The following is a 61,473-nucleotide window of genomic DNA, read 5'->3' as shown; positions in this document are numbered from 1 at the left end:
TAGGTGTCATTTAGGAAACCTTTTTGTTACGAAAAATGTCAAATGTACAGAAAAGTAGAAAGAATAGTACAGTTCACTCCTATACCCACCACCAGCATTCAGCAATTTGCCACATTTGCTTCTTCTGTCTGATATTTCTATATTTGTTGAACCAGATTAGAATTCATTTCACACGTCTTCACTCCCTCCACCCCCCCAGCCTCACTTTGTATTTCCAACAATGAGGACATTCTCCTCTGCTATAAATCCTTTCACCACACCTAATGAAATTAACAGTTACCTAATAGCATCTCATTCCCCGTAGAAAGTGGCATTGGAGAGGCCACCTGAAGCAGGTGAGGGGTGAGCCATGAGGGCTTCTGGGGGGAAGAGCATTCCAAGCCAAGAGAACAGCCAGTGCAAAGGCCCTAAGTCTAGAGGGTGCCATATGTGTCCCGGGAACTTGGAGGAAGCTAGTGTGGCTGGAACGGAGTGAGCGAGCCAGGGGTGGGTGGAATATGAGGGCGAAGACGAGAGCGGCCAGATCCTTCAGAGCCTTGTAAGCCCACGGTGAGCATGAAAGCTTTTCTAGGAATGAGCCCAGAGCCAGGAAAGAGGTCGGAGCAGAAAAGGACCTTGAACTGCTGTAAATGGAAAGAGTCCAGGTGACGGGGGTGGCAGCAGAGCCAGGCTGGTAACTGTGGCAGGGGCAAGAAGTGATTGGACTCTGGGTGCAGGTGAAAGGTCAGACCAACAGGATTTGCTGATGTATTAATTCACACCCTTACCAGCCACGTATGAGAGGCGAAAGTGAAATAAAATAAGACTTCTTTCACTCAACGCTGTTTTGTGAGATTTTTTTTTCATGCTGTTTTGTATTAGTTGGCTCATTGAAAACTTGAATTTGCTGCGTGCTGGCAACTATTAACACAGCATTTACATGGTATTTATTTATAACTATTTACATTGTATTAGGTATTAGAAGTAATCTAGAGAGGATTTAAAGTACACAGGAGGTTGCAGCCACTGTGGAAAACAGTATGGAGGCTTCTCAAAAAATTAAAAATAGAACCACGTTATGACCCAGCAATTCCACTCCTGGGTCTATATCCCAAAAAAACAAAAACACTAATTTGAAAAGATACATGCACCCTGACGTTCATAGCAGCGTTATGTACGATAGCCAAGATATGGAAACGAACTAAGTGTCCATCAACAGATGAATGGCTAAACACCTGGTGTTTTCAGTTTTGTTTATATTTTTAGTTTAGTTTAGGGTTTTGTGTGTGTGTGTGTGTGTGTGTGTGTGTGTGTGTTTTGTTTTTTCATTTTTTCCTTCCGTTCTGGTGGGATACTGATTTTTTTACGAATCAACTTTTCAGTTTGGAATAACTTCATATTTACAAAGTAAATTTGCAGAGCTAGTACAGAAACTTCCTGTACCCTTCACCCAGCTTCCCTTAATGCAAACAAACTATATAACAATGGTGTATTTGTCAGAACTAAGAAATTAACAGTACGATACTATTAACAAAACGACAGGCTTTATTTGAATGTCATCAATTTTTCCACAATTGTCCTTTTTCTGTTCCAAGATCCATCAAGGATGCTACATTGTATATAGTTGTCCTGTGTCCTTAGTTTCCTCCAATTTGTGAGTTTTCAGTTTTCCCTTGTCTTTCATGACCTTGACAGTTTTGAAGGATATTGGTTCAGTATGTTGCGGAATGCCCTTCAGTTTCAGTCTGTCTAATATTTTCTCATGCTTAGACTATACAGCAATTTTCCTCTAGTGCGTGTGGGAAGAAATTGAGTCAGGCAATGTTCTATTGCTTAACCTGGGTGGTGGTGGCTAAGGAGTTTGCTTCATACTTATTTCTTAAATTGTACATGGTAGGCTGAAAAATGTCCTTATAAATGGTATCCAAGTCCTAATTCCTGGAACCAGCAAATGTTGCCTTATATAACAAAAAAAGATTATAGCAAATCTGATTAAATTAGTGATCTTGAGATGGGTGATAATCTTAGGTTATCTGGGCAGGTCCTAAATGCAATTACATGTATCCTTATGTGAGGGAGGCAGAGAAATATTTGACACACACAGAAGAGAAGGTGATGTAAAGATGGAGCAGAGAGAGATTTGAAGATGCTGGCCTTGAAAATTGGAGTCATGTGGCCACAAGCCAAGGACTGCTGGTAACCGTTAAAAGCTGGAGGACGTAAAGAACAGATTCTCCCTTAAGAGCCTCTGGAGGGAGCATAGCCTTGCCCACACCTTGATTTCTTTCTTTCTTTCTCTTTTTTAAAAAAAAATTTTTGGCCTCACCGCATGGTGCTGCGGCATGCGGGATATTAGTTCCCCCACCACGGATTTAACCCATGCCCCCTGCAGTGGAAGCGCGGAGTCTTAACCACTGGACCGCCAGGGAAGTCCCCACACCTTGACTTCGACTTGGTGATTCTGATTTTGGACCTCCGGCCTCCAGAACTGTGAGAGAATAATTTCTTGTTATTTTAAGGCACCCAATTAATAATACTTTCGTCCAGCAACTTTAAGAAACTAATCTACCATACATTTCAGTTTTATTTATGTAGTAAGTATTTATGCTATATGTCAGGATAAAAAGTTTAAAAATTAACCTAACAGCTTTCCCTTTTCTTTCATTGGCAAAAGTAATGTTGACAGTTCTTGTGATAAGGCAAATGGATTTTAACCCCAGTGGAACTTTCTCCTGCTGAGTATTTCAAAATATTGACGCTCTAATTTACAACTCAGTCTTGCATAGGTAAAGCAGCCACCTGCTAGCTTGGATGCCATGAAAGGGCAAAATGAATCAAACAGGCAGAATATCTGATATACCCTGCTTCATTGATCTAAGGGGTGCATTTTAACCTCTGAAATAAGGATGCATCTTTTTTATTTTTTTTATTTTTTTTATTTTATGGTTGTGTTGGATCTTCGTTTCTGTGTGAGGGCTTTCTCCAGTTGCGGCAAGTGGGGGCCACTCTTCATCGCAGTGCGCGGGCCTCTCACTACTGCAGCCTCTCTTGTTGCGGAGGACAGGCTCCAGACGCGCAGGCTCAGTAATTGTGGCTCACGGGCCCAGTTGCTCCGCGGCATGTGGGATCTTCCCGGACCAGGGCTCGAACCCGTGTCCCCTGCACTGGCAGGCAGATTCTCAACCACTGCGCCACTAGGGAAGCCCCCCCCTTTTTTTTTTTTTAATTTAATTTATTTATTTATTTTTGACTGTGTTTGGTCTTCGTTGCTGCGCACGGGCTTTCTCTAGTTGTGGCGAGCGGGGGCTACTCTTGGCTGCGGTGCGCAGGCACTACTCTTCATTGCGGTGCGCTGGCTTCTCGTTGCGGTGGCTTCTCTTGTTGTGGAGCACAGGCTCTAGGCGCGTGGGCTTTAGTAGTTGTGGCACACGGGCTCCGTAGTCGTGGCCCGCGGGCTCTAGAGCACAGGCTCAGTAGTTGTGGCGCACAGGCTTAGCTGCTCCACGGCATGTGGGATCTTCCCGGACCAGGGCTCGAACCCGTGTCTGCTGCATTGGCAGGCGGATTCTTAAGCACCGCGCCACCAGGGAAGTCCAAAGATGTATCTTATAATCCATGGCGTCTTACAAGTTTTCATTGCCTGCCTGTGTGTGAGCATCAAAGTTATGAGCTTCACAGTGCTGAGTGGAGATCAGCAGCTTGGAAAAAAAATCCCAGAAGCAATGCTGAAACACACTTTTAATGCCCCAGGAAACAGGGCTGTGGGGAGGATGTACAGATGGATGGTGAATCCGATATGTTTAGCAGCAAACCCAACCCTGACCCCAATTTTACACATTTCAGTGAGGATCTAGTAGAGTGAGAGTTGTCATTGAGAGGTGGTGTGGGCTAATGGACTGAGAAGGTTCTCCTCAAAGAGGTGACATTTGAACTGGGTCATGATGGAGAGGAATCCTCCAGGCAGAGGAATGTTGGTGGCAGAGAAGGTCAGCTGACCACCAAGAATTTGTGTTCCCTTTCCATAATGCCCAAGGAGAGACTACATTTCCCAGCCTTCCTTGCATGAAGGTTGGGTCATGTGAGGTCATGTGAATGGTTTTGGCCAATGGAATACAAGCAAGAGAGCTCTGCTCCACTTCCAGGCCTGGTTCATAAAAATCTCCCAATGTGTCCATATCTCTCTTCTCCACGTGCTGATTGGATGTGGATGCTAGTGTATTAGTTATCTATTGCTGTGTAACAAATTACTGCCCCCCCCTCCCCTGCCCCAATTCCTCACAGCTTAACATAACAAACATTTATTATCTCACTGAGTTTCTGAGGGTCAGGAATTCAGAACAGCTTTAGCTGGGCGGTTCTGACTCAGGCTTTCATATGAGGTTTCAGTCAAGCTGTTAGCCAGGGCTGCAGTCATCTGAAGGCTCAGTGGGGCTGGAAGAGTCAGTTCCAAGCTCACTCATGTGGCTGTTGGCCGGAGGCCTCAGTTCTTCTCTGTCTGAAGGTGTCTCCATAGATTGTTTGGGTGTCCTCATGGCACAGGAGCTTGTACAATAGGGAAGAACAAATCTGACTCCATATTGGACTGGTTTCTTTTACTTTACTTTAACCTTTGTATTCTGTTGCTTTTGCTACAAGTTAATCACTAAAGGGATGTTGCCTATAACCTTAAATTATACATAATGGCCCATCTCTGGGAACCCTGCCTCCCAGGTAATGAACATTAAGCTAAAATACCTTTGTTAAGCTCATAGGAAACCTCCTGACCAGGCCCACCTGTGAATGGCTGTGGGAAGAAAGAAATTAACACACCCCTTCCGGGGTCTGACTGGAACGAGGACTTTACCCTCTCCCCTTTTAGTATAAAAGAAGCCTAAATTCTAACTCAGGGGAGGTGGTTCTTTGGGACACTAGTCCGCCATCTTCTGAGACTGTGGGCTTTCCGAATAAAAAGTCGCTATTCCTTGCCCCCAAAATGCATCTCTCGATTTATTGGCCTGTTGTGCAGTGAGCAGCATGAGCTTGGACTTGGTAACACTAGCTTCCCCCAGGGAAGACGATGAGAGAGAAAGAGCCCAAGATGAAAGCCACAGTCTCTATAACCTAATCGCAGAAGAGACATCCCGTCACATAAACCAACCTTTCTTGTGGGAGAAGACTACACAGCATGTAGCTGTAAGGAGGTGGGAATGATTGGGGTTCATCTTGGAGCCTGGCTACTATATCCAGGGAGACCTTGGGAGATACATGTTAAGACAACACAGCTGCCATCAGCCTGGGTTCCTGTCCCTCTTCCTCTCTGCTGATTGGACTTTACATGAAGGAAAATTAAAAATCAATTGCCTAAACCATTGATATTTCAGAGCTTACCTGCGTCAGTGATTAACATGGTTTTCGCTAATTACAGGGATCAATTGCCAAAGGGACAAGATGTGGACGTTTAAACAGAACACATAACACTGTGACTTTACCAGGTACATATATAACTTTGATTAAAAAATAAATATGAAAATAAATAAATAAATAAATAAGAAAAAAGGGGAATAAAGAAAACCCCATAACCCAATAGAAGCGAGGAAGAGACAAAATAATACACTGGATAAACTCCAAATGGCTCAAAGATTTCAATGTAAAATATGAAACCATAAAAGAATGAAAAGTAAACATGGGAAAATTCCTTTATAACCTGGCTGAGGAGAAAATCTTTGAACCATGACTCAAAATCTAGAAGCCATAAAAGGAAGCACTGAGGGACTTCCCTGGTGGTCCAGTGGCTAGGACTCCTCTTCCAATGCAGGGGGCCCAGGTTCGTTCCCTGGTCAGGGAACTAGATCCCACATGCATGCCGCAACTAAGAGTTCACATGCCACAACTAAAGATCCTGCATGCCGCAACAAACATCTCACACGCGACAACGAAGATCCCACGTGTGGCAACTGAGACCCGACACAGCCAAATAAATAAATAAATACTTTTTTTAAAAAAAGAAAGCACTGATATATTTAAATGCATGAAATAGGGTCAAATATTCTTCCTCTTCCCTTTCCTTTTCTTCCTAAACAATACAGTCCTAAGGCTCTTGTTTGAGGCAGGCAAGGCCAGCTTGGAGTGGGGGTGGAGACAATGGCCCAGAATGGGGTGTCAGGACCTTAGTGGGGTAAAAAGGGCATCTACTTCTGGAGCAACTCAGCACAGTGGGAGCACCCCAGTGGGAGGTGTGCTGGGAGAGGGCTCTGGCTTGGGGAGTAAAAACCCCAGCTGTATGATGAGGGTATGGGTGGGAGTTGGGGAGGGGAAGGATAACATACAGGGGAATTGATCAAAGAAGTAAATTAAGGAAAATGGAAGTCAGATTTCTCACTGCGGAGGAAGGAGGGTGTACATATGGAAGGGAGAAAACTAGAGGTATCAGACTTGAATTGACTATATCATCGTAAATTCATGGTTTTCAACATACATAAACAGATACGGAATTATATAAATAATAATAATATACGCCTAATATATATGTGCATGCATATGTATATATACCTAATGTATAGATGTGTGTATCTACATATATATACACACCCAGTATATAATACATACATTATATATACGTATATGGTATACAAAGCTTCATGTTCAAAAATACTGTCTCTTAATGGATAAAGAAGACGTGGTACCTATATACAATGGAATATTACTCAACCATAAAAAGGAACAAAACTGGGTCATTTGTAGAGATGTGGATGGACCTAGAGTCTGTCATACTGAGTGAAGTCAGTCAGAAAGAGAAAAACAAATATCGTATATTGCATATATGTGGAACCTAGAAAAATGGGTACAGATGAACCAGTTTGCAGGGCAGAAATAGAGACACAGATGTAGAGAACAAACATATGGACACCAAGAGGGGAAAGTGGCAGGGGTGGGTGGTGTGATGAATTGGGCGATTGGGATTGACATATATACACTAATATGTATAAAATAGGTAACTAATAAGAACCTGCTGTATAAAAAAATAAATAAAATTAAAAAAAAATACTGTCTCTTGACATTATATTGTTTGCCTGGGTATGAAAGTTTAGGATCACACTTTATTTCCTTGTGGTCATGACAAGCATTGCTGCAATTTCTTCTTGAAGTAACGCTTGCTGTCTAACAGTCTGAGGACATGGTTGTCTCAATTTCTTTTGGTAAATTTACGTTCTTCAGTAGTTCTTTCAGGGACTGGTAGAGTAAACATTTTCCAGGTTTTTTTAAAAATAAATTTATTTATTTTATTTATTTATTTTTGGCTGCATTGGGTTTTCGTTGCTGCATGCGGGCTTTCTCTAGCTGCGGCGAGCGGGGGCTACTCTTCCTTGTGGTGCGCGGGCTTCTCACTGCGGTGGCTTCTCTTGTTGCGGAGCACGGGCTCTAGGTGCGTGGGCTTCAGTAGTTGTGGCACACAGGCTCAGTAGTTTTGATGCGCAGACTCAGTAGTTGTGGCACACGGGCTTAGTTGCTCCGCAGCATGTGGGATCCTCCCCGACCAGGCCTCGAACCCGTGTCCCCTGCATTGGCAGGCGGATTCTCAACCACTGCACCACCAGGGAAGCCCCATTTTCCAGTTTTTATTTGTCTGATAATGTCTTTAGTTTGTCCTCATTTTGGGAAGTTGATATGGTTTATATTCAATCTGGGTTTACAATTATTTTCTCTCAGCACGTTGGAGATATTATACCACTGACTTCTGGCTTCCATTGTTGCTATTAACAAGTCCACTGTCAATTGAATTGTCCTTTGTAGGCAAGTTTTCCACTCCCTGGCTTCTTAAGTGTGTCTCCTCTTTGTCTTTGATGTTCTGCAGATCATCTAGGTGTGCATTTCTTTTATCCTGCCAGGACACGTTGTGCTTCCTGCATCTAAGAAATCACTTGTTTCATCAATTCTTGAAGTGCTCAGCCATTATCTACTCGAAGCTTACTTCTCCCTCATTTCTACCTTTTCTTCTGGAAGTTTATCGGACCTTTTCATTCTACCTTCCATGTCTCTTAATTTTTTCTTCTCTTTTCCGTCAACGTGCCTCTCAGTGGTGCCTTCTGGGTGATACACTGAGATCCATCTTCCACTTCATGAGATCTCCCTTTTGCTGTTTCTAACCTGCTGTTTGATTCTTCTGAGTTTTTCCTGGCTTCTCATTGCGGTGGCTTCTCTTGTTGTGGAGCACAGGCTCTAGGTGCGTGGGCTTCAGTAGTTGTGGCACGTGGGCTCAGTAGTTGTGGTGTACGGACTTAGTTGCTCCGCGACATGTGGGATCTTCCCGGACCAGGGCTCGAACCCGTGTCCTCTGCACTGGCAGGAGGATTCTTAACCACTGCACCACCAGGGAAGCCCCACTCCAGGTATTTAAAATACAGGGAGTTCATTAAAGGGAATTGGTTACACACATGCCAGGAGGCTGGAAGAGTAAACAAGACGTGCTCTCTGAGGTAGTCAGGAGTGACCTGAAGCAGCTCAAACCCCTGGGGTTGCAGGAGCTTGGAGGAATGCTCTCTGCAGGGTAGAACTCAGACCTCTGGGGCGGGGGGTCCAGGCAGCAGGTGCTCTGGCCTGTGAGGGATAGTACCTCTGTCCAAGGAAATTGGAAATCTCCCTGCCAAGGCCATGCAGCTGGCTGTTGCTGGAAGTGCCCAAAGCAGCAGGAGCCCCTGTTGCCTGTGGCTGCTGGCAAGATGCAGACTGGAGCTGGAAAAGAAGTTCCTTGGCCCCTCGTCCTGGCTCCCGTTCTCCTGCCAGGTCCTCCCTGCCACTCTGGTTAGTTGTCAAAAGGGGTCACAGAGTTGGAAGGTGAGATTCACACTAAAGACACAGCAGCACAGCCTCCCGAGAACAAACAGAGGGAAAACAGGCTCACTGTGTGCGCAAAATAAAGAGGACATCTTCCACACATTTAACAGGGAAGGCTCCAGAACAAACAGCTGCTAAATAATAGCCTATTAAAATGATATGATTCTTGGGGCTTCCCTGGTGGCGCAGTGGTTAAGAATCCGCCTGCCAATGCAGGTAACTCGGGCTCGAGCCCTGGTCCGGGAAGATCCCACATGCCGTGGGGCAACTAAGCCCGTGCGCCACAACTACTGAGCCCGCGTGCCACAACTACTGAGCCCACGAGCCACAGCTACTGAAGCCCACGCGCCTAGAGCCCAAGTTCTGCCACAAGAGAAGCCACCGCCATGAGAAGCCCACGCACCACAACGAAGAGTACCCCCTGCTCGCCGCAACTAGAGAAAGCCCACCCGCAGCAATGAAGACCCAACGCAGCCAAAAATAAAATAAATAAAATAAATAAATTTATAAAATGGTATGACTCTTAAAACATGTTCTTCAGGCTGTACTACAAAGTATGACACTCTGAACAAACAGCTGTGGGAAATAAATCAGGATCACCCAAGTCAATTTCCTAACTCATGCAGTCATGGGGTCATAACAAAGTCTAATTTTCCTGGAACTCAAGCTTGATGAGAATCAATTTAGAAGGGACCCCCAACCCCAGGCCTGAATCTTGAACCATCAAATGGTCAAACTGTTAACTCAGCTGGTAGAGGAGCAAAGATTAACTCTCTTGAAGGTAAGAAGTATCACAGGTAAGTATCAAGATTGTTGAATCAAAATCTTTGATCAAAATCGAGGTATTGAAGAAACAAATTTATATCCATGATATAAATATGATATAAATATATTTGTAACCAGTTTACTGTAAGGAAACCGATCAATGTGATAATCATTGTACTCCTACTTGTCTGTCTTTGAAGGTATTTAAAGCATTTGTGAGAATCTGTTATATTAGACTTGAGAAAAATATGATCCAGAATGTATTACTCTGGGCCTCTCTCGCCTCCTGAGAGGGACCGCATTCTGCCTATGGAATGCGTATCTCTCTCAATAAACTTGCTTTCATTAAAAAAAAAAAAAGGATTGTATTACTCTTTTTCAAATAAATTTTAAGCTACACTAACTCTCTCTCTCTTTTTTTTTTTAATATTTATTTATTTAGGTTGCACCGGTCTTAATTCCGACATGCAGCATCTTTGGTGCGACATGTGAACTCGTAGTTGCAGCATGTATGTGGGATTTAGTTCCCAGACCAGGGATCGAACCTGAGCCCCCTGCACTGGGAGCCTGGAGTCTTAGCCACTGGACCACCAGGGAAGTCCCTACTCTTTTTCTTCTCTTCAAGGTTCTTAACTCATTTAAGGGAATCTGAGATCCCAGATTTGTGGTTTGTTGATTAAATTTGCAATCCGTGTTCAAATGTTTTGGGAAATCTGAAATTGTGAAACTCACAGCTTGCTATTTTTAGCTGTCAAAGTAGTCAGTGAATGTTTAGAGGAAAGTTGATTGTTTGAAAATTAATTAATAATTACCAAAAAACTAAATAGTTGTGAATATTTGTGCCTGAACACAAAAGCTCTTCTCACATTAAAAGATCTCATCACAAGGGACTTCCTTGGTGGCGAAGTGGTTAAGAATCCGCCTGCCAATGCAGGGGACACGGTTCCAGCCCTGGGCGGGGAAGATCCCACATGCCGCGGAGCAACTAAGCCAGGGCGCCACAACTACTGAAGCCCATGCACCCTAGAGCGCAGCTCTGCAACAAGAGAGGCCACTGTAATGAGAAGCACGCACACCTCAACCCAGAGTAGCCCCCTGCTTGCTGCAACTAGAGAAAGCCTGCGTGCGGCAACGAAGACCCAAGACGGCCAAAAACAAACAAACAAATAAATAAATAAATAAAATTAAATCAAGGACCTAAAACTCTTAGAAGAGAGCTTTTCATAGGTGAAAATCTTCATGACAATGGATTTAGCGAGAATTTCTTGAATATGACAGCAAAAGCATGGGCAACAAAAGTAAAAATAGATAAATTGGACTACATCGAAACTAAAAACTTTTGTACATCAAAGGACACAATCTACAGAGTCAACCTATGGAGTGGGTGAAAATATTTGCAAATCATATATCTAATAAGGAGTTAGTAATCAGAATACAGAATGAACTTTTACAACTCAACAACAAAAAGCAAACAACCTAATTAAAAAATGGACAAAGGACTTGAATAGACATTTCCCCAAAGAAGATATACATATACACCTATATGATATATATATATATAAGATATATGTGTGAAAAGATGCTCAAGGGAATCCCTTGGCAGTCCAGTGGATAGGACTTGGCTCTTTCACTCAGGGGGCCCGGGTTCGATACCTAGTTGGGGAACTAAGATCCTGCAAGCCATGTGGCATGGCCATAAATAAATAAATAAATAAAGCGCTTTGCATCAAAAAAAAAGAAAAGAAAAGAAAAGATGCTCAACATCATGAATCATTAGGGAAATGCAAATCAAATCTACAATATCACCTCACATAAATGTTGACAACTATTTGGGGTTTTTTGGTAATTAGTTAATTTTCAAACAATCAACTTTCCTCTAAATGTTCGCTGACTACTTCCACAGCTGAAATACATCAGTGTAGAGTATATATACCATATATGCATCATATAGTATATATACGATATATACTATATATATATGTATATGGAGATTTTATTATAGGAATTGGCTCACATAGCTGTGGAGGTTAAGTCCCACAATCTCCTATCTATGAGCTGGAGGAGGAGGAAAGCGGGTGGTATAACTCATTCTGAGGCCAAAGATCTGAAAACCTGGGAGCCTGGTATCTCAAGGCTTGAGAACCAGGAGCTCTGATGTCCAAGGGTACAAAAAGATGGATGTTTTGGCTCAAGAAGAGCTAGAGAGAATTTGCCCTTCCTTTGCCTTTTTGTTCCATTTGGACCCCCAATGGGTTGGATGACACCCGTTGACACTGATGAGGGTGGACGTCTTTACTCAGCCTACTGAATCAAATGCTAATCCCTTCCAGAAATACCCTCACAGACACACCCAGAAATAATGTGTTACCAGCTATCTGGGCATCCTTTAGTCCAGTCAGGTTGAGCCATAAAATTAACCATCACAGGCAATTCCTCAAAAGATTAAAAATTGAATTACCATATGATCCAGCAATACAATTCTGGATATCAGGGTTTTTAAAGAGATCTTTGTACATTCATGTTTACAGCAGTACTTTTCACAATAGCCAAAATGTGGAAGCAACCTAAATGCCCATTGATAGGTGAACGGATAAACAAAATGTGGTCTATTCATACAATGGCATATTATTCAGCCAAAAAGGAAGGAAATTCTGACATCTGCTACAACACGGGTGAACCTTGAAAACATCTTACTAAGTGAAAGAAGCCAATCAGAAAATAAGTACCGTGTGTTTCCACTTATACGAGGTATCTAAAGTAGTAAAATTCATAGAAGCAGGAAGTAGAATGGTCATGGCCAGGGGCTGGGAGGAGGGGGGGAATGGGGAGTCATTGTTTAATGGGTACAGAGGTTCAGTTTTGCAAGATGAAAAAGTTCTGGGGATCGGTTGCATCATAATGGGAATATACTCAACACTAATGAACTGTACACTTGAAAATGGTTCAGATGGTAAATTGCATGTTGTACGTATTAGATCATGATTTTATAAAAAAGATCTTGAACGGTCGTTTTCCTCTCACGGCTCTACCCTTTAAAGTTATTGCAAGATGGGGTGGGGCGAGCCTCTCTAGCCTCGTCATTCAGTACATTTGCTGGCATCTACCTTGTGCCTAGTTCCCTTGTGTATTTGGTGACTTTGGATTATGAGCTCTTTCAAGACTTCCTCTATGATGTAGTTGAGCAGCATCTCTCCAGAGAAGCTTTGCTTTGCTTTGCTTTGCTTTGCTTTGGCCAGAAGCCCTAGAGCTATCAATAGCCCAATATCGATACTATTAATTTCTCATCTTGGGAGTGCCTCCGCCACTGAATTTGATTTTATACCCCTTCCATGTGAGACTGGTCTGGTGGTGACACAGCTTTCAATAGAGAACCACGTTTCTTCCATTGAGACCCCAAATGGAAACAGGAAAATCTCCTTGAAGTTTTCTTAGTGTAGTTTGGTGGATTTTTTAAAAAAAATTGTGATGGGAGTTCCCTGGTGGCCTAGTGGTTAGGATTCCAGGCTTTCACTGCCATGGCCCAGGTTCAGTCCCTGGTTGGGGAACTGAGAACCCACAAGCTGTGCAGTATGGCAAAAAAAAAAAAAAATTGTGACGACATACACATAATGTAAAGGTCCATTTTAACTACTTACAAGTGGCATTAAGTACATTCACACTGTTATGCAACCACCCCCATCATCCATCTCCAGAACTTTTTCATCACCTCACTCTGGAACTCTGTACCCATGAAACAACAACTCCCCATTCCCCCCTTCCCCTGGCCACCACCATTCTACTTCCTGTTTCTATGAATTTGCCTATTCTAGGTACCTCTTATCAGTGGAATCAAACAGTATCTATCCTCGTGTGTCTGGCTTCTTTCATTTAGCAAAATGTTTTCAAGATACATCCATGTTAACATGCTTCAGAATTTCCTTCCTTTTCAAGGTTGAATAACATTCCACTGTATGTGGGTTGGTGGGATTTCAAACACCAGGTTTTCATTGAAGTTGTGGCCCTTTAAGCTTCGCCTTGAAAATGTGTCCCTATCACAGAATCAGCAGATTCCAGGAAGCTGCGTGGTGATTCACACTTTCCACTTGGAGTTTCACTTATTCCTTATGTTTTTTTTCCCCTTCTGTCTCCTCCTTTTCTCTCACCTTTGCTTTCACCGTCTTTCCTTTCCTTTTCTTCCTTCCTTTCTTCCTTCCTTCCTTCCTCCCTCCCTCCCCCTTTCTTTCTTTCTCTTTTTCTTTCTTTCTCTTTCTTTCTTTCTTTCTCTTTCTTTCTTTCTTTCTTTCTTCTTTCTCTCTTCCTTCCTTTTCTTTCTCCCTTTCTTTCTTTCTCTTTCTTTTCTCTCTTTCTTTCTTTTTTCTCTCTCTTCCTTCTTTCTTTCTTTTTTCTTTTCTCATTCTTTTTCTCCCTCTCTTCCTTCCTTCCTTCCTTTCTTTTCTCTCTCTCTTTCTTTCTTTCTCCCTTCCTTCTTTCTTTCTTTTTTCTTTTCTCTTTCTCCCTTCCTTCCTTCCCTCCTTTCAATCTTTCTTTCTTTCTTTCATGGGTGGGATGGGGAGAGGACCTGGAGATTTCTCTTTCTTCTTAGAAGCTCATCGATGCATTTTGAAGGATGTTTGGAAAGAGGCAAGATAGCAATAGGGGCTGTAGCATGGATTTCTTTGGGGTAGGAGTAACTTTTACCTGATATAATTTTGAACTTATGGAAAGTTTCAAGACTCATACAAAGAGCAAGATAGGTGCAGGGGATTAAGGGGTACAAACTACTATGTATACAATAAATAAGCTATAAGGATATATTGTATAACACAGGGAATACAGCCAATATTTTATAATGATAAATGACTATGGTGTACACCTGAAACTTATATAATTTGTACATCAACTATACCTCAATTTAAAAAAAGACTTGTAGGGATTTCCCTGGTGGCGCAGTGGTTAAGAATCTGCCTGCCAATGCAGGGGACATGGATTCGATCCCTGGTCCGGGAAGATCCCACATGCCGCGGAGCAACTAAGCCCGTGTGCCACAACTACTGAAGCCCGTGCGCCTAGAGCCGGTGCTCCGCAACAAGAGAAGCCACCACAATGAGAAGCCCATGCACCGCAACGAAGAGTAGCCCCCGCTCGCTGCAACAAGAGGAAGCCCGCGTGCAGCAACGAAGACCCAACGCAGCCAAAAATAAAAATAAATAAATAAATTTATTTTAAAAAAATGATTTGTACAAAGAACTCCATATATCCTTAACTAGGCTCCCCGATTATCGCTATTCCCACTCCCTTTTGCTTTCTCATTCACCCTCTATGTCTATATATTATTATGTATTTACCTTTCCAGAAATATTTGAGAAAGCATTGGCGATACCATGCCCCTTTGTCCCGAAATACTTCAGTGTGTATTTGCTAAGAACAAGGACATTCTGTTTAATAACCGCAGTACAGAGATCAAACCCAGAAAATTTTAACATGAATAAATGACTATCTAAAGTTCAGAACTCATTCAAATTTCATCAAGTGTCTTGTTAATATCCAGGATATCACCTGGATTACTCAACGCACTGCATTTCCTTCTGCTGACTCTGGTCTCTGTTCGTACACATAGTTCCCCTATCTTTTTCTTGACCTTGACATTTTCCAAGAGTCGAGGCCAATTGTTTTGCAGATGGTCGTCGACTGGAATTTGTTTGATGTTTACTCTTGATTAGATTCAGTTTAGGCAGCAGAGTTTCTTAATCTTCCCAAATTCCGCCCCCCCACCCCCCCCCCCCCCCCCCCCCCCCCCCGCCCAGAGCCAGTAGGATAGCAGAAGCTCACAAACAACGCTTTACAAAACCAGCCGACAATGGAGCCCCATGAATCCTGAAATATGAGTGGGTGAGGCCAAACCAGTGCCAGTACAGGAAGAAAAGGAAACGAGCAAAAGTGCTATGAAGATTGGAAACTTCCCACCAGTCCTCACCTCTAGAGGAGAGGTTGCCCTCATAGCTGAGGACTTGGTGAGACAATCTGAGAACAACAGCAGCAAATGGTGTGTGTGTGTGCGTGTATTGGTTGGGGGGGGACTTCCCTTGTGGTCCAGTGGTTAAGAATCCGTCTTGCAACACAGGGCACGCTGGTTCGATCCCTGGTTGGGGAACTAAGATCCCACATGCCTTGAGGCAACTAAGCCCAGGCACCGCAACTACTGAGCCCGCAACTACTGAGCCCATGCGCTCTGGAGCTCGCACGACACAACTAGAGAGAGAAGCCTGCACGCCGCAACAAAGAGCCCACGCACCGCAATGAAAGATTCCCATATGCCGCAACTGAGACCCAAAGCAGCCAAAAATAATAATAATAATAATAAATAAGTATTTTAAAAATTGTGCGTGTGTTTGTGTGTGTGAAGTTTCACAGGCTCCAATTAGTCGCTGGGTTGTGCTGGGGTGGTCTGTGTCCTCAGAGATCTCAGAATTACGCAACAGAATCTCTCTTTTGGAAGAACAAAACTCCATACTTAAAAAAAATTATTATTGAAATCTATTGACAGATAACATTGTATAAATTTAAGGTATACAACATGTTAATTTGATACATTTATATATTGTAATATGATTGCTATTGTAGTGATAATTAGCATCTATCACGTTACAGAATTATCCTTTCTTTTTAGTGGTTGGACAAAGCTCTATTCTTGTGAAAACTAATGGAAGCAAAACCCAGATTGATTTTGGCAGGAACTCTGGGGGTAAAGGAGAGAAAAGGTTCAGGTACCGGGAGGGAAGTAAACAGAGGAGGTATATCTCTCTCTGAAATATCGGCGATGTGGCTATGCTGAGAGGTTGTATTTTTTCATACTGTATGGAAACAGCAGAGAGTGAACTATCAGAATGATGAGGCTAGGAAAGCTATCCTGGCCACCCTACTCCCTACCGAACAAATTCCTCAATTACTTACATGTGAGCAAGAGAAGATGGATTGTGGCAACTGCATATAGAGACGTATACTGAGTTAAATAGCATCCCCTGGAAATGCATGTCCCCTGGAACCAGTGAATGTGGCCGTATTTGGAAACAGGGTCTTTATCAAGTTAATATGAGGTCACACTGGGTTAGAGTGGTACCCTCGTAAGAAGAAACAGACACTCGGGGAGAAGGCCATGTGAAGATGGAGGCAGAGATAGGAGTGATGCGTCTACAAGCCGAGGGATGCCAAGGATTGTCAGCAACCACCAGAAGCTGGGAAGAAGCAAGGAAGGATCTTCCCCTAGAGCCTTTAGAGAGGGCATTGCCCTGTTGACACCTTGATTTCAGACTTCTAGCCTCCAGAACCGTGAGAGAACAAACTTCTGTTATTTTCAGCCCTGTAGTTTGTGGTACTTTCTTACCGCAGCCCTAGGAAACGAATAAATCCTCATTCCATTCTCCCACCAGTTGGTGGCAGCCACTAATCTGATTTCTGTCCCTATGAATTAGCCTTTCTCCCAGAATTTTGGATGCAATAGGTCTGGGCTCCAGAACGTGCATTTCTAACAAGTTCCCGGGTGATGCTAATGCAGCTGGTTTGGGGCCACGCTTTGAGAAGAGCCACTCTACAGCATCTCAAGTTTAGACCACTTGGGGTGCAGGTTCCAGCCAACGAAAGAGCAAACTAGGGCCACCCCCCAGCCCCTAGAGCTCACCCTGGAATCTGGAATCTCTGTCAATCAATTCATCTACCGGCTCCCCTTCCCAGACTGGCTGCCCACTTTGCTGTCAATTTCAAGGCGGGGAAGATCTTGCAATTCTTTTGGTGTGTGTCATAGTTCCTCACTGATCACACTTTGTACCTCACCCAGTGGAGGCTGCCAGGGGTCAAGTCTAGAAGCATTTGGAGATGAGGGGGTGGGTCCTGAGGAAGATCAGCGGTCCTGTGTCAGGCAGCAACCTCAGAGGATGGTCTTTGGACAAGGGGACACTACCTGCTTCTACCAGAAAGGAGGCACTACACAGTTGGGAAAGGAGGCACTACACAGAGTGACAGGTGCTTGTTTGAACACATTTTGCAGGTTCCCTGTCTGATTTCCCCTTTCTGGGTCCCCGCCCCCTTGTGGCGTTTCAGATTCTGTCTCCAGTGAGAACTCTCCCTTGACTGAGCCAGTCTGGTTCCATCAGAGTGGGAAACTGTATTTTCTACAAGACACAGACCTTCATTTTCTCCAGGCATTGAATCCCTCCCATGACCTTCTGGGACCCGCACTTATATTCCTTTTGACTGAGATGTTCCTCTCACTTGGACCTTGGAATTTAGATCAAGGGCTTGAGACCACAACTCCTGTGAGGCTGCAGTGGTCAGTCAGACACCTGGGGTCCAGCCAAAGTTGACCCATCCCTGTGAAATGTAGTCTAAATCTTTGACTTCAATTCTTTCCTAACCAGGAAATAATTTGAAGAGCAATATGGAAATCTAAGTTGTGGAAAGGGAGGAAGATGGGCAACGTGCTCACTGAGATTGGATTCTGTGACAGTCCTTACACTCCAAAGTCCATAAGCACCTGGATGGAAGCGTTCAGATTCTCAGGTCCTTTTCCTGAGACCCAGGACTCCCAATCTTCAGCCCCTCCTCTCTCAGACCAGGGTGCCCAGGTTCTTATTCCCCTGTTCTCCAGGATCCAGGTGTCCAGCCCACTGATCCCTCAGGACCCAAGAGTGTGTTCCTAGAACCAACTACACCCCCAGAATCCAAGAGTTCTTGCCCCAGCCCTGAGGACCAAGAAGTCTTTCCATTCCTAGTGCTAAATGAACCCAGAAAACTACATCTCCCATGAGGCTGTGGGTCTGCTGTGTCATTTTTTTTTAATGTCCCCCGTTATTGAGCTACCTCAGAGAAATAGTTCCACAACACTAACACGAGGTTGGGGACAGGGGGAGGGGGAGAGGGAGAATAACAAGTCCTGTCCTGTCAAAGGGCAGGGATAGTCCAGAGTCCCTGGGAACGCCTTAGTGGAGCAGAAATCTGAGGGCTGGCCAGGGGAGGGGGGCAGAAAGGCTGGGACCTTCCCACAGCCTTGCGGCAATGGGCGGGGCAAGGGGAGACCAGGAAGCTGACCCCATTTCCTCCCTCAAACACATGTGCTCACTCTGATCCTCCTCTCAGACTCTTTATTATTTCAAGTAAGAAAAATAAGAAAATAAATAAGATAAATAATACAATAAATAAAGAGGAGACTCAGTAATAAACAGCCTGTGGCTTCAGGAAGTGTAGCTGGGGCTTCGGCCATGTGAAGGTCCCACCATGCTCAGGGGGTCCGAGGAACCCACGTCGGGAGGCTCGGGGGCCAAGATCCCTGGAGGCTCCAGGGGTGCCGGGAGGAAGCCTGGCAGCGGCAGGAAGCGAGCAGGTCCCCGGGGGGCCAGGTCCCAGTTGGAGGAGCGGTGCGGGGGCAGGCGGAGTGGAAGGCCAAGAGCCTCAGACTGGTAAACGTTGTATCCATCCTCGAGAAGCAGCTCCCGGAAGCTGCAGGCCTGGGGGTCGAAGTGGAGCTGAGGGGATGAGAACGAAGATCAGAGACGTGGGATTCCTCTACACCTTCCTCCTGCAGGAACCCCAGCTCCATCCTCTCTCAGACTCAGGGGTGCAGGCCCCCAGCTCTCTCTCCTTTCAGACCACAGAGTCCTGTCCTCCAATAGGATGTGGGAGTCCCGGGACTCCTGGGGAGCCGGGGGACCCACTCCTCCCTCAGATGCAGAGGCCAGGTTCCCAGCCCCTTCCTCAAAACCACAGAAGCAGGCTCTTCCTTTACCCCTAGGCAGTCCCGCCAGGCCCACCTCCTTGCCCTCACTTCACAGAGAAGAATATTGCAGCCCAGGGATCAGTGGAGGCTCTCTAAGTCCTGGCAGGGGCATCTGGCTAGCACCCAAGGTCACGTTCACTTTACAGGCCATCGATTCCCAGAGTGACCCTGCACCCAGCATGAGTCAGGCCTGTAGGAGCCTGTGTGGTCAGCATGGGTTACGAGTCACAAGACTCGGTCTCCCAGGTCATTCTGTCATTCATAGGCTTTGTGACTTGGGGCCGGTGGAGGCCCTGCCTGAGCCTCAGTTTCCTCTTCTTGTGAACATGGATGACAACAGCTGCCCCCTCCAGGGATTGTGGCGAGGTTGGGGCATGCAGAGAGCATCGAGCCAAGCCTGGCCAAGGTCAAAGGTGCAAAACGTGGTCCCCCAGACTGTGAGGATGGGGAGAGGAAGGGTGGAGCGCATGGACAGGGGTCCTGGGAACTCACCGATCCATACAGCCTCCCCTCTGGCCCCTGGCACAGGAACCTGGATGTTTTAACTCCCAAGATTTGAATGACCCCTGGCTTTAGGGCTTTCAGCTCCAGAAGACCTGAGAGGAGAAAGTGATCAGGGACTCAGAAGGCCTTTGCCCATCCCTCTCCTCCCTCAGACCCAGGAGGCCAGGCCCCAATTCTCTCCGCCCTCAGGACCAGGCCCTACCCCTACACTCACTTTCGGGGCTCTGGCGGGCCGTCCCCACCACTGTGCCATCAGCCCTGATCTCCAGGTGGGCCTCCGTCTCCTGGGCGTCATCCGTGTAGAGGTATCGCTGGCGGACTTGGCCCCCAAATTGGAGGAGGGGGCTGGAGTCAGGAATGGGATGTGCCTGGCACGCTCCCAGCAGGACAGCTAGCACAGGGACCCACAGTCCCAGGTGCTCAAATTTGGCCTTGTCCCAGCCCATCAATGGTTCACGTCCTCAAGTGAGGTATGGGGTCTGGGCTTTGAAGACCTGAATGGTCTAGATTCTGTTTCAGAGCCTGGTTGTCGGGGAGAGCAGATTCACGATGGCTTCTCTGGTAGCTGAAATGCCTGGGTCCTCTTGCACCTGGATTCACAGCTGACAGGACACCCAGATCGCTTGGGAAGAATGCAGATGCTCCAGAATTTATACCCAGACAGAGCCGCCCAATCACCTTCCCGACGCTTGACCCTTGATATTTGACCTACATGGCAGATGCTAGAATTCCACGGTGGCCAGGTCAGCCTGAATGGATGATGCAATCGGGGGTCCTTCCAGCTGGGGCCCTGGGCTCCTGGGTCTGAGGAATCAGGGGGATAGAAATGTGATGAACTGGGACCTGAGTGAAAGGGGCTGGGGGCCCAGACCGTTTGGTTTGAGGGAGGAGGGAGCTGGGGGCCTGGACTCCTGAGTTAGAGCAGGAAGCGGGGCTGGGATCCGCCTCTCTGCCTGACTGATGCAGATTGTGTCCCACAACTGGCATTTCTGCATCTCACCTGACTTTCTGGGTTTCTGGGGGTTCCCTGAACACTGAGGTTCCCTGATCATCAGGAAAGCAGCAAGTGCCACATGATCAAAGCGTCCTCCTCAAGGACACGGGAGTCCTGGTGTGGAAGCTTCAGACCACCCTCCTCACCAACCCCAGCCCAGGCACTCATACACCAAAATCCCAGCCTCCTCCTCCTGGACCCTGATGCAATCCTGATGTTTCTTTCACCAGAGAAGCTAACCAAGATCAGACCGGTGCCCTCAAAATAGCCTGGGGAAGTGGGGGGAGGGTGAGAATCTTTGACTCAGAGTTGACAACTGACAGGCTCAGGAGGGAGAAATTAGACCCAAGGTCCCAAAGGGAATGAGGGGTTGAGCAATTTCCTGGAACCTAAGCGTGCAAGAGTCTGAACACCAGATCTGAAGGAGGCGGGTGACTGGAGGCCCGGACTTCTCATTCTGAGGAGGGGGCTGGGGGCTGGGAATCCTGCGTCTGGAGAAATTATGATCAGATCTCTAGAGAGTCAAGTCCAATTCCCGGGCCTTTGCTTTCTTGAATGGTAATTGTCAGACCGCTCGGGCCAGGCTGGGGGTTGGTGGGGAGAAGCCTCGGGTCGAGGGAAACCGCCTCAGGTCTGCAGGAGAGGGAGGCTTTTGCTACTAGCCGGCTCTGCCTCGGCCTCTGTGGAAGAGAGTTTCCCTTCCACTTCTGCTTTCTCCGTAGGGCGGGACGTTCCCTTCTGGAAAGCAGCAGTCAGGTGCCGGACGCTAGGATTCCCTCAGAAGGAGAGACTGGGAGCCGGGACTCTCGAGTTTGCGGGTGGATGGGGCGGACGGGGGATCGGCGGCCCCTGGTGGGCGCGGGGACACTTTCCCGCCAGAGGCTCTCACGCCGGGACTCAGAGCCGGAGGAGGCTTTGCACCCGCCCATGGAGAAGCCAGGTTAATAGGTTCTGCATCCCCGCGGGAGGACGCGACAGGGGGCGGAAGCCGCTGGGGCGTGGCCGGACTCGGCGCATCCAGGTACACTGGGCGGATGGAGAACCTAGAAACTGGAGGGGAAGAGGTCGAAGCGCCGGGTCCAGCGTTGCAGCTGGGCGCTAGATCTCCGTGTCCACGGAAGGATGGGCTGCTAGGAGGCCAGGTGGGCTGCCCCGGTCTGGCCGATGTCAGGCAGGAGGGGGGCTGGGGCGCGGGTCTCCTGGTCCTGGGAGGGCACAGGGCGGGGGCTGCTGCCCTAGACCGGGGAGCTGGGGCTCGGCGCCAGGGAAGGGGCGGGGCTCCGCCTCCGAGCTACCTGCCGGCCGGGGAGGGGCGGAGGCTGTGATCCTCCGGACCGCGTCCCCGCTCTTACCTCCCCTTCCCGAGCCCTCGCAGCCAGTCGGGGGAGGCGGCGTGGAGGGGGAGGGCTGTCGGGCCTGGGAACCTGGAGTCCAGGGTTCCGGGGGCCGCCGGATGTGGGCTGCACTTGGGGCCGGAACGCTCCGTTCACGCCAAGCTGACTGTGGAGCTCAGGTAAGTGAGAAATGCAGATGCCTCGGACCCAGGAATCGGGGCTTCAGTCCCAGGAGGCGCTCCCCCAACCTCTAACCCCCTATGACCCCCAGGAGTCTCCTCCACCCCGACCCCCAACTCCTGCTCCTCCAGGAAACAAGATCCCCCATCCAGGCCTGGACCTCCAGCCTCTCATGTTCTACTTGGCCTGTTGCTTCCTGCCACCTCCGTGGTGCACTCCGCCCGTCACACACAGGTTCACTGAGAAAGGAGTTGGGGCAATGCTGTCCAACGTCAGTGGGCCTTGCTGCCTGGGAGAGTGAAATTCCAAGATGTGAGGACAAGGTGGTGGGTCCTGGACCACTGCTATTTTGGAAACCACTAATTTTCACCATCTTCCATCTGGTGAAATTCCAAGCCCTTAACTTCTCCTAATTCAGATCCAGGAGCCCTGATCCCCTTTTCCCTCAGACCCAGGTGTCCAAACCCAGAGTTTCCTCATTCTCTCAGGCCTCTCCTCCTTGACATTCATTCTCAAGCTTTGAGTATCTCGTAATTCACTTTTCTTCCCTTGCAGCCATGTGGGCACCCAGGCTCCGTCACCTCTGTCTGACCTTCCTGCTAGCCTGTGTTTTTGCCTCAGTCTTCTTCCTCCATATCCACCAAGACCTCTTTCACAATGGCTTAGGCCTGTCTGCCCTATGTCCCGACCGTAACCCAGTGACATCCCCTGTGGCCATCATCTGCCTGTCGGACACACCCATAAACCCCAAGGCCTCTTTTTCCTGTCCCAAGCATCCTGCTTCCCTCTCAGGAACCTGGACTATCTACCCAAATGGCCGGCTTGGGAACCAGATGGGGCAGTACGCCACGCTGCTGGCCCTGGCCCAGCTCAACGGCCGCCAGGCCTTCATCCAGCCTGCCATGCACGCCACCCTGGCCCCCGTGTTCCGCATCACCCTGCCCGTGCTGGCGCCTGAGGTGAACAGCCGCACGCCTTGGCGGGAGCTGGAGCTTCACGACTGGATGTCGGAGGAGTACGCCCAATTGAAGGAGCCCTGGCTGAGGCTCACCGGTTTCCCCTGCTCCTGGACTTTCTTCCATCATCTCCGGGAACAGATCCGCAGCGAGTTCACCCTGCACGACCACCTTCGGCGAGAGGCCCAGAGTTTACTGAGTCAGTTCCGGCTCAGCCGCACGGGGGACCGCCCGAGCACCTTCGTGGGTGTCCACGTGCGCCGTGGGGACTACCTGCAGGTGATGCCCTATCAATGGAAGGGTGTAGTGGGTGATCGCGCTTACCTCCAGCAGGCTATGGACTGGTTCCGGGCCCGGCATGAAGCCCCGATCTTTGTGGTCACCAGCAACGGCATGGAGTGGTGCCGGGAAAACATCGACACCTCCCGGGGGGATGTGATCTTCGCTGGCGATGGGCAAGAGCGTACCCCCGGCAAGGACTTCGCACTGCTCACACAATGCAACCACACCATCATGACCATTGGCACCTTCGGCTTCTGGGCCGCCTACCTGGCTGGTGGAAACACCGTCTACCTGGCCAACTTCACCCTGCCTAACTCCAACTTCCTAAATATCTTTAAACCCGAGGCCGCCTTCCTGCCTGAGTGGGTGGGCATTAATGCAGACTTGACTCCGCTCCAGATGTTGGCTGAGCATTGAGCAGCAAGGAGACTTTCTGAAATAGTCTGATGAACCTAGGGCCAGTGTTATGTATCTCTGGAAGCCCAGCAGCTTCTGGAGAAGCTGGTGGTCCTGCAGCTGGTGGACACCCATTTCTAGAGTGATTCTAGTTGGCTAGACTTGGAGAAAAAGGGGGGCTGGCTTTCTGCAACTGCCAGAACATTCTAGAATCAATGGAAGATCTTTTCATGATGGCTGGCAATGTCTGCAGAAGCTCATGACAGTTCTAGAATGCACAGTGCCCACCTGTTCTTCCCAGCCCATATCCAGAGTACTTCTAGATCACTGCCCCACCAGGAACAGGGAACTCCCTGTTCCAGCATTGACCATCCTGGTCTTTTTGAGAAGAGATATTTCTCTTCCTTGGGTCATCAGGACAGAAGGAACTCATGGGTGTGCTACAGCAAGCACTCACCAACTCCCCTTCTGTGTTTCTGGAATGATTCTAGAGGAGGGATTTTTTCTGGAGAGGATCAGCTCTAATGCCTGTAAAGAACCCTGTGGGGACCTTCCAGAGGGGTTGGGATTCTGGAATTCCAGATTACCTCGGCAAAGAAACTAACAAAGGTAAAACCAGCAGCCCAACACCTCACCACTGCTAGAAAGGTTGATGGATGACAAACTCTCTGTAGCTGGGGCAGTTTGTGTGAAAAGTGGAACTTTACCCAACATTTCAGCCCCTGAAAAACCACAGATATGGTAAAACATGGGAGGGGTGGGGGAAGGGATGCTGCTGAATGCTGCAGCTTAAGGAGCAAGGCTCTGCAGAGATCTAGGGACACCTTTTTTTTTTTTAAGCTCAAAACTACCAAAGGTAGACATGCAAATCTTGGCTCCAAGTTCATGTTGCTTTACCCAATTAAGGAAGTTTCCTCCTCTGCAGCTGGGCTGCTGGGCTGCTGGGGAGTGATGGTGTAACAGGGAAGAACAAAATCTGATTCCATGTTGGATCTGTTTCTTTTATGTTAACTTTTGCTTTCCCTTGCTTTTGTTACTATAATCACTAAAAGGATGCTATCTATAGCTATAAGCATACATAATGGTCTGCATGGGGAACCCTGCCCCTCTGCCTGAATGTTAAACCAAAGTGCCTTTGTTCAGCTCACAGGGAAACATCCTGCCCACCCACCCATGAAGGACTGCAAGAAAGAAGAAATTAACACACCCCCTCCCCGATGCTGGCCAAGCCAGGAGATGTTTTGCAAGACTTATGGCGTTTTTACTTTACTTCCTCACCTCCTCCCCCTCTCTGTTCTATAAAAGAAACTAGCATCCAGGCCCCATAAGACGGTACTCTAGGACACTAGTCTGACCTCTTCTCTAACACCTGGCTTTCTGAATAAAGTCACTGTTCCTTGCCTCAACACCTCATCTCCCAATTTATTGGCCTGTCATGCAGCGAGCTTGGACTCGGTAACAGTGGGGTTGATTTACTGAAAGTCAGCTGGCGTAAGGGTGCCCTCTGGGCTTGCAGAAAGCTGCGGGTATTGTGCCCCTGGCCAACCACTCTCTGCCCCTGAATTCACAGAGCCTCTAAATCTGGCTTTGGGTAAGTCAGGGATGAAAGAATCAGAAGGTATGCAGACCCAAGACTGGTCTCCAACCCTGGTAGGAGCACAGGGTCTGGCCAAAGAGGATGGGATTCTTGACTCAGATTTCAGGATTCCCTTGAGGCTTTCTGAAGGAAGCGAAGGTAGACACTTTAATTACAGAGTTGTCTGAGAATTTAAGCCCTTTTCTAGTCTTCTCAGGGAGTTTTGGGGGACCATTCCCTACTCAGCTGCCATAGGTGGGAGAGAGGGAGGTATGAATTAAAAATCCTCATCACCAACCCGTCTCTGCAGGTTTTTTGGAGTCTCGTGTGCATGAGGGTGTGTGTAAGTGAGTAGGAGTAAAGGTGTGGAGCTTCCGGGGACTCTCACTTCTCATGTCTTGGGATACTGTTCCTGCTCTCTTGTTACTGCACTTGTGTGAGTTATGGTCTCAGAGACCCAATTCCTTTCCCGGACTCTCAGCACTGGCCTCCAGACCTCTCTTTCCCCTGGGACCTCAGCATACAGCCCGAGGCTGGAGAAAGAAGGTGGAGGGGTAGATGAGGGAGTGAGCAAAGATTATAGTTTAAAAAAAAAATTTTTTTTGGCCGCGCTGCTTGGCATGCGGTATCTTAGTTCCCCCACCAGGGATCAAACTCGAGTCCCCTGCAGTGGAAGCGCAGTCTTAACTGATGGACCGCCAGTGAAGTCCCAATATTATAATTATTGAACTACATTTCCCATAAAGCTATGAGGTTGTCTGCAGTAATCGGCTATGGAGAGACCCCAGGGCCTTCTGGGAGTCGTAGTCCTAGGGCTAGAAAGGACCACTTCCCACGTTTTCGTGGCTCGAGGACAGTGTTTCCCGAGGGCCGTGGTCAGCTAGCCAAAAGCCTGGGTCCTGGGGCCCAGAGAGAGGCGGAGATTGAAGGCTAGAAGCCCTTTCCTTAGCTTGGAAACCAGAGCCCACAGGGTAAGTCCCCTTCGGTAGACGCTGGGAAAGTTCTAGTCTGAAAAGGGGGCTGTGACATCATGGAGCTATGGGCGGGGCCTCCCTTTGTTGCGGTCCAATCAGACTAAGAGTTGGGCTTCTGGGCGGGGCCAAGGAAACCTCAGGGAATATCTCCTGGGAATTTGGGGCCCAGCCGTGGGTAGCCGGAAGGCAGAGGCTTGGGAGTTCCTATTAGTAAGGGGCGAACCGTGGCTGTGACCTCCAATTAAAAACTGTCTATACCACGCAACCAACCTTACCCTCCCTCCCACCCACCCCCCCGCCAAAATCCTTAATTTTAGTCGTGGGAAAAAGAATGGAAGGAGTGGCCTGTTCGTCCTCTCTGAAAGCCCTCAGAACCTGGACTCTTCAGCGAGCCCTAGTGTTGGAAGGTACAACAGTCAGGAGTCAAGGTCGGGCTGCGGCTGTTTAGAGTGATTCGGGACTCCTCGGTTTTCTAATGAGAAGTGTGCGCCCTGCAAAATTGGGGCTCCATTAGTCTCGGAGAAGGGTTTCTCTCCGTTTAGCGTTCACCTTCTCGGTTTGGGGTAAGAGGAGCCTCCCTGGAGTTCGGCGCGAGCTGCGCGCTCTGGCCGCAATGGGGCCGCGGCGGCTTCCCCTCCTGGTGGCGGCTCTGGCCGGCTGCCTGCTTCCTGCTCGGGGCTGTGTCATGTGTGATCCAAAGGTCGTGGAGGCGCTAAACTCCTTGGAGACGGATTACCTGCCTGGCCACCTGGAGGCCAAGCATCACAAAAACGTGATGAAAAGGGTAAAGCAGGCAGTGGAAGCTTTCAAGGACCTGCCGATTGACGAGGATTCCTATATGGGGGTCGTCGGTGAGGACGGAGTGCGACTCCTGGGTCCTGGGAAAGGAGGGGTCTGGGGCTAGGATTGCTGGGAGGTGCTGGGGAGAAAGGGCTGGAGGTACAGTCTCCTGGGTTCGGGAATGGAGAAGGCTGGGATGCAGATTCTGGGGTTCCCCAGGGCTGGCAAATACTGTTCTCCCTACCTTTTATCCTGCAATTTTATTCAATATGTAATAAAATAAGACTACAACTCCCAGAAGGCAACGGCGTGGGTTAATCCCTTTACCAGGCCAATCCTTGCCCATTGGCCCCATGGGTGCTGTAGTTTCTAAGACTAGGTGAGCCAATGAGACAGCAATGCTTGGAATCTGGGGTTTATCTCCCCCCACAGATGAGGCCACACTGGAGAAGGCAGCTTGGAGTTTGCTGAAGGATCTGAAACGCATCATGGACAGTGATGTAAAAGGTAAATGCACAGAGGGGGCAGGAGAGAGCTTCCAGAAACTCTCAGGGAAGTGATTGCTGGTGACACCTGGTCTGGTGGTCAGGTACTGGACTCTGGAACCAGACTGCCTAGGTTCAAATTCTGGCTCTGCCGGTTTCCTAGCTGTGTGGCGTTGAGCGCTTTGTCACCTCTAAAATGGAAACCATAACAGAGCCTTCATCCCAGTTGTTGCTTAGCCCAGTGGCCAGCATTATGTTAAGTGGTCATTACATTTTATTGTCCTTCCCTGAGAAGACCCAAAAGCCAGGCTCTGCAGACAGAGGCCAACTTCCTGTACCTCACATCTGGGAGGAGCAGGAGGGTGGGGGTGGGGACTACTCTGAGTCATCCTGCTTCTTCCCAGGTGAGCTCTTCGTGAAGGAGCTGTTCTGGATGTTGCGCCTGGCAAAGGATAACTTTGCCAGCTACGCTGCTCAGTTTCAAAAAGCGGGTGAGAGAAGATGGGAGTCCGGCATCCCAGCCTTCTCTTTTCACAGTCCAGGAGTCCCGGACCCCAGCCTTCTGCTTCTCCGAGTCCCATCCATCAGCTCTCCCAACCCCTTCCTCCCTCAGACCCAGGGGCCCAGACACCCAAGTCTTTCCTTCCTGGAACTCAAGAGCCCCAGCCCTAGCCTGTTCCTTCACCCCCTCTCTCATCCCCTTTAACTTAGAAATCTGACTTTTTTTTTTTTTTTTTTTTAATTCTTTCTACCGAGGCAGCTTTTTGTCCCAACAAATGTGGTGAGTCCGGATTGTGGGAACTGGTCCTCTATCCCTCATCCCTGCCCCGTGAATACCCAGCCTCCCTCTTTTGGGTCTGTGTGTTTTTTCATTCTCCGCGTGGAGGGGTTCCTGGGTCTCCCGTATTCCTTTTGCACCTCGGACTTCTTGGGAAGCGGGCATATACTTTTTGCACTCTTTACTGAGCTTGGTTAGACCGGCTTCCTACAGGGCTGTGTTCTAGCCCAGCCCCGCAGGCTGACCTCCTCAGGATTCGGCTCTTGAGCCCGCCCCAGCCCTTGGCCCTGCCCTCTCCTCTTAGCCCCGCCTCTTAGTGGGAGGACACAGCCTCGATCCTGCCCCTTCAGGTTTGATGTTGCAGCCTCTGATCTGGTGCAGTACCTGCCAGAAGCAGGTTCACTCTTGTCGAAAGTCCTCGAATTGCGGAGGTGAGAGAGCTGGGCCCAGCCAGAGGGGTTGGCGCAAGAGGGGCGGAGCCAGAGGAGAGATCAAGAGTCTAAAGAGGTCGGAGACTGGAGACAGCCAACAAGAAAAGGCGTGGGGGGAGACCAAGTGGAAGGGGGTTGGGAGAGGGCCCAGAACCGTGAAAGAGCATCCCACAGTAACCCCCTATCCCCAGAGCGCAAAGTCAAGGTCCATCAAATGGAAGATATGATCCTGGATTGTGAGCTCAACTGGCATAAAATCTCTCAAGGCCTGACGGATTACAGCTTTTACAGGGTGGGGCCCTCCGACTCCCGTTACCCTTGAACTCCAAGTCCATCAGGCTTGCATGAGCCCCCTGGCCCTTGTATCCACAGGCCTGCACCCATAATGCCCATGACCCATGACCTACCAAGTTTGGCTTCTTCTGATCCCCTGGGACCCCATGCCCTGACCAGTACATCCTGGACTCCCATCTCCCCACTGAAGCCCCATGATCTCCTCACCCCTGTACTCCCCAACCCCTGAATCCCCCAGGCCTCTGTGACCCCTTGAGCTTGGGTCTAGGTTTGGGGGAACCATTCTGAGACCTTGATGTCCAAGGGGAAGGAGCCCACCCTGACCAAGACCATGGTGCGTCCGAAGGATGCAGGCACCTATCGCTGCGAGCTGGGCTCCGTGCAATCCAGTCCAGCCACGATCATCTATTTTCATGTCACAGGTCAGTGCTGGGGAGTTGAGAGAAGTGGGATTCAGGGTCCTGGCGGGGGTGGGGTGGGGGGGGCGGCTTCAGGGGCGTGGCTTGTGGGGCATAACTTCCCATCGGGGTGTGGTTTCAGGCCATCAGGCCACGGGGGTATGGCTTCCTGCCCTGAGTGTGGCCTCTGGCCACTGGGCCAGGGCTCCCTTGTGGGTGTGTTTGGGCTTCACGCAGTTGGAGGCGTGATTATGTCCCGGAGGGCCTGGGTCCTGGGGCAAGTTACTGTGGGGAGAGTTGCCTTGGCCTTGGCGGGACCTTTGCGCCCTCCCAGGACTGCTCCTAACCGCTGTTCTATCAGTATTGCCCAAAAGAATCGTGGAGGAGATACCGTCACCAAACACTGAAACCGAGGATGAGGTGGCCCCAGGTGAGGTGACTTTGGATCGCCCCCAGACGGCCACAACCCTCCAGTCGCAGTCTCCGAAGCCAGAGAAAGTGCTGAGAAGCCGCCTGGTCGGGCCGCTGATCTGGGGCTTTGTCGTGCTGATAGCCAGCGTTGCAACCGCGTGAGCCGCCCACTGAAGAAGGCAGGACTTGGAGCGAGGGGCGGGGGCTTCCAACTACCTAATACAGAAGGGGGTCTCCAGCCAAGGAACGCTGAGAGCCGGACTTCCTTTGGGAGCGGGGCTTACCTAGGAGGGCGAAGCTTGGATAATTGCTAGAATAAGATCAAACATAGAGAGGCCGAGAGGGGTGTTCCTCCCTCATTAGGACCTAACCTGTTTCTGCTATTTGTACCCCAACCAGGATACTTTTCTCTCGGTCTGGGAAAGTGATCGATTTCATAAAGTCCTCCTGGTTCAGCACTGGCAATGGAGCTGCTCAGGACTCTGGGGTTTCAAAAGAAAAGACCAAAGAATCAAGGAGAAAATAAATATTTATCTGGTTGTCTAAGTATCTGACTCACTCCTCCGGACTGATTCTAACTTTTGGTTCCCCTAGGGAAGCCTGGGGATGGTCTTCTGTCTGAGGGAGGAGGGGCTGGGAACCTGGTCCTGTGGGTCCTGGAAGGGGCCAACTGGCTGCGATGTAATTCCAGAATCAAGGAGTGGGGCCGGGCCAGCCTTCCCCAGGTCTCCTCCCCCAGGCCCGGTCCCCTCACAGGACGCCCCCTCCCCGCTCTTCCTGCCAGTTTCCTCTTGCCTTTTCCTGTCCCCCACCCAGTGCTGGGAGCTGGGGCAGAGGCAAAGGCTGAACAGGAGCAGCGGGGTCAGGAACCGACCAGGGCAAGCAGAGCCAGGGCCCCCGGGTGCTGCCGGGACCCGAAGCAGGGTAAGAGCTGGGGACCCAGGAGTCCAGCACCCTCCTCCCTCAGACCCAGGAGTCAGTCCCCAGCCATCCCCCATCCCAGCAACCAGCAATCCGGGCTCCCATCCCCTCCTCCACCCAGATTCTGGAGTCTGAGTCCCAGACCCCTCCTCTCTCTGACTCAGGAGTCCAGGTCCCCCTTCACCCCATCCCTACCTCTCAAGGCCTCAGGATCTGGGGCTTTATCCACCCTCCCTTAGGGCCATGCTATCTGGTGAGCGGAAGGAGGGCGGAAGCCCCCGTTTCGGGAAGCTCCATCTCCCGGTGGGCCTGTGGATCAATTCTCCCAGGAAGCAGCTGGCCAAGCTGGGTCGACGCTGGCCCAGCGCTGTCTCCGTCAAGTGAGTGCCCACCTCCTCACGGTTGCTGCCCCTGCCCCACCTGCCTCCCATCTGTCCCTGTTTATGACCCAGTCCCTGCACTGGGTAATGCCAGGGAACCGGAAAGAGTTGGCTTCAGTTCCTGTCCTGAATGGGCAAGTGAGATGGCAGGCGGTAGGGGACAGTGGGCCCCAGTGATATAGGGCCCGGTGAGGGAAGTGCTGGGGCTGGAGATGGGCTTAGGCCGGTGGACACGGGGATGGGGACACAGAAGGAGTAGCGGTTTGGTTCACCTTCCTCCTCTCCCTGCTCACCTCTTGGAATTTCCTTCTGTGGGACTCGCCTTTATTTATTTATTTTCTCTCCCTCGCTCTCTCTTTGCCTCTGGCCTCTGCCCACGCCACCCCCCCATCTCTATACACCCCGCGTCTCTCGCCCTTCTGTGGGTGTTTGTCCCCCACTATCTCTGGGTGTCTGTCCCTCCCTTTCTGGGTCTCTGTTCCTCCCCGCCCCCCCACTCTGGGTCTCTGCCCACCTCTCTCTTTCTCTAACCCCTACCCCCGTCTCTGCACGTCCTTCTGGTTCTCTCTCCCGTGTCTCTGCTCTCCGGTGGGCTCCCAGGTCTTCGTCTTCGGACACGGGGAGCCGCAGCAGCGAGCCGCTGCCCCCGCCGCCGCCGCACGTGGAGCTGCGGCGAGTGGGCGCGGTCAAGGCGGCCGGGGGAGCCTCAGGGAGCCGCGCCAAGCGCATCTCTCAGCTCTTTCGGGGCTCGGGGACCACGGGGTCCGGTGGCGCGGGAGCCCCCGGGACTCCGGGGGCCGCGCAGCGCTGGGCCAGCGAGAAGAAGCTGCCGGAGCTGGCGGCGGGCGTGGCCCCCGAGCCGCCACTGGCCGCCCGCGCCACGGCGCCCCCGGGGGTCCTCAAGATCTTCGGCGCCGGGTTGGCTTCGGGCGCCAACTACAAGAGCGTGCTGGCCACGGCGCGCTCCACGGCGCGCGAGCTGGTGGCCGAGGCGCTGGAGCGCTACGGTCTGGCCGGCAGCCCCGGCAGCGGCCCCGGCGAGAGCAGCTGCGTGGACGCCTTCGCGCTGTGCGACGCGCTGGGCCGGCCCGCGGCGGGCGCCATGGGCAGCGGCGAGTGGCGGGCGGAGCACCTCCGAGTTTTGGGCGACTCGGAGCGCCCACTGCTGGTGCAGGAGCTGTGGCGGGCGCGGCCCGGCTGGGCGCGGCGTTTCGAGCTGCGCGGCCGCGAGGAGGCGCGCCGCCTTGAGCAGGAGGCCTTCGGAGCGGCAGACGGCGACGGTGAGCTGGGGGGGTGGGAAGCCGGATTCTGGGGGCGGGGCCTGTGGAGGGATGGGTGGGGCTTGGGCGGGGCCAGTGTGGGCGGGGCCTGAGGGACTGTTGGGACAGGATGGCGGGCGCCGGGGGAGGGGTCCGCGGGACCTATAGCACTGGGTCTAGGGGAAGGCGAAGGTGGAGCAGGACCTAGGTCAGCCAGATGGGCTAGGCCCGAGGACTTTGCCCTTGGGACAGGTGCAGAGTTGATGGGCGTGGTCCTGATGGCAGATGGCCTCTCAGTAGTAGGCTGAATTGGCTCGTGAGGGGCAGGGCCTATGTAGAAGGAAGCTAGAAGGGGGACGCGCTTGGAAGGTGAGGAAATGGGCTATTAGATCAGAGCCTAAGAAAGGGCGGAGCTTCGGAAGGGTGGGCCTTGGACCAGGTGACCTTAGGCTGGGTTGGCTGCAAAGCCTGAGTGGGGGCTTGAGGGTGGTGCACGGGAAATGAAGAGGTATTTGTATTGGCCAAGGACCAGGCTACTTGGGGGCCTAGTATTTGAGAAGGCCTGGCCTGGAACAGGAGGTGCGCCTGTGATGAAATAACAAAGTCGGGGGGCACAGTCTGGCAGGGGTGGGGCCGGGCTCACAAAGATAGTGTCTGCTCAGGGAGCCTTCTCACAGCTTTTCTGTTCCCGAGTCTCCCTTTGGGAGATAGAGTGGTGTAGCAGTTACACTCATGGGTTTTCTTCGCCGGTTAAACACAGCAAAATCCTAGGCGAAGATTCAACGATATAATGCATATAAAGGGTTTTAGCACAGGGCTTGGCATATAGTAGTTGTTAAATAAAGAATGGCAATTATAACCATCATTGTCTTTTTTTTCTTTTCTTTTCTTTTTTTTTTTTCCAAAAAGCATTCACTGAACACCTTCTGTGGGCCACACATTATTTAGGGCCCTGGGGGAATACAGTGGGGACATTGACAATTCCCGTCCTTCTAGATTTCACAGCCCAGTGAGAAAAACATCAGTTCACTCATTCAGCTCATTTCCACTGGGCACCTACTAGATGCCAGGGCTGTGTGTGACAAAGTTCAGAGTGCCAGTGGTGCCCTTCTCTGCTTCGAGTTGGAATGTCAGGGAAGGGTGGTCAAGAGAAGGTGGTTTCTGCTTTCCTTGGGGCAGAATCTTCTCGGTTCTTCGTGAACAGTTCTAGTGCCTAGAACAGTGCCTGGTACATAGTAGGGGCTCAAAAAATATTAACTGAAAGAATGAATGAATTTATGAGCTGAAATTACAAGATGGGTAGAAGTCAAGCAGGAAGTGTGTTCCAGGCACAGGGAACAGCATATGCAAAAACCTAAATGTGGGAAGCAGCCTCACCTCTTTGCAGCCAATTGTCTCTTTAGAATCTCTAGCTCTCCGAGTCTGGCTCTCTCTAGGTCTCTTTCCAGTCTCCGTCTCATCTTTCTCCATCTCTCTCGGCAGGCACGGGCGCCCCCTCGTGGCGGCCACAGAAGAACCGCTCCCGCGCGGCGTCAGGTGGGGCGGCGCTGGCCAGTCCTGGCCCGGGGTCGGGGTCAGGGCCCTCGGCTGGGTCCGGGGGCAAGGAGCGCTCGGAAAACCTGTCCTTGCGGCGCAGCGTATCGGAGCTCAGTCTGCAGGGTCGGAGGCGGCGGCAGCAGGAGCGCAGGCAGCAGGCACTTAGCATGGCCCCAGGGGCAGCCGATGCCCAAATCGGACCTGTAGACCCCGGCGACTTCGATCAATTGACCCAGTGCCTCATCCAGGCCCCCAGCAACCGCCCCTACTTCCTGCTGCTGCAGGGCTACCAGGACGCCCAGGTAAGCGCAACCTCTCCTAACGAGAGAGACCTATGCCCCACCCTTCGGTTGAATGGGCGGCAAAACTACAACTCCCAGAATCCCGTGGGTCGCGTTAGTCTCAGATATGTCAGAGAAGAGAATGGAAGTGGTGGAGATAGATGTCGGAGAAAGATTTCACTGGAGGGACAAGTAGGCGATGATTCATTTCTTTCAAAGTTGGGAGAAAGCAGTGTCTTCCTCCAGGGAGAATGGAAGAGCCCACTTTATTTTATATTTTATTTTATTTTCCTGCGCTGCGCAACTTGCGGGATCTCAGTTCCCCGACCAGGGATTGAACCCGGGCCACAGCAGTGAAAGCCCGGAATTCTAACCACTAGTCCACCAGGTAACTCCTGGGAGAGCCTATTTTAGAAAGGTCTTCTTGGAGGCCTCTCTTTCTTGAGGGAGAGTAATGGAAGAGTATCTTCTGGGGAGGGAGATAATTTGATTGATGTCTGGAATCTTGTTCGGGGTAAGCCTATGTTGTCTTAGGAGGAATGGACTGAATCATTTTTTAAAAAATATTTATTTAATTAATTTATTTATTTTTATTTTTGGCGGCCTCGTGTCTTAGTTGCGGCATGCAGGATCTTTTGTTGCGGGTGCGGACTCTTCGTTGCGGTGCAAGGGCTTCTCTCTAGTTGTGTCGCGCGGGCTCCGTACTTTGCAGCACGTGGGCTTAGTTGCCCCGCGGCATGTGGGGTCTTAGTTCCCCGACCAGGGATCGAACCCGAGTCCCCTGCATTGGAAGGCAGATTCTTTACCACTGGACCACCAGGGAAGTCCCTAAATCATTTTTTAAAGTTGATGGTTTACTTTGGAACGATTGTGAGCATTGTTGATGGGGGCAGGTGGTAGTGATACTTCTATTTTATATATATCAGTGGCAATAGGAGAACTTGTTTGAGTGTTGGGGAGCAAGAGAAAGAAAAGATTAGTGGTTGGGGGCCAGTGGTAAGTTATTTCATTAAAGAAATGTATTATTGGAAATATTCGCGCGCGTGTGTGTGTGTGTGTGTGATAACTAGGAGAATCATTCTTATGGTTTTGTCTACCTTTGGGTAACAGTGGTACAGCCAAGTTCAACAGGTACAGCTGGGATCAATGGGAAAGCCCACTCTAGAAGGTGGTGGAGTTTACTGAACAGTTCCATTTTTACTCTCAGAGAGGGATCCAACTGGGTTAGGTCACTTGGCTGTGTATATGGGTGAGAGGTTAAAACTATTCAAAGAACTTGCATTGGAGGAATTCATGCTTCCTTGTTGGGGCAACAGGACAGGGCAAGTTCATTGTAGGAAGGGGTTTGTGTATATTACAACAGCCCATTCCTCCAGACAAGGTTGGTGAATAGGAGGCTCTATTTTGGAATGGTGGTCAAGTTGGAAGGATCTATTCTGGGAATATAAGAAAGTACGTTATGGGAAGAGAGGGAAACATTGGTAATATCCATTCTTTCAGATGGGATTCATGAGAAATTTCTTTGTAAGAGGCTTCATTGGAAGTGTCCATTCCTTGGGAACAGGAGTAAGAGTTTAATCTCTTGTAGAGAGGAATTTGTTTGCATTCATCTATTCATGGGTGTCTGTGAGAGTTCATGTGAGGTGCAATGGAAGAATCCCTTCTTGGGTTAGGGAACAGGAGAGCCCATTGTAAAAAGGGGGTTCGGGTATTCTGGATCATTCCATTCCTCCAGACAGGGATGAAAAATAGGAGATTCTACCTTCAGAAGGTGATCAGAAATATGGAAAGATCCATATTTCTCAAGAGGCAAATGAACCAATACATTGTAGTAAGGAAATTTAGAAATGTGCATTCATGGGGTGGAGGTAGTGGGAGAGAGTTCAGTGTAGGGAGGGGATTTATGGATATCAGGATGACTGTTTTCTCAGACATGAATGGGGAAAAGAAGTGTCTACTTTAGGAAGGGGGTCAGACAGAGTGCTTCCATTTTTATAGGATGCATATGGGAGAGTCATTTTTAGGAAGGGGTCTTCTGGAATGCACCTCTTCATTTGGTGGATGAAATGGGACACTCCATTATAAGAAGAGGGTCTCCTTGAAAACATCTGTTTATAAGATGGGGTTACTAGAAGTGCCACTGTATGGAGATCTCCTTGGAGATGTCCTTTTTGGGGATGGGAATATTGAGAACATCCATTGATGGGAGGGAGAGTGTCTTTGGAATCCTCCATCCTGGGAGTGGGGGGAATAGGTGAGTCCATTGTAGAATTACAGCTCCTTGGAAGTAAATTCATGGGGTGGGAAAAAATGAGAGTCCATTATAGAAAGTGGGTCTCCTTGGAAGTGTACATTCATGGGGTAGAGATAATGGAAGAAACCTTTGTTCAAAGGGGACGTCTCTTTAAAGGTATCCTTGCTTTGGGAATATTGAGAGAAACTATTATTGGAAGGGGAAATGTCTTTGAAAGCCTCCATCACAGGGGTGGAATGATGGGCAAGTGGGGACTGGGGTAGGGAAATGGGAGAGTTCCTAGGAGAAAGAAGGTTTCCTTGGGAAGGTCCATTCTTAGAGGGTGAGGGTAGTGGGACAGTCCATTTTAGTAATGGAGATGTGTCCTTGGAAGCACCCATTCTTTGGGCTGGATGTTATGGGAGAATCCACTATAGGAAGGGATTGCCTTGAAGGAGTCCATTCAGAGGAGGTGAGAAGATGGGAGAATCCATTGGAAAAAGATCTCCCGGGAAGCATCCATTCTTTGAGGGAGGGAAATGGTAGAGCCCATGTCAAGAAAGGGGTTTCCTCGTATCCAGTCTTCAGGATGGATGTTATGGGACAGTTCACCATAGGAAGTGCCTTTGAAGAGTCCACTCATGGGAGGTCGGAGGTAAATTGGTGAGTCCTTTGGGATCCCAGGAGATCTCCTTGGAAGTGCTCATTCAAGGGACCTGGTCAGTTGTGGGTAAGGGATTTCCTCAGAAGCATCCAGTCCTCGTGGAGTGGTGTCCTTTAGTGCATCTTCACTTTCCCTCCAGGACTTCGTGGTGTATGTGATGACGCGGGAGCAGCACGTGTTCGGCCGGGGTGGGAACTCCTCGGCCCGCGGTGGGTCCCCAGCCCCGTATGTAGACACCTTTCTCAACGCCCCGGACATCCTGCCGCGTCACTGCACAGTGCGCGCAGGTCCTGAGCCCCCGGCTATGGTGCGCCCATCCCGGGGAGCCCCGGTCACGCACAATGGGTGCCTCCTGCTGCGGGAGACCGAGCTGCATCCGGGCGACCTGCTGGGGCTTGGTGAGCACTTCCTGTTCATGTACAAGGACCCCCGCGCTGGGGGCGCGGGGCCGGCGAGGCCTCCGTGGCTGCCCGCACGCCCCGGGGCCACACCGCCGGGCCCCGGCTGGGCTTTCTCTTGCCGCCTGTGTGGCCGTGGCCTGCAGGAGCGCGGTGAGGCACTGGCGGCCTACCTGGACGGCCGCGAGCCCGTCCTGCGCTTTCGGCCGCGCGAGGAAGAGGCGCTGCTGGGTGAGATCGTGCGTGCCGCGGCCGCCGGCGCCGGGGACCTGCCGCCCCTGGGGCCCGCCACGCTGCTGGCGCTGTGTGTGCAGCATTCAGCTCGGGAGCTGGAGCTGGGCCACCTGCCGCGCCTGCTGGGCCGCCTGGCTCGTCTCATCAAGGAGGCTGTCTGGGTGAGCACTGCCAACCTGCGTCCAGTCCCATCTGCGCCCCAAGTCCTTTCCCGAGCCTCCTCTCGCCACCTCCAACCTTAGTTTCGTAGTTGGGCAGGACAAAACTACATCTCCCAGTATACCTCAGGAGGGGGCTTGGGCCATTAAGCAAGGGGCCCCAAGGGATGCTGGGAGTTGTGGATTAATCCACAGTGCTTAAAGAGAAGACAGTACAGTAGTACCTATCTTTGCAGCCGAGGGATATTGGAAGAAACCATCCTGGGAGATGGGGTAGGGGAAGAGATCCCTGAAGGTTGGAGCCGTAGTGGGCGAGACCATTCTTGGAGGCGAGTGAGAACAAACCCACCGGACCAGCAGATGGATCTGCCAGGGAGAAGCCATTCAGAGTTGGGGGGGGGGGGGAGGCGGGGAAAGTTCCATCCTATTGAGCTGGGGCCTGGTTAGAGGAAAGGTTTAGGAGGTTTTTTTTGAATAGGGGGAAACTCCATTTGAGCAGAAGTAGACCTAAAGGGAGACAGACCACTCTTAATCATAGGGGTGTGTGTTTTAAACTGTAATAAGAGGATTGACTATTCTGAAGCTTGAGGATCAGAGTCCATTTGAAAATTGGGGAGAGTCTCTTGTCAAAAAGGAAAAATCAGGGCATTAACTCAGAGGCCTCTCTTCCTCATCCACCTCACCTTAATTCTGATCTTACTGTTCCACAGGAAAAGATCAAGGAAATTGGAGACCGTCAGCCAGAAAAGTAAGAGAAACTCTGGGGAGAAGGGTCTAGAGTGATGTAGGGGTCAGGATTCGTAGCCAGTTCTATGTTCACATTTCCATGCATGTTTTAGTGCAAGCTTCTTTGGGACTCAACTTTTCTAGTTGTGAAATGAGGGTTGGACTCTGACCCCAGTTAGACCCAGATCTCGGGGTTTGGACATTTTGGGGGGGAATTGGGCAAGGATTACAAGTCCCTTCCCCTTTTCCCAGCCATCCTGAGGGGGTTCCTGAGGTGCCCTTGACCCCTGAGGCTGTGTCTGTGGAGTTGCGGCCACTCATGCTATGGATGGCCAACACCACGGAGCTGCTGAGCTTTGTGCAGGAGAAGGTGCTAGAGATGGAGAAGGAGGCCGACCAGGAGGGTGAGCTCTGACCCAGGCCCATGCTTGTCCAAGCCTCCTGCCATTCCCTGCACCTGGGGACCTGGGCTTCTGCCTGGCAGCCTCTGGTTCTCCCTCTCACTCCTATGCCTGTCCTCAGACCCACAGCTCTGCAATGACTTGGAATTGTGTGACGAGGCTATGGCCCTCCTGGATGAGGTCATCATGTGTACCTTCCAGCAGTCTGTCTACTACCTCACCAAGGTTGGCCTTGACCCCTGCTTCCTGTTTGGCATAGCATCACTTCCTGTTTGAACTACATCACATTGCTCTGGTGTCACTTCTTATTTGACCTAGCAACATTTCCTGCTTCTCTGACATCACTTCCCATGTCCCAGGCCCTCCCCCACCTCGCACTTTGCTGTTCTGATACCACTTCCTGTTTGAGCTTACATCACTTCCTGCCTTCCTGACTTCTCTTCCTGTCTCTGCAACTATCCCCTCCTGATAGGCTGACTTCACTGCCTGGTTATATCACTGTTATATCAAGCTCCTGTTTTCTAAGTCCACTCTTAAGTCACTGATAAGTTAGATAGATAGATAGATAAATATAGATCAAATAATACTAGGCACTGTCATTTAAATTAAACCTCTTTATTCAGGCCTCACTTTCTGTGTTTGCTGACCTCACTTCCTATAGCTTTGAATTCATTCCCTTTTCTGAGCCACAAACCTTTTTCTCCCTGGAGTGCCCATCCTGTAGGGCCTGCTTCCTGCCCCAGTCCCCCGCCACCACTCTTTTTTTTTTAAATTTTATTTATTTATTTATTTATTTATGGCTGTGTTGGGTCTTCGTTTCTGTGCGAGGGCTTTCTCCAGTTGCGGCAAGCGGGGGCCACTCTTCATCGTGGTGCGCGGGCCTCTCACTATCGCGGCCTCTCTTGTTGTGGAGCACAGGCTCCAGACGCGCAGGCTCAGTAATTGTGGCTCACGGGCCCAGCTGCTCCGCGGCATGTGGGATCTTCCCAGACCAGGGCTCGAACCCGTGTCCCCTGCATTGGCAGGCAGATTCTCAACCACTACGCCACCAGGGAAGCCCTTTTTTTAAAAAAAAATATTTATTTATTTGGTTGTGCTGAGCCTTAGTTGAGGCAGGTGGGCTCCTTAATTGTGGCACGTGGGCTCCTCAGTTTTGGCATGCGAACTCTTAGTTGTAGCATACATGTGGGATCAAGTTCCCTGACCAGGGATTGAACCCAGGCCGCCTGCATTGGGAGCATGGAGTCTTATCCACTGCACCACCAGGGAAGTCCCACTGCCACCACTCTTGAACTTAATATTGCTTCTTGGAATTCTCAGGGTTTCTGTCTTATGTTGGGCCTCATTCCTTATCTGTAGAATGAAAGGGGATATTTTGGGACAGGTAGTCTCTGTGTTCCTTGAGCAGCCTTGATTTGTGAAGCCCTTTCCTCCCAGGCTTCACTTCCTGTACATCCCTGCCAAGTGTGGTTTTATTTCTTCTTTGGCTCTGACCTCATTTCCTGTCCTTGGCCTGATCTCACTTTCCACTGGCTAACTGCCACCCCACTCCCACTTCCTGACTCTTCATTCTTTTCCTTTCCTTCGGGAATTCTGGATAAATAATTCTTTGATTGAAGGGAGCCTCTTTTTTCAATGTCCTTTGTCCTCCTTGAGCTGTCTCTGTTGAGAACTACATCAGAGGTGGTCTTAAAATACCCAAGACACTTCTGGAAAGCCTTTCTTAAACTTGAGGTATCCCAGGCCTGATGAATGCTAGGAACCTATGTGGAAAGTAGGATTTTGCTCATGGAGACCTTTAGGGTGTTGAAGGTAGAATGGACTACAATTCCCAGAAGCCTTTGGTGGAGCTCCCCAGTACCTTCATGCTTTACTACCCTGAAGCTTCCAGGGAGTTGTAGTCCAACCCCTTGTTTGCACCTCTGTGTCTCCTCAGACTCTGTATTCAACGCTGCCTGCTCTCCTGGATAGTAACCCTTTCACAGCTGGGGCAGAGCTGCCAGGGCCTGGAGCCGAGCTGGGGGCCATGCCTCCAGGGTTGAGACCTACCCTGGGCGTATTTCAAGCTGCCCTGGAACTGACCAGCCAGTGCGAGCTGCACCCGGACCTTGTGTCTCAGACTTTCGGCTACTTGTTCTTCTTCTCCAATGCATCCCTTCTCAACTCGCTGATGGAACGAGGTGAGGGTGTGTCTGGAAAGGGGCCGGGAAGCAGAGACAGGAGCCACTGAGACCTGCATCAGTTAAGACACATCAGAGGCTCAGGCCTCATCTTTAGGGACTCTGGAGAGCAAGCTCCAGATCCCAAGCTGAAGAATAGGAAAGGTCTGGGAGGCAGGAGGGCAGAGTCCGTGCACCCATTGCTTCTCACACTCTTCCCCCACAGGTCAAGGCCGACCTTTCTATCAATGGTCCCGAGCTGTCCAAATCCGAACCAACCTGGACCTTGTCTTGGACTGGCTGCAGGGGGCTGGGCTGGGTGACATTGCCACTGAGTTCTTCCGGAAACTCTCCATAGCTGTGAACCTGCTCTGTGTGCCTCGCACCTCCCTGCTCAAGGTGACTCCTGACCCCTGACCTCTGAGTCCCCAATCCCACTCATCCGTCCTCTGTATTCAGCTTACCCTTGGATCTCCCCTTGGACTCCATGTTATCCCCAGTCCCAGTTCAGACACCATGGGTGATGCATCAGCAGCTAGAAGGAAGCCAGCCACATAAATGTCCAAGTTTGGCTGCATCTGAATCCCAGTTGGACTTATTAATAATAGTTTCCAGGGTCCCCTCCTTCAGACATGCTGATTCAGGAAGTCTGGTATGGGACCAAGGAACGTGACATTTAAAACATTCATTGAACGTAAACTACATGCCAGATACTGTGTTTAGCCCTTCTCACTGAATGCTGACTAAGCCTCGTGAAGTAGGTTATTAATTGACAATTTGGTTCAGACAAAGAAACTGAGAATCAGGCAGGCTAGGTCACTTGATTTCATTTATTTACTTTTATTTATCAAACTTTTACAGAGCACTTAACAAGCACCAGTCAGAGTTCTGTGTACTTTACAATCTTGCCATATTAAATCGTCCTAACAACCCTGTTAGGTAGTTCCTGTTGTCCCCCAATTTACAGGTGAGGAAACTGAGGCACAGGGTTTGCGAGAAGGCAATGAGTAGCCTGGGACTTTTGAACCCAGGCAATCTGGGTTGAGTCTCTTGTTTTAACCACAGTGATGATTCTGTTGCCTAGATCTAGGTTAGGTACAGAAAATTTCAAACGGTTACAAAAAGTAGCCACAGTAGAATAATGAACACCTATGCACACAGTAACATAAACTAATGGTCAATTTTGTTTCTTCTCCACCCCTGCCTACTCCTACCTCCTCATGTATTCCGAAGCAAATCACATTTTTCTTTTTTAAAGCTGAGAGTATGCCCTTTCCCACTATCACTTTGGTGACAACCATGTACCTGGAAGACAGTACCTGGAAGACATTGCACAGACATCACTGTCTACCCACTACATCCATGCCCTCTTCTATGGAGGGCCTTCCACTTAGGATTTCTCAGCTGCCCCATAATGATCGTAGATTTTTCACCTCATCGTCCCACCAGGCTTCATGGAGCAGCCTACGAACTGACCACCCCACACTGACCCCTGCTCAGCTCCACCATCTGCTCAGCCACTACCAGCTGGGTCCTGGCCGCGGGCCTCCACCTGCCTGGGATCCTCCCCCTGCAGAGCGAGATGCTGTGGACACAGGTGAGGAGAAATAGGGACAGAGGCATTGGGGCTGTCAGCTTTCTTCCGTCCTCAGGACCTAGGGATCCATAGCCCCAGCTCCTTCCTCCTGGTCCAAGATTCTGGACCCCTAGCCCTCTCCTGCCCCGGGATCTAAGTGCTGGATCCCAGGATACAGGAGTTCAAGCCCCCAGCTCCTTATTTTTTTTCGCAGCGGTTCAGGTCCCCAGCCTCTTTCCCCCACAAACTACCTTCCTCACCTAGGAGGCCGAGTTCCAGGCCCCTCCACTCTAAGGAATCTGTACAACGAAGTTCCCAGTCCTTCCTCCTTCCTTCCTAATGGACCCAAGAACCCAACTACATCGCCCGTTTCCCAGGCAACGGTGGCCTTTCATAGTCTGAACTACAGCTCCCATGATGCTTGGGGACTCCCAAGAGTCGCGTTTGAGGGGACCCTGCTCCAGGAGCTGCCGGGGGTTTTTTCCTTCCTTCGGGCGTGACGCAGTCTCGGCTATCCCCGACACTGCTGCCTCACGCCCATTTTCAGAATTTAACTCCGACTTCTTCGGTCTCATAGGGGACATCTTCGAAAGCTTCTCCTCCCATCCTCCCCTCATCCTGCCCTTGGGCAGCTCGCGCCTCAGCCTCACCGGTCCTGTGACGGACGACGCCCTACACCGTGAACTGCGCAGGCTCCGCCGTCTCCTCTGGGATCTTGAGCAGCAGGAACTGCCGGCCAATCACCGCCACGGACCTCCCGTGGCCACGCCTCCTTGAAAACCAATAGCAAACGAGCGCGCGAACCTTGAAAATTCATCGGCTTCTCTAGAGTCTGTTTGAGCGCAGAGCTTTCTGGGAGTTGTAGTTTTTCCCCGCGTGGAATGCTGGGAGTTTGAGTTTGGGGGTAGTAGAGGATGGGACCGTGGGAAGATGGGTTTGGGAATTTGAGTGCCAGGAACAATAAAGGTATCTGTGGTATTGGCAATGCCTCTATTGTTAAGACTCGGGAGCGGTAGTGATGATTTTCTGTGGAATAAGGCATCAGGGCCTTTGCCTGGAGCATTGGGCTCCTGCCGAATCCTCCGTGATATTTATAGCCACGGCCTCAGCTTGCCCTCTTGCATGTAATCCAATCCAGGAGCACTGTGGCCTCCCACGCATCTCAGAACAGAGCCCTAAACTTGTTCTGCCAAAGATCAGGCCCTCAGTCCTGCCAGTGGGAAATAGCCAGCGCTCCCTTCGACCTCCCATAGCCCATCCTCCAGCCTCCTCCCTCAGACCCAGGAGTCTGGGTTCCCAAGCCCCTTCTGGACCTTTCTGCCTGTCGGGCACACTGATGAGCCTCAACGTTTCTTGTCCCTGTTCTGGAATCCCTCTTCCCTCACATCCGAAAGTGTGGGCCCGCAACCCACTCCTCCCTCGGGCCCAGGAGTCCAAGCCTCTGCCTCTTTTTCTTCAAACGCAGGAATTCAGGTCTCCAGCCCCCTCCTCCCTCAGACCCAGGAGTTCGGGGCTCCCGTTTGAACTTTTCCCTCCGCTGAATCCGACTCTGGCTGCTGCGTCAGGGAAAAAGTAAGCGACAGGTGGCACCTGCCTATAGGGCCGGGGCACGACCACCTGCCGCTGCTGCTCACCCTGAGCCCCTCTCCTGGCACCTGCTTCTGTCAGTCCGCCCGCCGCTGCCCCTTTCGACCCCGCAGCCCCAGGACGTGGAGGAGGAACGAGCCGGGAACCCCAACTTCCGCCCCGCCCCAGGCCCTCCCAGTCCGTGCTCCCGCCCCTTCTCAGGATGCCAGGAGGGGCTCCTGTCTCCCCCACGCCCCTCTCCATCGCTCCCGACACGCCCCCAAAAGGGGGGTAAGAGGCCGTCCCAGGCTGGTAGGGCGGAGCCCGCCGCCTCCAGCCTTGACTGCGGGACTCAACCCGCTCCAGAGCACAGCTGAGCCGAGCCCACCTGGTGAGAAGCCCCTGGGGTGGGGGGTGGGAGGGGAACCCGCCTTAACTCTTCTGTCACCTCTCTGAGCCTAGTCCCCTCCCCACAGACCGTGGTGGCTGACACCCACCCACGCCCTTCTCAAATGCAGGTGGCAGAGACCCTTCCATTCCCCGGGGACCTATCGGGTCCCCTTTCCCCTCTTGATCAAGGCTGTTGGATTCTAGGCCCCTTAAGAGTATTGAGTTCCTTCCCTTCACCCCCTTTTCCTCCCTCTCCTTTCATAGACCCGGGGTCCAGGCCACCAGTGCCCTCCTTCTTAGGACCCAGGAGTCCCAGATCTGCGGTCCTTCCTCCCCCAGACTCCAGGAGTTGGGGCCCTCAGCGCGTCCTCCCTCACACCCAGGAGTCCGGGCTCCCAGCCCCCTCCTCCCCCAGGATCCAGAAGTTATGGCCCAAGGCCGCTCCCATCTCTAAGTTCCTCAGGCCCTTTCCCTGCTGCGTTCACATGCAAGGGACGCCTCCTGACCTCCACTCTGACCCTGCCTCCTGTGGGGGCCCTGCTCTCCCTCCCAGTCCAGGTCCCCATCCCAGCCTTGGCAATGACCCTGGCGGCTTCCTCCCAGCGCTCCCAAATCATTCGCTCCAAGTTCCGATCTGGTGAGAGTCTTCTCTCTGTGCACGTAGGGAAGGGATCCTCCCAGTCCTGGGAATATACTCTAAGTCTGGGAGTCTGCACGGCGGGGTGACATGGGAGGGGGTGTGGTGACACATGCCAAAGGCATGTGTTTTCTGTGCAAGAGATTATTTATGTAAAGGAGGCCCCAGCAAAGGGGTGGAGTTGTGGTTGACAGTGAGTGTGCAAATGGCTGGTGCAATGCTCACGTGAATAGTGGGGAATGGGCGGCTAGGGGTGGGTGTGCAGAGGACCAGGTACTGCAAAGGAACAGGGGCTTAAATTGACACCTGTGCAAATCGGAGGAGCGCCCAGTGTGGAACTGTGGGCAAGGGGACAATGAGCTCTCAAGCCTTGAAAGCGTCAAAGGTTGCATTTCAGGTCCCAGCACAGGTGAAAAGTGTGCAAGTGGGTACACCTGGAGGTCAAGTCCTGAGTAGACAGAGCATACTTGAGTGTGCAAATGAGTCTGCTTCTGTGGTTGGGTGGGTGCGAAGACACCAGTAACCAAAGAGCAAGGAGTGTGCAAGAGTGCACGTGTACAAAGAAATGTGCAAAGAGAGATCCTTGCTCCACAACTGGGGGCCAAATTCTGAATGCGTTAACGTGGCTGGGTGTGTGCCGAGACAGTGAGCCTAGGATGAAGCGTGGCAAAGGGTACCAGTGCACAAAAGTGCTGTAGATGCAAAAATAGAGCCCAGGGAAATGCGTGTTTGAAGGTGGGTGTGCAAAGGAGGTGACTGAGGGGAGGCCCAGAGGTAGTGCAGAAGGGAGTGGGCGTGTGCAAAACGGGGTGTGGGGATAAAAGGGGGCGAGGTACAAACGCTAAGATGGTGATTGGGCGGAGGATGGGGTGGTCATCGGCTGACGAAGTGGGCAGGTGGAGGAGTTGGGGGCAGGGCTGCCTCCTGCCTGCACCGCTGGCTGGCTCCTGGCCCCAGAACGGCTCTGGCCTTCGGCGCTGCGCTGGCAGGGAACAAGCAGGAGGCCCGGGAAGGGAGCAGGCTGCCCGCCCACCCGCCTGCAAGGGGTGTGTAAGGGGGCTGGGCACACGTGTCCCGCCAACAACTGCAGCTCACACTCGCCTGCCAGGCCAGGCTCTTGGACACTCCCTTCCCGCCTTTCTCCTCCCACCTCCCTCCACAGTCCTCCAGCTTCGGATCCACAGACGCTATCAGGACACGAGTAAGTGTGGGCCCTGAAAGGGAGGGGATGGCGGCCCCACTCCCTTGGGGCACCCTGGAGTGCAGCTGCCACACATCTTGCTTCGGTTCCCGAGCCTCAGTCCCTATGCCCCAGGGTACATTGCCATCCCATCCTGCCCTTCCCCAGGACCCAGGAGTACAGATCCCTGGCTGCCCCACCCCTAGGAGCTTTTCTTCCTGCTCTTGGGCTTTTCCCACTCCAATGAAATGCATGAATCCAGATCCTGTTTCTTTGGAGAAGACAGGCATCCCACACCCGACACTTGGCACACATACAAATCTCAGGATGTGGCTTTCAGCTTCTCTCTCTCCCCAAGAACCAGGAGTGCTGGTCCCACCCCTGTCCCAGCAAAACCCCAGAAATCTGTGATCCTCAGCTACCACACCCCTTGGTGACTGAGGATGAGATTCCTGCCTTTCTTGAGAATGTAAAGGTCTGGGTCCCTAGCACTTCTGCCTTTCGATCCAGGAGTCCAGGCAACCAGCTCCCAACACTTGGGTTTCACTCCCTGTCTCTGTCCTCTTGCACCCGGGGGCTGGGGCCTCCAGGGTCCTCCTTCCCATGCAGCCTTGTTTCTCCCTGCCTGGCATGCTGCCTGCAGGCCTCTCAGGGTCCTTTGCTGCCTCTCCATTCTCGGATCCAGATCCATGGATCTCAGCCGCAGACCCGGCTCTGGCTCCGGCCCCAGCCTCACCCTCGAGCCCAGCGCCTTTCCTCTTCAGCCCTGGGGTCCTTCTCCCTGAGCCAAAACACTACCCTTGGCGGTCCCTGAAGAAGGTGAGTCTCGACCAGAGTAAAGGGAAAGTCCCCCTGAGAGTCTAGCCTTGGTCCTCCTTACTGCTGCCCATTTTGCTCCTCTCTGATGGGGACAAGCCGACCCCGTACTTTTCATGGGGCTCTGGGGCAGGAAAGTGGGAAAGGAGCAGAAGCGTTTGACATCATACCTGCTTTTTCAGGAGTCTCCCAAGATCTCCCAACATTGGAGGGAGCCCAAGCCCAAGGAGCACTTGACATACCACCAGTACATGCCCCCAGAGCCGAGACAAGGGTCCAGGGCAGACCCCCAGGCTGAAGGGTCGGCCTTGGGTCCCCCTGGACCACCTCCATGGGAATGGACAAACTCACAGCAGCCTCCTCCTAGGTATGACTCCTGTTTTTGTTCTCTGGGAAGTTCAGGCCCCCCGATCCCTCCTCCCCCAGGACTCAAGAGTCCAAATCCCCGGCCCCTCTTCCTTCAGTTTCCAGAAATCCTGACCTCATATCCGAGAGTCTGAGCCACCTCCTCCCCACCCCCACCCCTGCCCCAGTTCCTCTTCTCTCAGGCACCGGAACTAGCCTCCTGTTTGTTCTCTCGGAGCTTCAGAACTCAGGTCCCTTGCTTTCCTGCATCTTCATGAGCCCCTGTCTTTGAGGACTCCAGAATGCCTTTTCTCTCTGCGCCTTCTAACCTGTTTTCCCCTCACAACTCTCGCCAGGATGAAGCCCAGTCCCCTCACTCCCTCCCCACCAGGAGTCCCCAGCCCCTCGCCCTCTCCACACAAGCTGGAACTTCAGACTCTCAAACTGGAGGAGCTGACGGTGAGTTTCGGGGGCAGCTTCCCAGGCTGGCCCTCTCGCTCAGTGGGGACCCAGAAGTCTAACCCTGCAGCCTCTGCTCCATTGGAGATCCAGGACCTAGGGTTCCCAGTCCCTCCTCTCTCGGTTTCCAAATGTCCAGCTCCGATCCCCCCCCCCCCCAACCTGCGCCCCGGATCCCGCCTAGCACGGCCTCTCTCCGCCTCCCTCCCTAGGTCTCAGAGCTCCGGCAGCAGCTGCGCCTGCGGGGCCTCCCGGTGTCTGGGACCAAGTCGATGCTCCTGGAGCGCATGCGCGGCGGCGCCCCGCCCCGCGAGCGGCCGAAGCCGCGGCGCGAGGACGGTCCGGCGGGTGCTCCCTGGCCTCGCTTCAAGCGCAAGGCTTTGGGAGCCGCTGGGAGGCCGGGCTCGGTGAGAGCGGGACTACGCGCGTGGACCAATGAGGAGAAGACAAAGCGGGACGGGGCGGGAAGTCGAGAAAAGAATAGCCAATAAAGTGTGTGGGGCGCGGTTAAGAGCAAAGGGGGAGGATCTTAAGGGAAGGGAAGCCAATGAAAGAATAGGGGGCGAGGCCGAAGGGCGGGATGGATGAGTGAAGGCCCCAGCCGGGACCAGGAGGTGGAGCCACAGGTAGCGAGTGGATGGGGTTGCTCCCATTGGGCACGGCTTATAGGAACTCGCCCTCTTCGCCGTTCTAGTTCAAGCCGAGTCCAACATCTCACTCGCTGCCCCCTCCACGTGCCGCGGAAACCCTTGTGACGACTCTGGCTCCTGCTCCGGCTCCGGCTGCATCGACGGCTCAGGCTCCAGCTCCAGTGCCGATCCCTTCCTCAGCACCAGCCTCGACAGCCCTGACACTGGAGGAGGAGCTGCAGGAAGCGATCCGCAGAGCGCAGGTGAGAGGGAGCGGGCCTAGGGTCTCAGTCAGGATCAGGCTGGAGTCCCAAGTTCACGCCAGTTCTGCCCGTCCGCAGTTGCTTCCGAACCGGGGCATCAGTGACATCCTGGAGGATCAGGTGGAGCCTGAGGGTAAGAGCCGAACTCCTAGATTTGGGGGAAAAGGGGGCCGAGGTTCTGGGCTTCTGGGTTCGCGGGAGGAATAGGTTGGTGTCTGGACTCCTGAGTCCTAGGGAGGAGTGGGCTGGGGACCTAGACTCCTGGAAAGGACGAATAGGGAGCTGGCGTCCGGATCCCTGCCTTCCTAAGCTCACACTTCATTCCTTCCCCTACAGACATGCTGCCCCCCATCCCCCTGGACTTCCCCGGCTCCTTCGACTTGCTGTCCCCCTCCCCAGACTCTGAAGGCCTCTCATCTGTCTTCTCTTCCTCGCTCCCATCCCCCACGAACTCCCCGTCCCCCTCTCCCAGGGGTCCCACCGACTCCTTGGATTGGCTGGAGGCTCTGAGTGGGGGTCCCCCACTGGGCTGTGGCCCCCCAGCCCCCAGCATTTTCTCTGCTGACTTATCTGATTCCAGTGGCACCAGGCTGTGGGACCTGCTGGAGTATCCATGGTGATGGATTTTGGGGTTTCCAGGGACTGTGAACTGGGGGGGATGGAGCGGCCACAGAGATAGACTCCCTGAGGGAGGGGTTGGAACAACCAGCAGAGTCCCTCCCACCACAGACGCAAAATCAGAGACAACTCTCATCCCCACCTGGCCCCTGCACTGCTGCTGACATGCCCACCTCCTGACTTCTGCCTGACCTCCATATGATCCCCTCCATGGTTGTGTGGTTGGGGGCAAAGAGGTTTCATTTGCTGCTGACCAGGGCAAAACAAGCTGCTTGCTGCTTCCCTCGGAGACCTCATGGATGTTTTTGTTCCCACTTTCATCCCCCCATCCCACTGACTAGATGGATGCCTGTTGCTGGGGAGTCTGGAAGGTGGTCTATGCTTTTTGGATGCAGGAGAGGGACAGGGAAGAGTAGGGAGAGAGAATAGTCTGCCAGACCCTTGGCTTCTGATTGGAGATGAGAAAAATCAGATGTGTCATATCTAAGGTCAGATTCTCTCGGAAGCAGAGTCTGAGACAAGATTTGTGTATCCATGATTTAGGAAAGAAATGCTCCCAGGAGAAACCAATGAAGGAATAGATGAAACAGGACAGCGATGGGGAAGAAGACTAGCTAGAATGTGATTTCAGGTGAAGTCCCAACATCAGCCTGATCCCATGGGGAGCTCTGGAGGATAAATTAAGTTGTAGAGTCTTTCCCACCTTGAGGCAAAGGGAACTGGGCCTTTGAGGCAAAGGGAGATCCCTATTTGGGTTTATTATTGTTGAGTAACAAACCACCCCAAAATTTAGAGTCTTAATTACTGTCTGTGATTGTTCACAATTCCATGGATTGACTCGGCTCAGTGAGGCAGTTGTTCAGCACCATATAATGTCAACTAAAGCTGGAGTCATCTTAGGGCCCAACTGGGCTGGAACATCCAAGATGGCACACTCAGGTGCATCTGGCACCTTGGCAGGGATGGCTAGTAGGCTTGACCCTACTGGGCTGTGGGATATCTGGACTTCTCTCATTCTCTGTGTAGTCTCAGTGCTCTCCCTCTCCATGTGGTTTCTTTCTCCAACAGGTAGCTGGACCCCTCACATGGTAGCTCAGGGCTCCCCAAAGTGGGCATTCCTAGGGGAGGAAGCAAAAACTTCCAGTCTCTTAAAGACTAAGCTTGGAACTGGCACAATGTCACTTCCACCACATTTTATTGGTTAATGCAAGTCAAGGTAGCCCAGGCTGAATATGGGAGAGGACTACACAAATGTATGAATATCGGGGGCATGGTCATTGGGCACTGTCTTTGGAGACCTGCCACTACACCCCTCTAGGCAGTCATGGGCCACAGGTCACAAGAAGGGGGCAGGATATAAACTCCAGGCACCTCAAGCTCAAGGGCAGTCCTGGGAACAAGGTTGCAGGGTAAGCCCTTAGCAGCAAACTCTTTTAAAATATAGGTTTATTATCATTCAGGTATGGTGAGGCCAATAGGTCGGGAGACAATTGCCACTGAAAAGATAGTTTGTTATTTTCACAGATCCCAAAGGAAGGGGGCATGCCAAGCTATGCAGGGCACCAGGGTCAGTCAGGAGTTAGAGGGGAAGAGGAGAAACTTGGACAAGAGTCTTCATTGTGGTTTCCTTGGGAAGGAACAGATGAGGCAGAGTAAGCTTAGGATTGTCTTATTATTTGAATAATTTCATCAGGCTCTGGGGTGTATAAGGGTTGTCCCCAGTTGCCTGGAACTTGGCCCTGGGGTGATTAGGCAGATGAATAATGGCCTGAAGTATAGAATGCCATAAAGGAAGTGGTTGGGGGTATGGGCTCTGGGTTGGTTGCTTTGCATGTGAAAGGCATACTTACATGTCAGTCCTTTATTACCTCTAGGAATTGGCTAGCCCTGGGAGGGGCAGTCCCTCCAATGTCAGCAAGGCCCCAGATGTCAAAGCACCAGAAATACAGAAATAAAAAGGCATGATTAATGCATAAAGCACACAGAAGCCGGGTGTTGGGTGCACAGAACTGGTAAGAGGAATCTGAGGGGACCTGGGCAGGCTGCCAACAGTGTCCACTACAGGTGGGAATGTACAGTGGATTAGTTATGTGTTACAGGACCTAGAACCGGTGACTTCCCCTGGCTTGCTGTCATGTCAGTTTCCTTATTTGTAGCTACAGCCCAGTGTGGCTGAGAGAGTTCACTGAGAATGTCCCTGAGTTGGACCTGGCATGTGACATGTGATGATAAACATTAATCACCATTATTAGCTGCTGATCGACAATTCTAGTGCCTCGAAGTGTGTGAACTCTGGTGAACATTGAAGATCCAAGATAAAAATGGAAGGGAACAAATGCTCGTTACCATGAGGCAAAGGGAATCTTTCATGTCTTCCAAACCAATCAGGTAGAATTTGTCCTCCTTACTTTCCAGATGAATTAATGAAAGATCAGAGAAGGGGAGCGACCTGCCCAGTGTCACACAGACAGGAGGTGTTGGAGTAGGGTTTTAAATCAGATGAATATGTCTACAGCCTGAGCCCTCAGGGTTGAAAAATCAAAGAACCTCAATCTCTGCTCTAGTGGAGCTCAGACATTTGCCAAGAGAGTCCCAGTGCAGGGTGATAGGGATTTTCATGGCAATGGTACAAGGAATAGGAGGGGCATGACTCCTAGAAGGTGACCAGAAACTGCAGGGGAATGGGACAGGGTGGTCAGAGAAAATATTTTCGCCAAGACGCAAAGGGTGAGGAGGAGCTGGTCGGAGGAAGCTCTTGGAAGACAGCATCCTTGTAGAGGGAGAAGAACATGCAAAGGCTTGAAGGTGTGAAGGGCGCTGCCACCTGGGGAAACTTGTGAGGTCAGGGTTCCTGGAATAAAAGGTGGGTGTTGGCAGGTCTTCCTCTGTCTCTGTTTCCCTTCTGACACTTCTATGCCTTTACCCCTATATCAGTCTCTTCCCATCTCTGCCTGCCTCTGTGTCTTCACTCTGTCCCCATCTCTCCTGTGTCCAGAGGAGGGCGGCCTTGGGCTGAGAGCCTGTGGGCCCTGTGTGCAGTCTCAAAGAGAGTCAGGGCTAGGGGCGGCTGAGGAATTCTCTGGAAGGTGGAGATTTGAAAGACAGACCCAGGATTGCGAGGAGTGTGCAGGTTTGGGTCCAGAGTCTGAGGGACGGGCTTGGGTCCTGCATTCTCCATGGCCCGTCCCTCAGCCCTTTTCCGGACATGTCAGCTACTTCCTCCTGCCCCTGAGGCAAGGACTGGGCCTCCCCCAAGGGGGTGGGGAAAAATGAGGGCTGGACCTATGGGGGAGCTGGGGGGAGGATAAGGTCAGATGAGGACCCCTCCCCCCACCATGCTGCCATCCCACGATCTCAGTGGAAGCATGAAAAATACCAAGAATATATTTGACAAATTACCAGTTTATTTTATAGACATATTCCCCAGAAAGATACATTCATATTCATTGGGTAGACTGGAGAAGAATATATTTTGCTTTTCTCCCCCTTCTCCCTCCCCCTCCTCCTCTTCTTCTTCCTCTTCTCTCCCCCACCCCCCGCACCCCATTTCTCCCTCCCTCCCTTCGTATCTCTCTTTCTCCCTCCCTTCTCTGTTACCACATAGCTAATTGGCTGCTTCCAATCACTGACTTCTATTCTATTCTGCCTTTTACCTCTACGTTATTATTATTATTATTATTATCATTATTATTATTATTTGGCCTCACAGTTTGTGGGATCTTAGTTCCCCAACCAGGGATTGAACCTGGGCCCTCAGCAATGAAAGCATGGAGTCCTAACCACTGGACCTCCAGGGAATTCCCATCATCCACCTTATTTTTTCTTTCTGCTTCGCCAGTGATGACCACCCCCCAGCTCCCAACTCCACCAACCACCTGAGCTCCTCGTCATCATCAAGCACAGCCTCTTAGGGACCTGTGGGAGAATTTCTCTGGGAAACACACCCAGGAGAGCTTGACACAGAAGCAGGTGCCATGGTGGTTGAGGGTCATCTCTGGGGCCAGATCCACCTGTGTGGACTTATCTCTCCATCACTAGCTGCCTGGCCTAGGGCAAGCCATTTAACCTCTCTGTGCCTCAGTTTCTTCATTCATATAATGGGAACAAGGGCAATAGTACTTTGTGTGGGTGGTGTGAGGAATAAATGGGTTGACCTGTGTAAAGTGCTTAGAACAATGCCTGGCGTATAGTAAGTGCTCATTAAGTGTCAGTGACTGTCACCGACCCACAGGATTGATTCGATTCCCACTCCTCTGCCAAATGGCTGTGCCCCCCCACGTGACCACCGTGTGTGCACGAGGGTTGCCCTGCCCTTGGTATTGTCCAGCTTTCTCATTTTCAGTCTGTCCACTGTTACCTCTTCTTTCTCTCAAATCTTGTTTATCCCTGATGGTGGATGTTGGGGACTCCCATACCTCAGACAGACTGGTGATGAAGACCTCAGAGCCAGGGCAGGGGGGGTTAGGTGGCTGAACTGGGAGGAAAAGAGGGAAATGGGAATTGTGAACATTCATTCTCTAGAAGACAGGCTCTCTCCTTCCCTTGGGCAAACCGCTTCAGTGCCAAACCTTCATTCAGACTTTGAACCCAGCCCCTCCCTATCTGGGGACCCTAGACAAGTCACTTCTCCTCTCTGACCTCATAGATGACCTGGTTCCTAGGTATTTTCCCAAGAGAAATGAAAACATGTTTGCATAAAGACTTGTACGCAAATGTTAATAACAGCATCATTCATTATAGCTCTAAACTGGGGAGAGCCCAAATGTCCATCAGATGGTGAACAGATAAGCACCCCATGGGACACCCACACAGTGGAATACTACTCAGCAGTGAAAAGGCGGTGAATGGTTGATACCTGCAAGGATATGACTGAATCTCAGAAACATGATGCTAAGTGAAAGAAGTCAAACACAAAACACTAAACATGGAATGATTCTTTATGATTCTAGAAAAGGCAAAACTAAAGTGACCAGGAGGTGTAACCAAGCAGGACCCTATGGGACCTTCCCAGGACAAATCCCCCCATGTCCTCCACATACCTCTTGTCTGTAGAAAAACTTTAGCCTCCTAGGCCTTCCCCGAGTTACAAAGAATAAATTTTATCAGAGAGGTGAGACATGCAGAAGCAAAGGAAAAACAGTCTAGCAAGACAAGATAGTAATAGTTTAGCCATTAAACAAAGTCAAGGACATTTAGTTCCTCCTCAAGGGAGGGACTATAGATAATATTCTGAGTCATATCCTTTGAGCTGTTTTGCAGATACTGAAACCCCCACCAGGTGGAAGAAGTTAATTGTATGCTACCCACAAGAATGTAGACCCCAGACTGGTTGGAACCAGAAGGTTGATGATGTTGACTCCCAGTTACCTCACTGCCAGCCAATCAGGAGAATGTCCAAGAGCTGATCACGCCCCCCACAACCCCTCTCCCTTACCCTGTCTTTAAAAACCTTTCCCTGAAATCCATCAGGTCTTTTAAGCACCAGCTGCCTGGACTCCTTGCTTGGTGCCCTGCGATAAACACCGCACTTTCCGTCACCACAACCCGGTGTCAGTAGATTGTCTTTACTCCACGTGGGCAGACAGACCCAAGCTAGGTTCAGTAACAGAAGCAGCTCAGTGGTTCCTTTTAGTATATTCACAGAGTGGCCCATCCAGCAGTACGATCAATATCAGAGCATTTTCATCACCACAAAAAGAAATCCCATCCATACCCATGAGCAGTCACTGCCCATTTCCTCCCAAACCTCTGCTCCTCCCACTAGGCAACCACTAATCTACTTTTTGTCTCTGTGGATTTGCCTGTTCTGGATATGTCATATGAATGGAATCATATGTGCTCCGTTGTGTTCAGCTTCTTTCACTCAGCATAATGTTTCCAAGGTTCACCCATGTTTTAGCAGGTACAGTATTAAAATGGAGCAGGACCCTACGGTCCTTCCCCACCATGTCCTCTGCCTGCCTTTTGTCTGTGGAAAACCTTTAGCCAAAGAATAAATTTAATCAGAGAAGTGAGAAGATGCAGAAGCAAAAAAGGCAGTCAAACAGGACAAAACAATAATAGGTTAGTCACTAAGCAAAGTCAAGGACCTTTAATTCCTCTTCAAGGGCTATAGATAATATTCTGAGCCATGTCCTGTGATCCGTCTTGTAGATACTGAAATCCCCACCAGGTGGAAGAAGTTAACTACATGGTGACCAGAGTGTAGCCATGACATAAGCTGCCATAATTCTGAGAATTGACCTCAAGGAAATGGGAACAAACTCACCCTGGAACTGAAGATTAACTGTACTTAAAACAATCAAGATGATGCTGGTCAGACCACCAAGGACCAACTTCAAGATGACTGTCAGAGCTGACTGCTATTTCTGCATGTAGCCCCCTCCCTCTGTCTATAAAAGCTCTTTCCCACTGATTGTCAAGGGGGGCGAGTTGGCCTTTGGACGGAATTCCACCCTCACCCCCACCCCAGTTGCCAGCATCCAAAATAAGGCAAACTTTCTTTTCCACCAACTTTGCCTCTTCATTAGCTTTTGAGCGGTGAGCAGCCAGACCCCCACGTTCGGTTACAGTAGTTCACTCCTTTTTATGGCTGAATAATATGCCATTTTATGGATCCACCATATTTTGTTCATCCCTTCAGCAGGTGATGGACATTTGGGTTGTTTCCCCTTTTTGGCTATTATGAATAATGCTGCTAGCAAATGGGTGGATATTATTGTATATAAATTGTAGTCACTAAAGCTGGGAAATAATAGACCAAGCAGAACAAGATGATTGTGTTTACAGACACATCCAGAGATGGTAAAAGGATAAAGAAAGATGGAAATATGCCAACAAAAGTGAGCATCACCATTAACTGCAGTGGAGGGAGAGAGGCTTTCTGGGTGTTTCCGTATCCTGACAGCATCCCAGGTGTGCAGTAAAGGGTTAAGTCAACAGTCTTGGGGTGCTCAAACCCCGCACATTCCAAAGAGAGGACTGACCAATGATCAGCTCCTGGGACATAACCTCTAAGCTCTTGGCTTGTCCTACCTGATAAGAGTGTCTTTGTTTACTTGGGGCCTTGGACCACATGGTATTAGCTTAACTTCTGGAGGTGCTGGAGACTGAGTAGCTGAGGTCAGTCACGTGGGCATCCAGCCATTCCTACGTGATCAACCCACAGTAAAAATCCTGCACACCAAGGCTCGTGGGAGCTTCTCTGGTTGGCAATACTCAGTATGTCTTGTCACACATCGTTGCCGGGAGAATTAAGTGCTGTTCATATGACTCCACTGGGAGAGACAACTGGAAGCTTCCACCTGGTCTCTCCTGAACTCTACCCTGTGCACCTTTTGCCTTTGCTGATTTTAATCTGTATCTTTTCACTGTAATAAAACACAAACGTGAGTATAACGGCTTTCCTGTGAGTCCTTCCAGCAGATCATTGAACCCGAGAGTGGTCTTGGGGTCCACCGACACACCAGGTCTTAATCTGGATAGGAGTTTCTGCCGTTATTCTTTTCATTTATTTAGGCTGCACCGGGTCTTAGTTGTGGCACGCAGGATGTTCGTTGCGGCGTGTGAACTCTTAGTTGCGGCATGCATGTGGGATCTAGTTCCCTGACCAGGGATCGAACCCAGGTCCCCTGCATTGGGAGCATGGAGTGTTACGTACTGGACCACCAGGGAAGTCCCTGCCCTGTTATTCTTTTTTTTTTTTTTTTAATAAATTTATCTATTTATTTATTTTTGGCTGCATGGGGTCTTCGTTGCGCGGCCTTTCTCTAGTTGCGGCAAGTGGGGGCTACTCTTTGTTGTGGTGTGCGGGCTTCTCATTGCGGTGGCTTCTCTTGTTGCAGAGCACGGGCTCTAGGCGTGCCGGCTTCAGTAGTTGTGGCTCGTGGGCTCTAGAGCACAGGCTCAGTAGTTGTGGTGCATGGGCTTAGTTGCTCCGTGGCATGTGGGATCTTCCTGGACCAGGGCTCGAACCCATGTCCCCTGCATTGGCAGGCAGATTCTTAACCACTGCGCCACCAGGGAAGCCCTGTTATTCTTTAAACTGTGCATTTTATGAATGTTTCACATGTATGATGTTAGAATTTAAAAAAATAATCAGGACTTCGTAATGAACAGAAGGCAAATAAAGAAAAGGGAAGAATTAAAAATAAGTTTCAGGGTTGGGTTGTTGCAGAAGGCTTGCTGTGGCTGTTAAGAAAACATGCAAAAAAAGAGAAATAGCTTCAAGGGGAGCAAAGTGAAGAATCACTCAATTCACTTTGGCCTACTGAGTTTGAGAATCCGAGAATCTCGCTTAGCAGACTGACTTCAAAGCTCAGGAGAAGTGATAAAAAGACTAAAAGAGACCTCACTCAAAGAGAAATGTAATTGAAAATGGTGCCATTTTCCCCCAAAGAAATTGGAGAAAATTTTAAAAGATTGTAATATCCAACTTTGGCAAGACTGTGGGAGAATGGGCTTGGACAGAATATAAATGGGGTTGGACAGAATATAAATTTTTTCACAAGTTATACAGCATAGTTGATTTTAAATGTACACTTCATGACCCAGAAATTTCAATTCTAATAATATATCCTTTAAAAGAAATATTAGTATGCATGCATAAAGATTTCCCACACTATAGCCCAAAATGGCAAATGACAAGGATATTCTCCCCAGCATTATTTGTAATAGCAAAAAATAACAAACACCCTAAAAACCTTCAGGTGGGGTATGGATGTGCCATAGTTGATAAATACAATAGAATCTTTTGCAACTACCAAAAGAGATTGGAAGGATGCTTACTATACAAAGCAGATTTAAAAAGAACAGCAAGTTCCAAAGTTTGTACGGTCCTATATGTAAACAAAAAATGACACATGATCTTTTTACATTTTATAATTTAATTTTTAAGTTTTTAAGTTTTAAATTTCTTTTAGTTTTCTTTTTAAGAGCTTGGTTTTTTCCCTCTAGATGGCTCAAGAATTTATCCCCCTAGATGGTTAAGAATTTATCTTTTAATCATTAATTTGTAATGTTACCCTCAACATACATTAAATTCCCAAATGAATTGCTGTCCATTTCTGACCTTTCTAGGCAGTTCCTTTCATCTGTTTTCCATGCACTGGGATCACACTGTTTTATTTATTGTGGTGTGACATTAGTTTTTAACATCTGGTAGAGCCTGCCCTGCTCAGCACTCTCTACTTTTGGAATTTTTAAAGTTATTCTATTATTCAACTTTTTTGGGGGGTGTCTAAAGCGATGTTTCTGGCCCCAAAATAAAAATGTGAGAGTCATCAAAATACAGCATGTGAAACTATGAAATCACCCAGGGAGAACAATGGGCCATGGATAGAACCCTAGGAAAACTTAATTGTTGGAAGGAACACCCCATGACCATGAACATAATTAATTAAATTAAAATGGACAGGGTAACAGCCAGCCTTTTACTGAAGCTTGGTTCACTGAAGAAACTCCATAAAGTCACCAGAAACAACCCTCTCCCCTCCCCACTTTCTTAGGTACTTTTAGTTTCCTAAGGTTGCTGTAGCAAAGTACCCCAAACTGAGTGGCTTAAAAAGCAGAAATGTAGGGTCGTGGGGTCGGAATAATTCCCTAGGTAATGATAGGAGATGCAGTAGTGAGGAATCCCAGGAAAAAATACCTCCCATCCTAATATCCCACCACATACAGTCAGCCTCCAGAATCTAAAGTGACCTGAGAAATCACCCCCTTCCCTCAGCTATGGGGTAGAGAGGGTGAGCTGTAAAAAGAAGCAGCTGGGAGTAGGTCTCGGGACAGTGACGGAGGGGGAAGGAAAATAAGCAACCTGAAAATGAACACATATCTTCATGTGCTAATTGACATTTGCTTATCATCATTTTCAAACCATCTGTTCAATTTTTTTTGCCCATGTATTCTAATGAAGTTTTTGTCTTTTTCTTATTGACTTATAGACATTCTTTGTATCTTCTGCATATGAGCCTTGTGAAATGTAGATACTGCAAACATGAAAAGTGTCTTTTTTTTTCTTTAGCTTTTTTTTTTTTTTTTTGCCACACCTTGTGGCAGGCAGAACTTTCCGGATCATGAATTGAACCTGCACCCCCTGTGGTGGAAGCACGGAGTGTTAACCACTGGGCCACTGGGGAAGTCTGAAAAGAGTCTTTTAATGAGTCAAAGTTTTTCATTTTAATGAAGTCCAACATACCAATTTTTTTATGGTTACTGTTTTTTGTGTGTGTGTGTGTCTTAGTTAAGAAACCTTTGTCCACATCAAGGTCATGAGCTTTTCTTCCGTGTTTTGTTCTAGAAGCTTTATGCTTTTAGCTTTCACCTTCTGGTTTGTGATCCATCTTGAATTAACATTTGTGCATGGTGTGAGGTAGGGGTCAAGGCTTACTTTTTCCCTATGGATGTAGGATTTCTTGCATTTATTTATTTAATTTATTTTTAAATTATTATTATTTTTTTAATATTAGGTTTTTTTTAACATCATTATTGGAGTATAATTGCTTTACAATGGTGTGTTAGTTTCTGCTGTATAACAAAGTGAATCAGCTATACATATACATATATCCCCATATCTCCTCCCTCTTGCATCTCCCTCCCACCCTCCCTATCCCACCCCTCTAGGTGGACACAAAGCACCGAGCTGATCTCCCTGTGCTATGCGGCTGCTTCTCACTAGTTATCTATTTTACATTTGGTAGTGTATATATGTCCATACCACTCTCTCACTTCGTCCCAGCTTGCCCTTCCCCTCCGCTGTGTCCTCAAGTCCATTCTCCATGTCTGCGTCTTTATTCCTGTCCTGCCACTAGGTTCTTCAGAACCAGTTTTTTGTTTTTGTTTTTTAGATTCCATATATATGTGTTAACATATGGTATTTGTTTTTCTCTTTCTGACTTACTTCACTCTGTATGACAGTCTCTAGGTCCATCCACCTCACTACAAATAACTCAATCTCGTTTCTTTTTATGGCTGAGTAATATTCCATTGTATGTATGTGCCACATCTTCTTTATCCATTCATCTGTCAGTGGACAATTGGGTTGCTTCCATGTCCTGACTACTGTAAATAGAGCTGCAATGAACATTGTGGTGCATGACTCTTTTTGAATTATGGTTCTCTCAGGGTATATGCCCAGTAGTGGGATTGCTGGGCCATATGGTAGTTCTATTTTTAGTTTTTTAAGGAACCCCCATACTGTACTCCACAGTGATTGTATCAATTTACATTCCCACCAACAGTGCAAGAGGGTTCCCTTTTCTCCACACCCTCTCCAGCATTTATTGTTTGTAGGTTTTTTGATGGTGGCCATTCTGACCAGTGTGAGGTGATACCTCATTGTAGTTTTGATTTGCATTTCTCTAGTGATTAGTGATATTGAGCATACTTTCATGTGTTTGTTGGCAATCTGTATATGTTTTTTGGACAAATGTCTATTTAGGTCTTCTGCCCATTTTTGGATTGGGTTGTTTGTTTTTTGATATTGAGCTGCATGAGCTGCTTGTATATTTTGGAGATTAATCCTTTCTCAGTTGCTTCATTTTCAAATATTTTCTCCCATTCTGAGGGTTGTCT

General features: G+C 50.1%; 5 protein-coding genes across 21 annotated transcripts; 4 read left to right on the top strand and 1 right to left on the bottom strand.

Moving 5' to 3' along the window:
* Window positions 1–18,740: 18,740 nt before the first annotated feature.
* On the bottom strand, window positions 18,741–20,930 carry FGF21 (fibroblast growth factor 21). Its single transcript, XM_068528732.1, has 4 exons — window positions 20,805–20,930; window positions 20,019–20,608; window positions 19,793–19,896; window positions 18,741–19,049 (listed from the first exon to the last, which is right to left on the bottom strand). The coding sequence occupies exons 2-4, from the start codon at window positions 20,248–20,250 to the stop codon at window positions 18,759–18,761; spliced, it is 627 nt and encodes a 208-aa protein (XP_068384833.1). The 5' UTR covers window positions 20,251–20,608; window positions 20,805–20,930; the 3' UTR covers window positions 18,741–18,758.
* A 207-nt stretch (window positions 20,931–21,137) lies between these two features.
* Window positions 21,138–25,352, top strand: FUT1 (fucosyltransferase 1 (H blood group)). 4 transcript variants are annotated; one of them, XM_068528249.1, is made up of 2 exons: window positions 21,138–21,356; window positions 22,868–25,352. In XM_068528249.1, exon 2 carries the CDS (start codon window positions 22,870–22,872, stop codon window positions 23,965–23,967), a length of 1,098 nt encoding a protein of 365 aa, XP_068384350.1. In that variant the 5' UTR covers window positions 21,138–21,356; window positions 22,868–22,869; the 3' UTR covers window positions 23,968–25,352. The 4 variants fall into 4 exon arrangements, with proteins under 4 accessions (XP_068384350.1, XP_068384349.1, XP_068384351.1 ...); XM_068528248.1 differs by lacking the exon at window positions 21,138–21,356 and adding an exon at window positions 21,728–21,819; XM_068528250.1 differs by lacking the exon at window positions 21,138–21,356 and adding an exon at window positions 21,826–21,940.
* Window positions 25,353–26,398: 1,046 nt separating this feature from the next.
* On the top strand, window positions 26,399–30,657 carry IZUMO1 (izumo sperm-oocyte fusion 1). 4 transcript variants are annotated; one of them, XM_068528275.1, is made up of 10 exons: window positions 26,399–26,493; window positions 26,814–27,347; window positions 27,709–27,783; window positions 28,166–28,252; window positions 28,522–28,542; window positions 28,890–28,970; window positions 29,162–29,262; window positions 29,533–29,686; window positions 30,024–30,252; window positions 30,473–30,657. In XM_068528275.1, exons 2-9 carry the CDS (start codon window positions 27,110–27,112, stop codon window positions 30,233–30,235), a joined length of 969 nt encoding a protein of 322 aa, XP_068384376.1. In that variant the 5' UTR covers window positions 26,399–26,493; window positions 26,814–27,109; the 3' UTR covers window positions 30,236–30,252; window positions 30,473–30,657. The 4 variants fall into 4 exon arrangements, with proteins under 4 accessions (XP_068384376.1, XP_068384374.1, XP_068384373.1 ...); XM_068528273.1 differs by having other exon boundaries at window positions 29,569–29,686; window positions 30,024–30,231; window positions 30,473–30,599; XM_068528272.1 differs by having other exon boundaries at window positions 30,024–30,231; window positions 30,473–30,599.
* A 186-nt stretch (window positions 30,658–30,843) lies between these two features.
* RASIP1 (Ras interacting protein 1) lies at window positions 30,844–43,976 on the top strand. Its single transcript, XM_068528271.1, has 12 exons — window positions 30,844–30,997; window positions 31,234–31,374; window positions 31,975–32,654; window positions 34,116–34,471; window positions 37,487–38,140; window positions 38,848–38,885; window positions 39,116–39,267; window positions 39,386–39,489; window positions 41,201–41,444; window positions 41,650–41,822; window positions 42,873–43,020; window positions 43,577–43,976. Exons 2-12 carry the CDS (start codon window positions 31,238–31,240, stop codon window positions 43,774–43,776), a joined length of 2,886 nt encoding a protein of 961 aa, XP_068384372.1. The 5' UTR covers window positions 30,844–30,997; window positions 31,234–31,237; the 3' UTR covers window positions 43,777–43,976.
* Window positions 43,977–44,878: 902 nt separating this feature from the next.
* On the top strand, window positions 44,879–57,285 carry MAMSTR (MEF2 activating motif and SAP domain containing transcriptional regulator). 11 transcript variants are annotated; one of them, XM_068528709.1, is made up of 10 exons: window positions 44,879–44,956; window positions 45,509–45,592; window positions 46,701–46,793; window positions 47,416–47,591; window positions 47,771–47,955; window positions 48,290–48,392; window positions 48,605–48,799; window positions 49,087–49,284; window positions 49,347–49,417; window positions 56,056–57,285. In XM_068528709.1, the coding sequence occupies exons 2-9, from the start codon at window positions 45,535–45,537 to the stop codon at window positions 49,386–49,388; spliced, it is 1,050 nt and encodes a 349-aa protein (XP_068384810.1). In that variant the 5' UTR covers window positions 44,879–44,956; window positions 45,509–45,534; the 3' UTR covers window positions 49,389–49,417; window positions 56,056–57,285. The 11 variants fall into 11 exon arrangements, with proteins under 11 accessions (XP_068384810.1, XP_068384809.1, XP_068384806.1 ...); XM_068528708.1 differs by lacking the exon at window positions 56,056–57,285 and adding an exon at window positions 51,777–56,048; XM_068528705.1 differs by having other exon boundaries at window positions 44,880–44,956; window positions 49,363–49,417.
* The last annotated feature ends 4,188 nt before the right edge of the window (window positions 57,286–61,473 follow it).

Source organism: Eschrichtius robustus, chromosome 19, assembly GCF_028021215.1.
Source record: "Eschrichtius robustus isolate mEscRob2 chromosome 19, mEscRob2.pri, whole genome shotgun sequence".
NCBI lineage: Eukaryota > Metazoa > Chordata > Mammalia > Artiodactyla > Eschrichtiidae > Eschrichtius > Eschrichtius robustus.
This window is presented reverse-complemented; position numbering and strand designations above follow the sequence as displayed.

What these genes read in the sequence shown, in the direction of transcription:
- IZUMO1 (XM_068528272.1), top strand. Translation starts at nt 27,110, where the DNA reads ATGGGGCCGCGGCGGCTTCCCCTCCTGGTGGCGGCTCTGGCCGGCTGC. An exon ending in TTTTTGTCCCAACAAATGTG is followed by an intron (nt 28,543 to 28,889) that starts GTGAGTCCGGAT and finishes CTGCCCCTTCAG; the next exon opens with GTTTGATGTTGCAGCCTCTG. An exon ending in CGGATTACAGCTTTTACAGG is followed by an intron (nt 29,263 to 29,532) that starts GTGGGGCCCTCC and finishes GCTTGGGTCTAG; the next exon opens with GTTTGGGGGAACCATTCTGA.
- FUT1 (XM_068528249.1), top strand. Translation starts at nt 22,870, where the DNA reads ATGTGGGCACCCAGGCTCCGTCACCTCTGTCTGACCTTCCTGCTAGCC.
- MAMSTR (XM_068528700.1), top strand. Translation starts at nt 46,439, where the DNA reads ATGGTGATTGGGCGGAGGATGGGGTGGTCATCGGCTGACGAAGTGGGC. An exon ending in CTTGGCGGTCCCTGAAGAAG is followed by an intron (nt 47,592 to 47,770) that starts GTGAGTCTCGAC and finishes CTGCTTTTTCAG; the next exon opens with GAGTCTCCCAAGATCTCCCA. An exon ending in TCAAACTGGAGGAGCTGACG is followed by an intron (nt 48,393 to 48,604) that starts GTGAGTTTCGGG and finishes CTCCCTCCCTAG; the next exon opens with GTCTCAGAGCTCCGGCAGCA.
- FGF21 (XM_068528732.1), bottom strand. Translation starts at nt 20,250, where the DNA reads ATGGGCTGGGACAAGGCCAAATTTGAGCACCTGGGACTGTGGGTCCCT. An exon ending in GGCCCGCCAGAGCCCCGAAA is followed by an intron (nt 19,897 to 20,018) that starts GTGAGTGTAGGG and finishes TTCTCCTCTCAG; the next exon opens with GTCTTCTGGAGCTGAAAGCC. An exon ending in AGGGGAGGCTGTATGGATCG is followed by an intron (nt 19,050 to 19,792) that starts GTGAGTTCCCAG and finishes TCATCCCCTCAG; the next exon opens with CTCCACTTCGACCCCCAGGC.
- RASIP1 (XM_068528271.1), top strand. Translation starts at nt 31,238, where the DNA reads ATGCTATCTGGTGAGCGGAAGGAGGGCGGAAGCCCCCGTTTCGGGAAG. An exon ending in TCATCAAGGAGGCTGTCTGG is followed by an intron (nt 38,141 to 38,847) that starts GTGAGCACTGCC and finishes ACTGTTCCACAG; the next exon opens with GAAAAGATCAAGGAAATTGG. An exon ending in CAACTCGCTGATGGAACGAG is followed by an intron (nt 41,445 to 41,649) that starts GTGAGGGTGTGT and finishes CTTCCCCCACAG; the next exon opens with GTCAAGGCCGACCTTTCTAT.